This window comes from Oncorhynchus masou, chromosome 27 (genome assembly GCF_036934945.1).
Source record: "Oncorhynchus masou masou isolate Uvic2021 chromosome 27, UVic_Omas_1.1, whole genome shotgun sequence".
Taxonomy (NCBI): Eukaryota; Metazoa; Chordata; class Actinopteri; order Salmoniformes; family Salmonidae; genus Oncorhynchus; species Oncorhynchus masou.
This window is the reverse complement of record NC_088238.1, coordinates 36,574,972-36,647,060: the sequence shown is the minus strand read 5'-3', so window position 1 is coordinate 36,647,060 and position 72,089 is coordinate 36,574,972. Positions and strand designations below refer to the sequence as shown.

The 72,089-nt window shown below is 41.0% G+C and overlaps 1 protein-coding gene and 1 long non-coding RNA gene across 2 annotated transcripts; both read right to left on the bottom strand.

Annotated features, from left to right (window-relative positions):
* Positions 1-18,939: 18,939 nt before the first annotated feature.
* Positions 18,940-27,511, bottom strand: LOC135515340 (uncharacterized). Its single transcript, XR_010451793.1, has 4 exons — positions 27,441-27,511; positions 26,418-26,575; positions 25,819-25,907; positions 18,940-18,959 (listed from the first exon to the last, which is right to left on the bottom strand). It is a non-coding gene; the product is annotated as an uncharacterized LOC135515340 (long non-coding RNA).
* Positions 27,512-38,879: 11,368 nt separating this feature from the next.
* On the bottom strand, positions 38,880-70,726 carry lgi2a (leucine-rich repeat LGI family, member 2a). Its single transcript, XM_064940091.1, has 8 exons — positions 70,422-70,726; positions 62,290-62,361; positions 53,485-53,556; positions 53,218-53,289; positions 51,635-51,706; positions 45,471-45,640; positions 44,132-44,296; positions 38,880-42,674 (listed from the first exon to the last, which is right to left on the bottom strand). The coding sequence occupies exons 1-8, from the start codon at positions 70,619-70,621 to the stop codon at positions 41,857-41,859; spliced, it is 1,641 nt and encodes a 546-aa protein (XP_064796163.1). The 5' UTR covers positions 70,622-70,726; the 3' UTR covers positions 38,880-41,856.
* Positions 70,727-72,089: the final 1,363 nt, after the last annotated feature.

Here is a 72,089-nt window from a genome sequence, read left to right as displayed (position 1 = left end):
TCGTCTGAGATTCCCAAAGATTGGAATTCTGCCGTGGTCATCCCTCTCTTCAAAGGGGGAGACAATCTAGACCCAAACTGCTACAGACTTATATCTATCCTGCCCTGCCTTTCTAAGGTCTTCGAAAGCCAAGTTAACAAACAGATTACCGACCATCTGGTTTCAGAGCTGGTCATGAGTGCACCTCAGCCACACTCAAGGTCCTAAACGATATCATAACCGCCATCGATAAGAGACATTACTGTGCAGTCGTATTCATCGACCTGGCCAAGGCTTTCGACTCTGTCAATCACCACATTCTTATCGGTAGACTCAACAGCCTTGGTTTCTCAAATGACTGCCCCGCCTGGTTCACCAACTACTTGTCTGATAGAGTTCAGTGTGTCAAATTGGAGGGCCTGTTGTCCGGACCTCTGGCAGTCTCTATGGGGGTGACACAGTGTTCAATACTCAGGCCGACTCTCTTCTCTGTATACATCAATGATGTCGCTCTTGCTGCTTGCTGGTGAGTCTCTGATCCACCTCTACGCAGATGACACCATTCTGTATACCTCTGGCCCTTCTTTGGACACTGTGATAACTAACCTCCAGACGAGCTTCAATGCCATTACAACTCTACTTCCATGACCTCCAACTGCTCTTAAATGCAAGTAAAACTAAATGCAAGCTCTTCAACCGATCGCTGCCCACACCTGCCCGCCCATCCAGCATCACTACTCTGGACGGTTCTGACTTAGAATATGTGGACAACTACAAATACCTAGGTGTCTGGTTAGACTGTAAACTCCCCTTGCAGACTCACATTAAGCATCTCCAATCCAAAATTAAATCTCGAATCTGCTTCCTATTTCGCAATAAACATCCTTCACTCATGCTGCCAAACATACCCTCGTAAAACTGACCATCGTACCATTCCTCGACTTCGGCGATGTTATTTACTCCAACACTCTACTCAACAAATTGGATGCAGTGCCATCCGTTTTGTCACCAAAGCCCCATGTACTTCCCACCACACCTATACACTCTTGTTGGCTGGCCCTCGCTTCATACTCGTCGTAAAACCCACCTCAGCTCGCTGGTCACCATAGCAGCACCCACCCGTAGCACGCGCTCCAGCAGGTATATCTCACTAGTCACCCCCAAAGCCAATTCCTCCTTTGGCAACCTTTCCTTCCAGTTCTCTGCTGCCAATGACTGGAACGAACTTCAAAAATCAAAACCTCATCCTTATACTGTATTTATTTATCTTGCGCCTTCGCACCCCAGTATCTCTACTTGCATATTCATCTTCTGCACATTCTACCATTCCAGTTTTTAATTGCTATATTGTAATTACTTCGCCACCGTGGCCTATTTATTGCCTTACCTCCCTTATCCTACCTCATTTGCACACACTGTATATAGAATTTTTCTACTGTATTATTGACTGTATGTTTGTTTATTCCATGTGTAACTCTGTGTTGTTGTATGTGTCGAACTGCTTTGCTTTATCTTGGCCAGGTCGCAGTTGTAAAGGAGAACTTGTTCTCAACTAGCCTACCTGGTTAAATAAAGGTGAAATAAAAAGATCAACAAAAAAAAGGCAGAATGTGTACAATGTAATAATGTTGCAGTGTAGCCCAAAGATATTGCTTTTGTTGTGTTGAACTTGACAGTAACACTTGTGTGTGAGTGTGGGGGGATTATTACATTTTTTACTCAAATGAATGTTATTTTTGCACACATGTAGCCTTGTGGACTTGATCGATGTCTATAGTGGCCACTATAATAGAGCAAAAATAGAATGCATGTTTGTTTCATTGTCACGCCCTGGTCGAAGTATATTGTGTTTGTCTGCATTTATTTGGTTTGGCCAGGGTGTGACATGGGTTTTTTGTGGTGTGTTTTGTCTTGGGGGTGTCTAGCATTAGTCTATGGCTGCCTGAGGCGGTTCTCAATCAGAGTCAGGTGATTATCGTTGTCTCTGATTCGGAACCATATTTAGGCAGCCATATTCTTTGAGTATTTCGTGGGTGATTGTTCCTGTCTCTGTGTTTGTTGTCACCAGATAGGCTGTATATGTTTTCACGTTCCGTTTGTTGTTTTTGTATTATTCGTTTTTCATTCGTCATTAAACATGTATCAAGAATACCACGCTGCATTTTGGTCCGACTCTCCTTCACCATACGAAAGCCGTTACATTCATTCTATTTCTACTTTAAGATGTCTTTTTCCCCAAGTGCAATATTTAGTTGTGTGTGGTCACAAGCGCTCTATTATAAAGGCTGTCATGGCTAACATCCGATCCTCGTTTGCTAAGTCAAACGACACCGCTGGTTCTGCTCACACTGCCCTACCCTGTGCTCTGACCTCTTTCTCCCCTCTCTCTCCAGATGAAATCTCGCTTCTTGTGACGGCCGGCCGCCCAACAACCTGCCCGCTTGACCCTATCCCCTCCTCTCTTCTCCAGACCATTTCCGGAGACCTTCTCCCTTACCTCACCTCGCTCATCAACTCATCCCTGACCGCTGGCTACGTCCCTTCCGTCTTCAAGAGAGCGAGAGTTGCACCCCTTCTGAAAAAACCTACACTCGATCCCTCCGATGTCAACAACTACAGACCAGTATCCCTTCTTTCTTTTCTCTCCAAAACTCTTGAACGTGCCGTCCTTGGCCAGCTCTCCCGCTATCTCTCTCAGAATGACCTTCTTGATCCAAATCAGTCAGGTTTCAAGACTAGTCATTCAACTGAGACTGCTCTTCTCTGTATCACGGAGGCGCTCCGCACTGCTAAAGCTAACTCTCTCTCCTCTGCTCTCATCCTTCTAGACCTATCGGCTGCCTTCGATACTGTGAACCATCAGATCCTCCTCTCCACCCTCTCCGAGTTGGGCATCTCCGGCGCGGCCCACGCTTGGATTGCGTCCTACCTGACAGGTCGCTCCTACCAGGTGGCGTGGCGAGAATCTGTCTCCTCACCACGCGCTCTCACCACTGGTGTCCCCCAGGGCTCTGTTCTAGGCCCTCTCCTATTCTCGCTATACACCAAGTCACTTGGCTCTGTCATAACCTCACATGGTCTCTCCTATCATTGCTATGCAGATGACACACAATTAATCTTCTCCTTTCCCCTTCTGATGACCAGGTGGCGAATCGCATCTCTGCATGTCTGGCAGACATATCAGTGTGGATGACGGATCACCACCTCAAGCTGAACCTCGGCAAGACGGAGCTGCTCTTCCTCCCGGGGAAGGACTGCCCGTTCCATGATCTCGCCATCACGGTTGACAACTCCATTGTGTCCTCCTCCCAGAGCGCTAAGAACCTTGGCGTGATCCTGGACAACACCCTGTCGTTCTCAACTAACATCAAGGCGGTGGCCCGTTCCTGTAGGTTCATGCTCTACAACATCCGCAGAGTACGACCCTGCCTCACACAGGAAGCGGCGCAGGTCCTAATCCAGGCACTTGTCATCTCCCGTCTGGATTACTGCAACTCGCTGTTGGCTGGGCTCCCTGCCTGTGCCATTAAACCACTACAACTCATCTAGAACGCCGCAGCCCGTCTGGTGTTCAACCTTCCCAAGTTCTCTCACGTCACCCCGCTCCTCCGCTCTCTCCACTGGCTTCCAGTTGAAGCTCGCATCCGCTACAAGACCATGGTGCTTGCCTACGGAGCTGTGAGGGGAACGGCACCGCAGTACCTCCAGGCTCTGATCAGGCCCTACACCCAAACAAGGGCACTGCGTTCATCCACCTCTGGCCTGCTCGCCTCCCTACCACTGAGGAAGTACAGTTCCCGCTCAGCCCAGTCAAAACTGTTCGCTGCTCTGGCCCCCAATGGTGGAACAAACTCCCTCACGACGCCAGGACAGCGGAGTCAATCACCACCTTCCGGAGACACCTGAAACCCCACCTCTTTAAGGAATACCTAGGATAGGATAAAGTAATCTTTCTCACCCCCCTTAAATGATTTAGATGCACTATTGTAAAGTGGCTGTTCCACTGGATGTCATAAGGTGAATTCACCAATTTGTAAGTCGCTCTGGATAAGAGCGTCTGCCAAATGACTTAAATGTAAATGTAAATGTAACTGCAATATTAATGTATTGTTCTCTCATTTGCAGTAAAGTCTAGGCAACAAATAACATTGAATTGCTTTCTTTACATTTTTTCAAAAAACCTGTACCTCTATGATTCTAGTCATGCATTATATAAAGACCAACAAGTAAAGGCCAATTGATGGAGGGAGATTGAGGAGATGCTGGGTTCCGACCCAATCACTTGTTATGAGAAGTGGTGTAATGTTTGCACCAAGTTCTAAAAGTTTCTGGAGTGGCTTTTCTACTGGCATCTCCACTGGCTAGCAATTGTTCGCAAACATGGCTACTCTTTTCTTTGACTACAATAGAAAATACGACAACATACCTCATCCTTGTGCCAAACAAACCAAGGCAGCTGCAGCTACATTTCTGGATTAGCCTTTCCACCGGCATCTCCAGCTGGCTAGCAATTGTTAGCAAACACTTTTCTCTTTTCTTTGACAACAATAGAATATACTACAACATACCTCATCGATGTTAACCAATCATGGGCTCTTGTCCCAGACAACAACAAATCCGTGATTAAATTGGGCGGGACAACTGTATAGTAACAACTTGCTGGTTGTCTTGGAGATGTGTGCTTGTTTTAACAACAATCATGAAAAAGAGAAGTATAATTTATTGATTTTAAAACCGAATAAAATTACTTCATGCCACTATTTTTCGTCTATTACTTGACATTATATTAAATAGTTTATCAAGCATTTGCCACATTGAGTTTGCTGACAATACTGAGGAAAATGAAGGACAGAGAGATGACAGTAGTCACTACTGATGCTGTATCCTTTCTGCTGCCAATGTTTACATGAACTACATTTAGAAAGTTTGCGTAGAAAATAGATGCGACAATTGCCTGCTAGTGTGCATTTCCATTTAAATAACTTGTGTTGATAAAAACTGCTGGACGCAATCACGTCACACTAAAAAAATGATCTACTTAAATCTACAATAGCTAGGTTTCCATCCAATGGCGAAGGTGCATTTTAAAAATTTACAAAATTATTACACTTCAAAATGTACAAAAATATACGGCAGTTGTATTATACATTTTAAATGCATATTTAGCAGAGTACATAACCAACCGCACAGATTTAAGAAAAATGTATAAAGAAAGAAAATGATTAAAAATGTAAAAGTTTACAATCTTCACAGAGGTTTATATACATTCAATTATACAAATCATATCAGGTTGTATATTTCAAAGGCAGCAATGAGTTTCAGGGAATGTTTGTTTTTAACAAATCTTAATCAGGGCTCTAAGTGTGACCAATTTGGTCGCATATGCACCAAAACATTTTGCTGTATTTTGGTAGCACTGTGCGACTAAGACGAAAATATACCCGTTAATAATTGTTGTAATGATAAGGCTTCACTGTACCGTTGTTTCCAAGCGCCCAGAGAAAAAAGTGAGTGCAGATCCGCTAGCGTCATGGTTACACCATTACTACTTCGAAAACTGCTTGCTTCTAGCCCAGGGTAGGGAACCCTGGGCTAGAAGCCGCAGGTAGGCCTACTGCGGGATTTTGTCCTACTAGGCACCACACCTGACCAACTGAGCTAATTGATCAGTTGAGTGATCGGTTTAATTCAACACATCTGGTCTTCCAGGTCGGTTAAATCAAAAACACTCCAGGACCAGGGTTGCCTACCCCTGTTCTAGCCCAACCAGGTCTTCCCATAGCGGATCACCGGGACCCCATTTTACATTCATAAACCAAGTCGTGGGCCGTTCTAAAACAACTCACTTTGTTTAGTCATGTTACCTCACTGGGTAGCTAGCTAACAACCTCCTGGGGCTGTTGACCAGTTTTATGATGATCGTCAATACCATCCCTTGCCAAGCAGTATGGTGGTAGAGACCTTACAAGAACAAAGGACCTTCTCCCGCCAAAACTCCTACCTCCTCCAAATTGGAAATATTATACAATTAAACAATATTTATATTTTTGAGAATGTGGAAATATCCAGTGGAGACTAAAATAACCCTCATGTTGAATTCGTTTTGATATTGTGACACCATGAAAGATGATATAACCACATAACTGTACCTCTATTTGTCTACAACTCTCAATTATAAGGTTTGCATCTGAATTTGTATAAAATGAATGATTAAGTATCAGAATACTTTTGAAAAGATATACAGTGGTAAGAAAAAGTATGTGAACCCTTTGGAATTTCCTGGATTTCTGCATAACTTTTACATCAAATTTGATCTGATCTTCATCTAAGTCACAACAATAGACAAACACAATGTGCTTAAACTAATAACACACAAATAGTTGTATTTTTCTTGTCTATATTGAATTTAAACATTCACCGTGTTGGTTGGCAAAAGTATGTGAACCCCTAGGCTAATGACTTCTCCAAAAGCTAATTGGAGTCAGGAGTCAACTAACCTGGAGTCGAATCAATGAGACGAGATTGGAGATTTTGGTTTGAGCTGCCCTGCCCCATAAAAAACACACACACAATTTGAGTTTGCTATTCACCAGAAGCATTGCCTGATGTGAACCATGCCTGAAACGAAAGAGATCGCAAAAGGCCTAAGATTAAGAATTGCTGCCTTGCATAAAGCTGGAAAGGGTTACAAAAGTATCTCTAAACGTCAGTCCAGGGTAAGACAAATTGTCTATAAATGGAGTAATATCAGCACTGTTGCTACTCTCCCTAGGAGTGGCCACCCTGCAAAGATGACTGCTAGAGAACAGCGCAGAATGCTCAATGAGGTTAAGAAGAATTGCCACGTTCTGACCATAGTTCTGTTATTTTATTCTTTGTTTTAGTATGGTCAGGGCGTGAGTTGGGGTGGGCAGTCTATGTTTGATTTTCTATGTTGGTTTTTGTGTTCAGCCTAGTATGGTTCTCAATCAGAGGCAGGTGTCGTTAGTTGTCTCTGATTGAGGATCATACTTAGGTAGCCTGGGTTTCACTGTTGGTTTGTGGGTGTTTGTTTCCGTGTGAGTGTTTGGGCCACACGGTACTGTTTCGGTTTTGTAAATTCACGTTGTCATTTATTGTTTAGTGTTCTGAGTTTTATTAAACATCATCATGAACACTTACCACGCTGCGCTTTGGTCCGATCCTTACTCCTCCTCTGACGAAGAGGAGGAAATCCGTTACAAGAATCCTAGAGTGTCAGCTAAAGACTTACAGAAATCTCTGGAAGATGCTAACATCTCTGTTGACGAGTCTACAATCCGAAAAAATATAAACAAGTATGGTGTTCATGGGATGACACCATGTCCAGAAAAAAAACATTGCTGCACGTCTGAAGTTTGCAAAAGAGCGCCTGGATGTTCCACAGTGCTACTGGCAACATTTTCTGTGGACAAATGAAACTAAAGTTATGTTGTTTGGAAGGAACACAGAACATTATGTGTCGAGAAAAAAAGGCACAGCACACCGACATCAAAACCTCTTCCCAAACAGTAAACTATGGTGGAGGGAGCATCATGGTTTGGGACTGCTTTGTTGCCTCTGGGCCTGGACAGCTTGCTATCATTGACGGAAAAATGAATTCCCAAGTTTATCAATACATTTTTCAGGAGAATGTAAGGTTGAACCTTCCAGAATGACAACCATCTCTGTAGCACACCACCAATCATGCCTTTATGGTAGAGTGGCCAGACAGAAGCCACTCCTCAGTAAAACGCTTATGACAGCCCGCTTGGAGTTTGCTAAAAAGGCATCTAAATACTCCCAGACGATGAGAAACAAGATTCTCTGGCCTGATGAAACCAAGATTGAAGGTTTTGGCCTGAATGCCAAGCGTCACGTCTGGAGGAAACCTGGCACCATCCCTACAATGAAGCATGGTGGTGGCAGCATCATGCTGTGGGAGTGTTTTTCAGCGGCAGGGACTGGGAGACTAGTCAGAATCAAGGGAAAGATGAACGGAGTAAAGTACAGAGAGATCCTTAATGAAAACCTGCTACAGAGCGCTCAGGACCTTTTCAAATCAAATCAAATGTTATCGGTCACATACACATATTTAGAAATGCTTGTGTTCCTAGCTCCAACAGTATAGTCGTATCTAACAATACAAATAATAAAATACGGTATATACTGTGGTATCCCAGGAGGTCTACTGAGGCGACGTTGGCTCCCTCTGCTGGGAATACGGGAGCTGGGCACCCCGACATGGACAGCTCTAAGTGGAGGTAATTAGAGGAAAGTGTCAACCAGCCATGGAGGCAAAATAAAAGGAGCACGGTGGCACACCGCCAGAGAGAACCGGGAGAGATCAACACCAAGCCACCGTAGAGAAGTAGGACCGAGCAAAACCTTTGTTACCTTTGACTTAAATCTCCATGTCTCTGTGTCAATCTCTGCACGCTCAACCCAACATCACATGGTTTACCACAATACATATGAAATGAGTAAAGCAGTATGTAAACATTATTAAAGTGACTAGTGTTCCATTATTACAGTGACCAGTGATTCCGTGTTTATGTATATAGGGCAGCAGCATCTAAGGTGCAGGGTAACTGGGTGGTAGCCGGCTAGTGATGGCTATTTAACAGTCTGATGGCCTTGAGATAGAAGCTGTTTTTCAATATCTGGTCCTAGCTTTGATGCACCTGTACTGACCTCGCCTTCTGGATGGTAGCGGGGTGAACAGGCCGTGGCATGGGTGGTTGATGTCCTTGATGTTCTTTTTGGCCTTCCTGTGACATCGGGTGCTGTAGGTGTCCTGGAAGGTAAGGGTGTTTTCTGTTACGAGAATGTGTTTCTTGTTTAAAGGCTGAAAAAACACTAAAGACAGTAAGCAAAGACACTATGTATAATCCTGGGATTGAGTGTACTTATTGGTATAATCTTGTAATTGCCTATAGTGCTTAATACTATAATGGCCCATAGTAATATTATAGTCCAATAATGGCATGTACAGAGGGTCAAAAAAGTATTTAGTCACCAATTGTGCAAGTTCTCCCACTTAAAAAATATGAGAGAGGCCTGTAATTTTCATCATAGGTACACTACAACTATGACAGACAAATCACATTGTAGAATTTTTTATGAATTTATTTGCAAATTATGGTGGAAAATAAGTATTTGGTCACCTACAAACAAGCAAGATTTCTGGCTCTCACAGACCTGTAACTTCTTCTTTAAGAGGCTCCTCTGTCCTCCACTTGTTACCTGTATTAATGGCACCTGTTTGAACTTGTTATCAGTATAAAAGACACCTGTCTACAACCTCAAACAGTCACACTCCAAACTCCACTAAGGCCAAGACCAAAGAGCTGTCAAAGGACACCAGAAACAAAATTGTAGACCTGCACCAGGCTGGGAAGACTGAATCTGCAATAGGTAAGCAGCTTGGTTTGAAGAAATCATCTGTGGGAGCAATTATTTGGAAATGGAAGACATACAAGACCACTGATAATCTCCCTCGATCTGGGGCTCCACGCAAGATCTCACCCCGTGGGGTCAAAATGATCACAAGAACAGTGAGCAAAAATCCAAGAACCGCACGGGGGACCTGCAGAGAGCTGGAACCAAAGTCACAAAGCCTACCATCAGTAACACACTGCGCCACCAGGGACTCAAATCCTGCAGTGCCAGATGTGTCCCCCTGCTTAAGCCAGTACATGTCCAGGCCCATCTGAAGTTTGCTAGAGAGCATTTGGATGATCCAGAAGAAGATTGGGAGAATGTCATATGGTCAGATGAAACCAAAATATAACTTTTTGGTAAAAGCTCAACTCGTCGTGTTTGGAGGACAAAGAATGCTGAGTTGCATCCAAAGAACACCATACCTACTGTGAAGAATAGGGGTGGAAACATCATGCGTTGGGGCTGTTTTTCTGCAAAGGGACCAGCGCGACTGATCCGTATAAAGGAAAGAATGAATGGGGCCATGTATCGTGAGATTTTGAGTGAAAACTTCCTTCCATCAGCAAGGGCATTGAAGATGAAACGTGGCTGGGTCTTTCAGCATGACAATGATCCCAAACACCCCGTCCGGGCAACGAAGAAGTGGCTTCGTAAGAAGCATTTCAAGGTCCTGGAGTGGCCTAGCCAGTCTCCAGATCTCAACCCCATAGAAAATATTTGGAGGGAGTTGAAAGTCTGTGTTGCCCAGCAACAGCCACAAAACATCACTGCTCTAGAGGAGATCTGCATGGAGGAATGGGCCAAATACCAGCAACAGTGTGTGAAAACCTTGTGAAGACTTACAGAAAACGTTTGACCTCTGTCATTGCCAACAAAGGGTATATAACAAAGTATTGAGATAAACTTATTTTCCATCATAATTTGCAAATACATTCATAAAAAATCCTACAATGTGATTTTCTGGATTTTTTCTCTCTCATTTTGTCTGTCATAGTGTACCAAGTGTACCTATGATGAAAATTACAGGACTCTCATCATTTTAAGCGGAAGAACTTGCACATTTGGTGGCTGACTAAATACTTTTTTTGCCCCACTGTATGTAACGCTCATCCTCTTCTTCTGACGGCCATCGTGGTATCGGCTTGAGGGGGAATATATATGGCTGTGACTATAACCAAAGATAATTTTCTTGGGAGGTAATACGTCAAGGGGCATATGATTGCTATTATATCAATATTTGCACATAAAGGTGTTTTCACTGCCATTTCTCACCTGAAGAAAAATCCCACCTTGTCTAGCGTATTTAGTTTTGTCGACATTTGGAAAGTTTACCGACAAATTTGCTGTTTCTATCAGGCCTGTCATGTCAGATAAAAATATTTTATGTATTTTACCCACATGCAAAGGTTAGATGGAAACCTCGTTATTGTTGTATAATATGTAGTGGTTGAAGTGTTTCCATTACCCATTTAGGCAAATTGGGCATTGATAAATTTGGTGACATTCTGTGCCCTCTCATCCATCTGTTTCATGTCTCAGGTAGCCTTCGAAAGCCATCATGGATCAATTAAATAATTGACAAATATTTGCCCTAATTCTAATAATTCTCATGTGCCATGCTCTGCCATGGTGAAACTTGCCCTCCTGTAGATCTGAAACAATTGGATGGTGAAACTTTCAGCCAACCAGAAAAGCAAGGCGAAGCCATTCAGGCATTCTTGAAAGTCAGGATAATCCTTGTCCTGCAAAGAAAGATAATTATTTATTTTGCAAGCAGTAGGCATTTAGAATGAAATGTGAAGTGAAGCTTTATAGTTATATAGTTATATATAGTTATAGCCACAGGAAGTAGAGCGGTGTTGAGGGTGCTGCAACACCCCCTGACAAATTGAAATAAATACAAAATAATCATTTTTAGAATGAAAATAAAGGGCCTCCCAAATGGCGTAGCGGTCTAAGGAACTGCATCGCAGTGCTGGAGGCGTCACTACAGACCCAGGTTCGATCCAGGACTGTATCACATGATCGGGAGTCCCATAGGGTGGTGCACAATTGGCCCAGCGCCGCCTGGGTTAAGGGAGGGTTTGGCCGAGGGGGGCTTTACTTGTCTCATCGTGCTCTAGCGACTCCTTGTGGCAGGCAAGGCACCTGCAGGCTGACCTTAGTCTTCAGGTGAACAGTGTTTCCTCCAAGAAATTGGTGCGGCTGGTTTCCAGGTTAAGCAGGTGTTAAGAAGTGCAGTTTGACAGGTCATGTTTCAGAGGACGCATGACTCGACCTTCACCTCCCAAGCCCGTTGGGAAGTTGCAGCAATGAGACAAGATTGAAATTGGGAAGAAAAACAAGCTCATTAGTAGCCTACCAAACTTGCCAACTGCCTGGTACTCAGCACTCTACTGTCCCTCTAATCACTCTGACGTCAATGCAAATGTAATCAAAAATCTAATCAAACACTTAATGAGAGCCCATGAGCTCATTTTGTGCAACATTTCTATAGGCCATTCATTTGCATGAGAAAACAGTGATTTATTTTTATTTTTTATTTTTTTATTTCACCTTTATTTAACCAGGTAGGCTAGTTGAGAACAAGTTCTCATTTGCAACTGCGACCTGGCCAAGATAAAGCATAGCAGTGTGACAGACAACAACACAGAGTTACACATGGAGTAAACAATAAATAATAAACATAGTAGAAAAAAAAGAATCTGACTGTTCTTGAATTAATCCCGTCTTTACATATACTAAATAATATGTGTAAAATAGCCTGATGGCCTTTACTCTATTAAAAAGAGGAGGATCCCATCAGCTTTCTAGAGGCTAGGCCTATATTAAGCATATTGCTTCTCTTTACAACAGGAGTATAGCCTACCTGGCTGGCATGAAGAACCACGGGAAAAGCCTCCTCCATTCGCTATTAAATTGCATAAATTACATATATTTTTTCACCTGCCCGTTTAGAGAGAGTTGCATGATTATGCTCCATTCTAAATCAAAACAAATTTTACACATATACTAAATAATATGTAAAGACGGGATTAAATCAAGAATAGTCAGATGGGTGACAATATTAGCCTATCACTTGTCAATGATATACAGTATTATCACTTGTGAATGATGCCCAGCTTAAGACAACCTCTTAGCGCGAAGATCAAATTCGACAACATCCGGTGAAATCAAAGCGTGCCAAATTCAAAATGCAAAATCATAATATTTAACATTCATGAAAATACAAGTGACATAAATTATTCTTTAGCTTAGAATCTTGGTAATCTAACTGCATTGTCAGATTTCAAAAAGGCTTTACGGCTAAAGCATAGCATTCGATTGTCTGAGGACAGCGCCCCATGTCAACATATTTTTCAAACCAGCACTGGTGTCACAAAATCATAAATAGCGATAAAATGAATCACTTACTTTTGAAGATCTTCCTCTGTTTGCAATTACAAGGGTCCCAGATACACAATGAATGGTTGTTTTGTTCAATAAAGTCCTTCTTTATATCCCCAAAATGCTGTTTAGTTAGCGCCATTGAATTCAATAATCCAGTCCTTCAATGTGCATACAAAGGATTCCAAAAAGTTACCAGCAAAGTTCGTCCAAATTAGTTAAACGATGTTTTTTAAATGAATCCTCATGTTGTCTAATATCTAAATAAACAATAATATTTCAGACAGAGATTATTATGTTCAATAGCAAAGGAAAAGAATGAAGAGCGCGCCCACTATCATGTGCGCAAAAAGACTACCGGCGCTCAATTTGGAACGACGACAATTGCTTCTTAATTTTTGAAAAAAACTAGCCTAAAACCTTGTATAAAGACTGTTGACATCTAGTGGAAGCCATAGGAACTGCAATCTGGGAGGTGGGAATTAGATCTTTCAATAGCATTCCATTGGAAGTCATTCCAAGCTCAAAACAAAATAATTCCATAACAATTTTCCTCTGGTTTTCACCTGCTATATAAGTTATGTTATACTCACAGACATAATTTTAACAGTTTTAGAAACTTCAGAGTGTTTTCTATCCAGTCCTCCCAATTATATGCATAGCCTAGCTTCTGGGCAGGCAGTTTACTTTGGGCACGTCAGACAGGTGGAAATTCAGGATACTGCACAGACCCTAGAAAGGCAAGAAACAGGCATGCTTTTTAAAAATTGTATTTATCATAGTCGCACACCCCATCTGCCTAGACCATAGGCCTATTTTTTTCTGATAAGGTTTGTACCACAATGAAAGTGGCCAAATAACTTCTTAAAATGAAGCGCATTAATTCGCTTTACAATGGGTATGGAGCCTAACATGCTGACCACACCACTCACGTTACAAGTCCTGCCTCTCTTAACTCCTCATTGGTTTTTAGGAGCATATACCCATGTGGGTGGATGAAAGATTAATTGAGGTCCACACTCCAGTCCAGTTGGTGGTGGTAATGCACCTTAAAGTTGGTTGCCAACCGCCATATAAAGTCCAAAGAAGAAGAAGTAGAACACGAACACGACTGAAGGAGGAGAGATTACTAGAAACTAACTAGGTTTACCCTTTTATCTGTGGATTAATTGTCGGAGTAGAGTACCTTGTGCATTTCAGGTAAAATAACAACCCAATGTTTATATCCCAGGACAAATTAGCTAGCAACAGCAAGCTAGCTAGCTAAATTGCCATGAATGTTTAATGTTTCGACCTGTCCTCAAATTAACATAGTTGGTTCAGCATTTGTTTTGATATTTCAACCTGTGTGTCCTGATTGCGTCTGGTGTGAACAGACAAAATCAACATGGGCACGATGGCGCACGCAAAGGAGCGCACGCCGGTCTAGTCAGCATGTCACTGGCATACATATGCAGTGTGTGAGTTTCAAGTTTGGGGAAGATTCTTTTCTCTATAAAGATGCACCTTTAAAATAGAAGCATTACATGCATAATCGCATTTGCGGTCACTTTTGAGAATGGTGTTTTCCTGCTAATGGAACATTTGCGCTTATAACCTACTGCTGTGTGTGCATTGCTGCATTTATAATGTGAAGAAGTAGCCTCATAGTGTATCAACATTTTAAGCTAAACGTTCTGATCTGTTGTGTCAGGTTCATTGGTTAAATTTTTTGGGATCTATTGCATCCTACAACTATCCCAGTCTATGTTTGGAATATTTATTTCTTGCACAGAATAGAATAGGTAAACTTTTGTACTATGAGGGATAGTAGATTGACATAGGCTAGTGCTTTTGCTGTTCGTTACTCATCTTTTTGGCTAACAAAAAGTAAATGTGGACTTCCAATATCTTCAACATGTGCCTTGGAAATGGATAAAGATGCATGCAGTTGCATTCTTGAGGTGTCTGTCTTCACTTGTAGCCTGTGAGAAAGACCTGATCACATGACGGTGAGCCATGCGAATGAGGTGCATCGGCACACACCACGCGTAACGCATTTCCCATGCATTGTCTATGGGGTTTCTAAACCAACCCGGTTGTAATATAATTCTGGCCACTGGTTGGTTTTGTAGTGGTAGTCTGATTTCGCATATGGAACAAGGGTACAAGGAAGAGGTACATATTTCTTCTCTCCGCAGCAGTCACTGAGCTAACAAGCTAAAGTTAGCTAGTGAGTCACAAAAATGTACGTTCAGCCTGTTAATTATTTCAGTCCAATTGGACTTATCTTACTAAATCAGCATTGTTTAACATAGTTTCTTTTGTTTTTCCCCTCAACATTCTTGCTGGATAGATAGTGTGATAGCTAGTTAACGCTAACGGCGCTACCTAACTTCCTAGTTCCCAAGAGCAGCAGACCGGTAAGTCAACTTTATAATTATCTGTAAAGTTTTTTTTAATATAAAATCATACGAGCTAGCTAGATATATGTTTTGTTAAAAAGCCTGTTGATGTTGTTGGCTGTTTCTTTGGAGCTAGCTAGCTAAGCTATCACTAGCAATCTAGGTGATTTATGTGGTGGAAAGTAGGCTACAGTACCGTTACAGTATTACTGAATAACAACAATATAGCTATGTCACTACTATTTGGCAAGTTGGTTGATATGGGGTACTGTAGGCTACAGTACAACATTACTATGTGATAATGTAGCCTTGTCACTAGCTAGTAGTTGGTTGATTGGGTGGGGTACAAGTTTCACATCTGTCGTTCTGCCCATGAGCAAGGCAGTTAACCCACTGTTTCCCGGGAACGCCGAAGACGTGGAGGACAATTAAGGCAGCCCCTCCGCACCTCTCTGATTCAGAGGGGTTGGGTTAAATGCGGAAGAACACATTTCAGTTGAATGCTTTCAGTTGTACAACTGATTAGGTATCTCCCTTTCCTTTACAGTTGGCTATATTACAGCAACAATAGCCTTCCTACTGTTCTGTTATTCATTGGGTCTGGAAATCACAAATCCTATAGAAAATGTGTGGGTAAAACTGAAAAAGCGTGTGCGAACAAGGAGGCCTAGAAACCTGACTCACTTACACTGGCTCTGTCAGGAGGAATGGGCCAAAATTCACCCAACTTATTGTGGGAAGCTTGTGGAAGGCTACCCGAAAGGTTTGACCCAAGTTAAACAATTTAAAGGCAATGCTACCAAATACTAATTGAGTGTATGTAAACTTCTGACCCACTGGGAATATGATGTAAGTAATAAAAGCTGAAATAAATCATTCTCTCTAATATTATTTTGACATTTCACATTCTTAAAATAAAGTGGTGATAATAACTGACCTAAAACAGAGAATCTTTACTAGGATTAAATGTAAGGAATTGTGAAAACTGAGTTTAAATGTATTTGGCTAAGGTGTATGTAAACTTCTGACTTCAACTGTATATAATGTTTGCTATTCTGCCATATTTTAGTCATTGCTCAATCTAATATTTATATATTTCTTAATTCTATTATTTTACTTTTAGATTTGTGTGTTTTGTTGTGAATTGTTAGATACTACCGAACTGTTGGAGATAGGAACACAAGCATTTCATTACACCCGCAATAACATCTGCTAAATATGTGTATGTGACCAATACATTTGATTTGATCTTTCACATCTGCCTACCAGGCTCAGTGGGTGACAGGTAATCGTGTTTCCACCAAGCTGTTCCATGCCTGGAGTGGCACGCTGGAATCTCCAGAGGCTTGTGGACCTGAAGCAGCATCCGACTGCGCAATCCAGCCAAGCAATTTATAAACTTGATCTCCACTATAAAAAGCATCAAGACAATCTCACATTTCTTTTCGACTAACATTTAGTTTTCGACAGCGGAGATTTGTATAAACTTGCTGTCTGTCTCCGACATTTGCAACAATGTTGCAATATTCAAATTCTATCTACAATTGAACCATATTAGTGATTATGTCGGGAGACGGTACGAGAGAGGCAGGCAGCGTTTCTCAGACAGTCGAAATCATGAATCAGCGAGCATAATTTTTATGGATATATACAAATAAATATAAATTGAAAAAAGTTACAACGAAACGAAGTGCAGCTAGTTTGCAGTCTTTCCAGTTTCAGTTTGAAGTGATTGTGTTTCCCGTGTTGTTGGCTAGCTCCTCTGAACAATAGTGTCCTGAAGACTGAGCAAATTGTCTATGCCAGGCAAAATCGCGCCTCATTAGCTTATTGTTATGGGTGTATCCAAATAAATGTCACTAGAAAACAGCTTTTGCAAATGCAGCTACTTTGCTGTTATTCTGGCTGCAATTTTTGACGTGACTTTTAGCTGGCCAGAGTTGACTGGCTCGCAAGCAAGAGATAAGAACGTTGCCATCCAGTATGACCTGCTCCCTGCTGTTTCATTACATTGGTGTCAGAAGTGATCGGACTTTGCATCCACGACAATGCGGATGCTTGGCAGGTGAGCGCATTACTGTAAGTCGTAGAGCCTAAAGCTAGCGCGAGGACGTGCTCTTTGAAATGGAGGGAGTCGTGTAATGACCCTGGGTTTATAAGCTCGGAAATCGACTCTGCCGCACGAGCATGCTTTTGCGGCACAGTCGATAGCGCGCCGGACCTCGGCTCGAAGGGCGAGGGTTCGAGACCTGCTCCCTGCCTGTTTCATTACAATATATACAGAACAAAAAGACTGAACGACTGGGTCGCGTCTCCAGCAACCGAACCAATAGAATGAACGACCAGCCAGCTTGGGTAGCAACACTAGATTTGTGCCGGGACTATATCTTGTGTAAGGATGATGACAAAGCAAAAACAGGTTTTTAGACATTTTTGCTAATTGTCCCATTCTTCTCTACATATCCTCTCAAGCTCTGCCAGGTTGGATGGGAAACATTGCTGCACAGCTATTTTCAGGTCTCTCCAGAGATGTTTGATCGAGTTCAAGTCCGGGCTCTGGCTGGGCCAATCAAAGACATTCAGAGACTTGTCCCGAAGCCACTCCTGCGTTGTTTTGGCTGTGTGCTTAGGGTCATTGTCCTGTTGGAAGGTGAACCATCGCCCGAGTCTGAGGTCCTGAGGGCTCTGGAGCAGGTTTTCATCAAGGATCTCTCTGTACTTTGCTCCGTTCATTTTTCAAAAAACATCCCCACAGCATGATGCTGCCACCACCATGCTTCACCGTAGGAATGATGCCCCGTTTCCACCAGACGTGACGCTTGACATTCAATCTTGGTTGCATCAACCGGAGAGTCTCATGGTCTGAACTCCAAGCACGCTGTCACGTGCCTTTTATTGAGTGGCTTCCGTCTTGCCAAAAATCCTGTTTTTCCGCTTTGTCATTATGGGGTATTGTGTATAGATTGAGGGGGGGGGAAATAATTTAATCAATTTTAGAATAAGGCTGTAATGTAACAAAATGTGGAAAATGGGAAGGGGTCTGAATACTTTCCAAATGCACTGTATGTAGCGATTAAAATTCATCAGGCAACCAAGGCCAAGGAATGGCGAGAGAGATCAGGGAGGTCCAGAACTCATCTTTTTATGAAGCAGAAAAGCACAGATGGGTGGCTAACAAGAAAAAAATAAACATACATACACACTCTCTCACACACACATTAGTATGTAAATACATTGTAATTACGTTTGTATTTTATATGTATGCTCTATTTTATTTTAGGATTGGAGATACAGATTGTGTTATCCTTTTCCCACAACAGCCGTTGTGCTTACTCACATTTGGTGGATATGGCATGTTTAGGACAGATGGTGGCTGACAAGGAAAAATAAATACACAACATGCACACACTCTCTCTCGCTCTCTTTCTCTCTCTCACACACACACACACACACAATAGTATGTGAATATGTAAATACATTTTCATGTTATGTATGCTTCATTTCATATGTGGATAGTTTGTGGGTAAATGCTGTGTGCTTTTGTCTGACTTACAAAACATGACTCTCTCTCACACCCAATGTAAATTAATTGTATTAACTTGTTTATTTTATGTACGCTCCATTTTATTTGAGTAAAATGTCTGCAATAAAGTACATTCACAGTTAAAGAAATGTCTTTGGTTTATTGGATATTTCTCCAAATAAAATGTGTGACCAAAAGGAGACCTGCAACCCTCTGGGAGTGTGAGCAGGTTTTGTCATCTGGAGCTGAAACATGGGGAGAGAGGGGAGGAAGAATGCAGTTTAAAGGTTAATTATTAATAACTGACACAATTCTATAATGAATACATATTAGAACAATAATACATAAGTGACCAATAATTACTGTATTGTGATTGTTTAGTGTTGTAATTACTCAAGTAGTGCCCCAAGGTGGGATCGAACTGTATCTCAAAAGCAGTAGAATAGGTCAAATAAGGTCACCAAAATTTCCGTTACGGCTGTACATGGCTGGCGACTATCTCCTCTAAAGTATCTCCAAAGAGGAAGAGGCAAAATGAAAGGGATAACAGGGACCAAAATCTGTGTTCTCCAGGAGGTGGCGTTAAAAAATGTTTTGCTCACCAAGCCAGAAGTTTATGTATGGAGATCAATGCGTGTTGAATTTGGTTAACCAAAAATGTGGCTTATTTGATCGAACAGAAGTTTCGTAATGCTTAGGTTGTTATGAATGTAGCTACTGATAAGTAGGACAAGTGACCTCCACCCAACTCTGAGAAAAAAACACTATATTGGAGTTGTGCCTGTTATCACACTCCTATCTGCCCTCTCATTGGCTTGAATGGTCCCACCTGATCTTGCCTCCTCCTGACTGCCTTCTATTTTTGAAGATATTTATTTTCATTGTTAGAGCGGCCAATTGAGTATCTGGTCAATATAATGTATAATCTGTGGGATCTCTGGTAAAGCATCTTTTTGTGTTAGGTTTATCGGCGGTTGGCATCTAATGTTATGGCGTATTACCGCCACCTACTGTACTGGAGTGTGGGCCAGTAATGCACCAGAATGTTGGATGCCAACTGTCGATAAACCCCACAGAAAATGCTTTACCAGAGATCCCATAGACTATACATTATATTGACCAGAGACAGGTATAAACAATAAATCAGGTAGACAGATAGAAATTGTAAAGCCAACCTGCCAGCCCAGTTTCTCTTAAAATATATAACACATTTGCCTCCATCAAATTATTTTTCTTCTACTCAGTATTCTCTTTAAAGTCAATTCCTCTATCACCATCTCCCTCATTCTCAATCTGTCTCTTTCCCTCTCACACTGCACACACTGTATCATTACATGCTCCACTGTCACCGTTTCCAGGAAGTAATCACACCTTCCTGTTGGATGCTTAATGGCCTATTCAACTGGCTGTGTAAAGTAAAGAATTAAGAAAAGTTCAGGCTCCACTTTGCATTTCAGAGAACTGCGCAAGAAATTCAAATGAATCTGTGACTGACAAAAGTGTTCCATGACTGACAAAATGTCCCAAACGCACAACTTTTGGCTAGGGCCCATAATGCTCTGGCATTATATAGGGAACAGAGTGGCATTTGGGACATACAGTCGTGGCCCAAAATTCTGAGAATGACACAAATATTAATTTCCAAAGTCTGCTGCCTCAGTTTGTATGATGGCAATTTGCATATACTCCAGAATGCTTTAAAGAGTGTTCAGATGAATTGCAATTAATTGCAAAGTCCCTCTTTGCCATGCAAATGAACTGAATCCCCCAAAAACATTTCAGCCCTGTCACAAAAGGACCGGCTGACATCATGTAAGTGATTCTCTTGTTAACAGGTGTGAGTGTTGACGAGGACAAGGCTGGAGATCACTCTGTCATGCTGATTGAGTTCGAATAACAGACTGGAAGCTTCAAAAGGAGGGTGGTGTTTGGAATCATTGTTCTTCCTCTGTCAATCATGGTTACCTGCAAGGAAACACGTGCCGTCATCATTGCTTTGCACAAAAAGGGCTTCACAGGCAAGGATACTGTTGCCAGTAAGATTGCACCTAAATCAACCATTTATCGGATCATCAAGAACTTCAAGGAGAGCGGTTCAATTGTTGTGAAGAAGGCTTCAGGGTGCCCAAGAAAGTCCAGCAAGCACTAAGACCGTCTCCTAAAGTTGATTCAGCTGCGGGATCGGGGCACCACCAGTACAGAACTTGCTCAGGAATGGCAGCAGGCAGGTGTGAGTGCATCTGCACGCACAGTGAGGCGAATACTTTTGGAGGATGGGCTGGTGTAAAGAAGGGCAGCAAAGAAGCCACTTCTCTCCAGGAAAAAACATCAGAGACAGACTGATAAAAGGTACAGGGACTGCTGGACTGCTGAGGACTGGGGTAAAGTCATTTTCTCTGATGAATCCCCTTTCCGATTGTTTGGGGCATCTGGAAAAAAGTTTGTCCAGAGAAGACAAGGTGAGCGCTTATCATCAGTCCTGTGTCATGCCAACAGTAAAGCATCCTGAGACCATTCATTTGTGGGGTTGCTTCTCAGCCAAGTGAGTGTGCTCACTCACAATTTTGCCTAAGAACACAGCCATGAATAAAAAATGTTACCAACACATCCTTCGAGAGCAACTTCTCCCAACCATCCAGGAACAGTTTGGTGACAAACAAAGCCTTTTCCAGCATGATGGAGCACCTTGCAATAAGGCAAAAGTGATAACTAAGTGGCTTGGGGAACAAAACATCAAATATTTTGGGTCCATGGCCAGGAAACTCCCCAGACCTTAATCCCATTGAGAACTTGTGGTCAATTCTCAAGAGACGGGTGGACAAACAAAACTGACAAACTCCCAAGCATCGATTTTGCAAGAATGGGCTGCCATCAGTCAGGATGTGGTCCAGAAGTTAATTGACAGCATGCCAGGGCGGTTTGCAGAGGTCTTGAAAAAGAAGGGTCAACAACTGCAAATATTGACTCTTCGCATCAACTTCATGTAATTGTCAATTAAAGCCTTTGACACTTATGAAATGCTTGTAATTATACTTCAGTGTTCCATAGTAACATCTGATAAAAATATCTAAAGACACCGAGGCAGCAGACTTTGTGAAAATTCATATTTGTGTCATTCTCAACTTTTGGCCAAGACTGTACATACCTATATTTAAAATACAGACAACTGGATAGAAGTCAAACAAGTTTCCTTTATTTGTATCATACAAATAAAATACTGACAAGGCAGAAATGAAAGTCTAGTTTTTTTCCCTTTCATCTTTGTCAGTTAATATTCAATGAATCACAAGACAGGACCATGTTACGATAACTAGGAGTGGTGGGTGGAATCAGGCGCAGAGAGCAGGGTTCAGTCGTTTTGTCAAATTTATTCCCCAGCATAACAAAAACGGTTACGCCAACACACAGGGCGTATATAAATTGCCAGTCCAAACAATAGGACAGAAATAGTCCGGCGAATAAGGATAAGAACAAAATAACACCATCCAACACAGAGTAACAAAAAACAAACCCGCACAAATACCCAGCGGGCCGAGTGCCCTTAAATAACCTACAAACAAACCCTAATACAAAACAGGTGTACCCAATTAACCAATAACCAAAACAAACGGAAAGGGAATCGATGGCAGCTAATAGGCCGGCGACGACGACCGCCGAGCCCCGCCTGAACAGGAAGAGGCACCATCCTCGGCGAGGTTCGTGACAGACCACTCATTATCAAACATTGAGTTTAAATGTAATTTTTAAACTGAAAACAAGTGTTTTACCTGTAAAAGGCAAATAAAAAATCTAATCCAATGAATTTAACAGATTATATATACAGAGAAAGAGAGGGTAGAGGGATTGACAGACACACATTTTTAAAAACTAGTTGAACATGAGGTGAGGATTATTTTTTTATTTTTTTTACTAGGCAAGTCAGTTAAGAACAAATTCTTATTTTCAATGACGGCCTAGGAACAGTGGGTTAACTGCCTGTTCAGGGGCAGAACGACAGACTTGTACCTTGTCAGCTCGGGGATTCGAACTTGCAACCTTTCGGTTACTAGTCCAACTCTCTAACCACTAGGCTGCCCTGCCGCCCCATATTTAACAGGTCTTAATAAAATAATGTGTCTGATGTTAATAAAAACAAACGTAATGTTTCTTCCCTAAACAAAAATATTTTAAATTGAAACAAAACTGTTCCCCACCACTCCCTACAACACAAACACAACCAAGCCACCAATCCAGGTAAAAGCTACCTATAGACACAGGTCTCCATTTTTACCCACCATGTGCCTGTTTATCAGACAAAAATACTCAATGTGTAATCGCAATTAAAATAGTTTTTAATCCTGGACTAGTTTAAGGCTAATTTGTGTCTGGAAAACAGGCCCATATTGTTTAAGGGTTAAGGAAATCTGTGATTAGGGGTGATTTGTCTTACCACAAACTATTGGACCGTAACATGCTTGCTAAGAAAAACGAGGAGTGTCAGTTGGGATTTAAACCTGAGACAGATATAGGATATTATCGGGTTGGAAAGTAGAGGGGAAAAAATGAGAGATCGTACATAAAACAGCTCATCTTCAGTGCATTCGGAAAGTAGTCAGACCCCTTGACTTTTTCCACATTTTCTAACGTTACAGCCTTATTCTAAAATGTATTAAATAAAAATGTTCCCTCGTCAGCGATAACAGGTTTATAGAAATGTTTGCAAATGTATATAAAAAAAACAATACCTTATTTAGATAAAAATTCAGATCCCTTGCTATGAGACGCGAAATTGAGCTCAAGTGCATCTTGTTTCCATTGATCGTCCTTGAGATGTTTCTACAACCTGATTGGAGTCAATCTGTGAGAAAATCAATTGATTGGACATCATTTGGAAATTGTTTGTCATTGTTTGTCATCTGCAGCCACATGAAATCAGCCAAAACAAAGCATGCACACACTCTTATTGAATATGCATTCACCTGTATTGTGGATAGGCTTAATCTACATTTACCCAGGTTATCAAGAGATGACTACCATTATGTAGTTAGATTGGTAAAACAAAGTTACATTTATTGTATGACTGATTAATTAATACATACATGGCTGTCTAAACAACTTGTGTAAAAAAATGCAATTGTAATGAGATTGAACTCAAAAGATGCCCAACAATTTAACAGAGCAGTAGTTGAGTTTATCTGTCTGAATCAAATGACTTTGGCTAATATGCCTTGTGTTTTTGCCATGGTATCGTTTTGGTAGGGTATCATGATGGTGCCGAGTATTGTGATACTAAACCTGGTATCGGTATTGAAGTCAAAATTCTGGTATTGTGACAACACTAGTTGTTACTGCTCTTTTCTCTCCAGTGTTTTTGCATTCCAGAGGAGATTATGAGCCTTCTAGTGTTCCTATAGCGTGGTTATCATAGACATTCAGTGCATAGAAATTCCATCTATAGTTCAGTACCAACCTGTTGGCAATGAGCTGTACTACTTAGATGAGGAACTGCACTGAACAAAAATATAAACACAACATGTAAAGTGTTCGTTTCATGAGTTGAAATAAAAGATCCCAGAAATGTTCCATACGCACAAAAATCTTATTTCTTTCAAGTTTTGTGCACACATTTGATTACATTCCAGTTAGTGAGCATTTCTCCCGTGTCAAGATAATCCATCAAGCTGACAGGTGTGGCATATCAAGCTGACAGGTGTGGCATATCAAGGAGCTGTAAACAGCATGATCGTTATACCAGTGCACCTTGTGCTGGGGACAATAAAAGGCCACTCTAAAATGTGCACAATGCCACAGATGTCTCAAGTTGAGGGAGCGTGCAATTGGCATGCTGACTGCAGGAATGTCCACCAGAGCTGCTGCCAGAGAATTGAATGTGAATTTGTCATTGTTTTTTTTTTTATTTTGGCAGTAGGTCCAACCAAGCCTAGTTATGGTATGGGCAGGCATAAGCTATGGACAACGAACACAATTGCATTTTATCAATGGAAATGTGAATGCACTGACGAGATCCTGACGTCCATGTTGTGCCATTCATCCGCCGCCATCACCTCATGTTTCAGCATGATAATGCATGTCCCCATGTTGCAAGTATCTGTACACAATTCCTGGAAGCTGAAAATGTCCCAGTTCTTCCATGGCTTGCATACTCACCAGACATGCTCTGGATCGACGTGTACAACAGTGTGTTCCAGTTCCTGCCAATATCCAGCAACAACGCACAGCCATAGCAAAGGAGTGGGACAATATTCCACAGGGCACAATCAACGGCCTGATCAACTATGCAAAGGAGATGGCGCACTACATGAGCCAAATGGTGGTCACACCAGATACTGACTGGTTTTCTGATCCACGGCCCCAGTTTTAAGGTATCTGTGACCAGATGCATATCTGTATTCATGTGAAATCCATAGATTAGGGCCTATTGAATGTATTTCAATTGACTGATTTCCTTACATGAACTGTAACTGAGTCAAATCTTTGAAATTGTTGCGTTTATATTTTTCTTCATTATACACACTGTATTATCCTACACTACTATACATATATCTATATTATACACAGTGTAAAAAACATTAAGGACACCAGCTCTTTCCATGACAGACTGACTTGGTGAATCTAGGTGAAAGCTATGATCCCTTATTGATGTCACTTGTTAAATCCACTTCAATCAGTGTAGATGAAGGGGAGGACACAGGTTAAATAAATATTTTTAAGCCTTGAGACATGGATTGTGTATGTGTGCCATTCAGAGGGTGAATGGAAAAGCCAAAAGATTGAAATGCCTTTGAACGGGGTATGGATACTGGTGCAAGGCCCACCAGTATTTGTCAAGAACTGCAATGCTGCTGGGTTTTTCATGCTCTACAGTTTGACATGTGTATCAAGAATGGTACACCATCCAAATGATATCCAGCCAAATTGACAACTGTGGGAGACATTGGAGTCAACATGGGCCAGCATTCTGTGGAATGCTTGACACCTTGTAGAGTCCATGCTCCAACTAATTGAGGCTGTTCTGAGGGCCAAATGGGGGGGGGGGGTGCAACTCAGTATTAAGAACGTGTTCATGTTTTGTACACTCAGTGTATATTAATATATAATATGTACCTGTTGGCTGGTTCCTCACAGTCTCCTTCCAACTCGTCTCCTTCTCGAAGCACATTGGAGCAGAAGATCTGAGATCCCTACCCTAGGATCTTTACATATGGATTTGGAGAAGTAGACGAGGAGGGAAGACACAATAAATCAAGATTCACCCTATCAGTACCATTTTCCATAAAAGGCGGCATTGAGGGCGTTCGGTTAAGCTGAACCGCAGTGCATCATGGTATGGCCCGTGACGTGAACAGGCAAAAGCAGTAAGGGAGGCGCTCCCTTCTCAAATCGAACAATAATTTGCGCTCGGACATGTTAGCAAGGCAGCATGACACATCGTTCAGAAACATAGATCTCTTTTCTATTAAATATATGTTCGAATTTTCGAACACATTTTTCATTGGGAAGGCCGATAAAGCGTTTTTATCAAAAGCAATCACGTTTGCATGTGAAAACACAGAACCCCACTCATTATTCCACCTCCATAACCTACATCACTTTTGTTTGGGGAAGACTTCCAGTTGGCTAAAACGGGTCACCTGGCTCATGGTTCCATAATGCAATCAATGCTTACGGGGCATTAATCGAATCCCCTCCACCATAATCCTTACCAGTATAGCACCTCCTCTCCGCACTTGACGTGAATCGGAAGTGAGAGAAGGCCACGGGGGAGGAGTCTGTGTCTCGGGCCAGGAGATACCACGCCCTCTCATCATTCATCTCATCCCACTTTTCTCTCTCCTTCCATCCCCACTCCCTCTGCTCGTACCTGCAGCCCAGAAGCAGCAGAATACTTTATTGATTTTTACAAGAGGGAAATGTTCAACACACTCACATATACACTAGGGCAGCAAATTTCTGTCAATTTTGCTGCCACCTAAACAACCCCCATTAACCGGTATGAACCATTAACAGTAAAAAATAACTGACCAACAGAAAATACTATACACGGGTACAAGGAACCGTCATTTTCCAATAAGAGCATAAAAAAACGTGACAATAGCAAGTCTCATATTATTTACTACTTTAATGAAGCAGATAATGTAATACAACATTTTCAAACATTTGCTCAAATGCAATTTGCGAGAAAATACTGGTATAAAAGACGCACCTGATCATGCAAGCGGTTTCTTGTCACAAAATATTAACATTTCCGTTTGAAACTTATAGGGAAAATTGAAATATGCAACAACTTGGATGGGCTGTTAATATGACTAGGATTGTGCCTTTAGTTTCTGGACAACAAAACTAACACGGCTAACACGGAACCCAGACCGGCTGCGCGCGTGTGCCATTGTGCGCTATCGTGCATAAATGTATTTTGCCCCCCTACGCCAAACGCGATCACGACACGCAGGTTACAATATCAAAACAAACTCTGAACCAATGACATTCATTTGGGGACAGGTCGAAAAGCATTAAACATGTATGGCAATATAGCTAGTTAGCTTGCACTTGCTAGCTATTATGTCCTATTTAGCTAGCTTGCTGTTGCAGGCTAATTTGTCCTGGGATATAAACATTGAGTTGTTATTTTACCTCCCTCCAATTTGTCATCCCTGCGCTCTCCCTTATTTCATCCCTACACTCTCCCCCACCTCCCCTTCTCTCTCCCCTCAACCCTCCCTCCTTACAGTGTTTGCATGTTGGTCCTGGTTAGTTCATAGGCCCACTCCACAGAGATAGGGTTGAGGGTGGACACTCTCTTACACTCTATCTGGAGATTCAACCTACAGGCGAGAGACAGGACAAGAGTAGTTAGCTATAAATCTCACACAATAAACCAGTCAGCCAGACAGAGCAGATGTTTATCAACCAGCCAGCCACACACACACACTGGAGAGGCACAGCAGGAGAATCTCTTACCTGTTTCTGTCATACTTTTTAAATATGGGGAAAGCAGCCAGAGGGTCATCCAACTGTGCGAGAGAGAAGTGTGTTTGAGTTCCAGTCAGTCAGTCGCATGGTCAGGAAAAACTCCTGGCAGTCCAAGGCTCCAGACTGAGACCATTTAGTCGACCCTTTGACTTGACTGTGTGAGTAAAATTGTAATTGATCATATAGGTGCGAGCCACATACTACATAGTCAGGTGGCTATGTAGAATGTGCAGCTCGCACCAATACGACAAATAAAATGTTAACTTTTTTCGGAGGCTAAAACCATCCTTATGATTCCTGTAATGAAGGTCTGACCTGCGCTGTACAGATTTGGAAGCAACTGTTGTCACTGGTCAGTATAATTTTGATTTCTCAACTCTCAATATTTAGCTCTTTGGCAACTATTTTATAATTTAGATATTTCTTTGAGATACGGAGTGCGCATTGGCCATTGCGTATGCATAGGAGTCATTGGGTAGTAGGCTACAACTGCAAAGTTTTTTTAGGACATTGAATTTCCTGTTCGATTAATACGTGGCTACCAGCAGTGGGTGTTTTCATTTTCCACTTACACCGGAGGTGAATTAGCCCCAAATAGACTTGCCTATGATATTATTGCACATAAAGATTTAGGTCAATTCATCTATTGAACAAAAATAAAAGCCAGGTTTTAACAGTAAAATGCCCCAAAACTCATGACAATCACTGGATTATGTTGCACATCAAAATATTTTGAATAATGCATTACCGCATGGACATGTTAAATTAAAACTGATTTATTGAATCCCAGCTCAATACTCTATTACACCCTTTAATAAAGCACTGAATTACTCAATTGATGACTTATTTTCTATTGCGTGACGCCGCAACATTTTTTGGTGCGGGCAAATCATGGGCTGGAGCCCCCAACTGCAAAAGTGAAAAAATGTTAGTTTGGAGCCCCACGGTCATAGGTCACGTTCCAGGCTGATTACATTGGAGACTGTCTCGCATGCCAGATCTGGATCTCTGTTTAAAATATCAGCCAACCACTTCATGACATAGCAATCTGATGCAAACTGCGGCCCAATGGGTATGTTTACATGTACTCAGATTAATATAATAGTTTGATTAAATGTTTACATGCTTTGCAAGAAGAACAATTTCCCTTATAAATCCTGTTTACATGGACAGATCTGAAATAAGGCTACCTGATGGGACTTTGATAAATGTTCTATCACAGCAACCATGTTATTTTTGGGAAGCCTTTTTGATTCTGAGTTGGGACATATGAAGTTTGTATGTGAAAACTATTTCTAAGATGTATACTTTCAGTTTCTCCCAACTTACTTCCCTTGCACAAAAGAGGGAGGCTCGCTCTGCTGGTGCTAGCACATGCTCTGATTGCATAAACAGCTGGAACTACGACATCAACCAATTTGTAGGCAATGCTTACTCATAATTTGTTATCACATGATGCACACTGATGTACACTGATGTCGTCATTGGAAACATTGCTATCTCCCCCCCCTCAAAAAATAGAATAATTTTCACATATGTTGGTGTGGTGCTGGAGATGAATATGAAGTTGAAAAATGTTTAAATATCCCTTTAAAGATGCATTATGCAGATATCGCGGCACAATTTTCTAGTTGCTAAAATTGTAATAGTTTGCCTAATTTCAGTTAATGTGACAAAACAAAGTATAGAGTAGAGATTCATTGTACCATCTAAACCAGTGAAATATCAGTGCATTCAGAAATTATTCAGACCCCTTGACTTTTTCCATATTTTGTTATGTTACAGCCTTATTCTAAAATTGATTAAATTGTTTTTTCCCCCCTAAAAATACACACAATACCCCATAATGACAAAGCAAAAACAGGTGTTATAAATGTTTGCACATTTATATAAAAAAAAAACAGGCATATCACATTTACATAAGTATTCAGACCCTTTACACAGTACTTTTTAGGTACCCTTCCCCAGATCTGTACCATGACACAATCCTGTCTTGGAGCTCAACGGACATATCCTTCGACCTCGTGGCTTAGTTTTTGCTCTGACATGCACTGTCCACTTTGGGACCGTATACACAGTGCATTCGGAAGGTATTCAGACCCCTTGACTTCTTCCACATTTTGTTACATGACAGCCATATTCTAAAATTGATTAAATAAATAAAAAAGTAATCAATCTACACAGAATACCCATAATGACAAAGTGAAAACAGTTTGTTTGAATTTTTTTCTAATTTATTACAAATAATATACAGAAATACCTTATTTACATAAGTATTCATCCCCTTTGTTATGAGACTTGATATTGACTTGGAAAGGCACACACCTGTGTATATAAGGTCCCACAGTTGACAGTGCATGTCATGAAGTCGAAGGAATTTAGAAGTCAGTGGCCTCCATCATTCTAAAATGTTTGGAACAACCAAGACTCTTCCTAGAGCTGGTCGCTTGGCCAAACTGAGCAATCAGGGCAGAAGGGCCTTGGTCAGAGAAGTGACCAAGCACCCGATGGCCACTATTACAGAGCTCCAGAGTTCCTCTGTGGAGACGGGAGAACATTCAAGAAAGACAACTACCTATGTAGCACTATACCAATCAGGCCTTTATGGTAGAGTTCCCAGAAGGAAGCCACTCCTCAGTAAAAGGCATATGACAGCCCGCTTGGAGTTTGACAAAAGGCACCTTAAGGACTCTGACCATGAGAAAACAAGATTCTCTGGTCTGGTGAAACCAAGATTGAACAATTTGGCCTGAATGCCAAGCTGTATACTTTCAGTTTATCCCAACTTACTTCCCTTGCACAAAAGAGGGAGGCTCGCTCTGCTGGTGCTAGGAACTTTTCAGGGAAGTTAGGAACAAATATACACAGGCAGTTAGAAAAACTAAGGCTAGCTTTTTCAAACAGAAATTTTCATCCTGTAGTACTAACTCCAAAAAGTTCTGGGACACTGTAAAGTCCATGGAGAATAAGAGCACCTCCCAGCTGTGCACTGCTCTGAGGCTATGAAACACTGTCACCACCGATAAATCCACTATAATTGAGAATTTCAATAAGCATTTCTCTACGGCTGGCCATGCTTTCCACCTGGCCACCCCTACCCCGGTCAACTGACCGGCCCTCTCCACAGCAACCCCTCAAAGCCCTCACCATTTCTCCTTCACCTAAATCCAGATAGAGGATGTTCTGAAAGAGCTGCAAAATCTGGACCCCTACAAATCAGCCGGGCTAGACAATCTGGACCCTATCTTTCTGAAATTATCTGCCGAAATTGTTGCAACCCCTATTACTAGCCTGTTCAACCTCTCGTATCGTCTGAGATTCCCAAAGATTGGAAAGCTGCCGCGGTCATCCCCCTCTTCAAAGGGGGTGACACTCTAGACCCAAACTGCTACAGACCTATATCTATCCTACCCTGTCTTTCTAAAGGTATTCGAAGTCCAAGTTAAACAGATTACCGACCATTTCGAATCCCACCGTACCTTCTCCGCTATACAATCTGGTTTCAGAGCTAGTCATGGGTGCACCTCAGCCACCCTCAAGGTCCTAAACGACATCATAAACGCCATCGATAAGAGACATTACTGCGCAGTTGTATTCATTGACCTGGCCAAATCTTTCGACTCTGTCAATCACCACATTCTTATTGGCAGACTCAATAGCCTTGGTTTCTCAAATGATTGCCTTGCCTGGTTTACCAGCTACTTCTCTGATAGAGTTCAGCGTGTCAAATCGGAGTGCCTGTTGTCCAGACCTCATGTAGTCTCTATGGGGGTGCCACAGGGTTCAACCTCAGGCCGACTCTCTTCTCTGTATACATTAATGATGTTGCTCTTGCTGCTGGTGATTCTCTGATACACCTCTATGCAGACGACACCATTCGGTGTACTTCTGGCCCCTCTTTGGACACTGTGTTGACTAACCTCCAGACGAGCTTAAATGCCATCCAACTCTCCTTCCGTGGCCTCTAACTGCTCTTAAACGCAAGTAAAAATAAATGCATTCTATTCAACCGATCACTGCCCGCACCTGCATGCCCGTCCAACATCACTACTCTGAACGGCTCTGACTTAGAATACGTGGACAACTACAAATACCTAGGTGTCTGGTTAAACTATTAGCTCTCCTTCTAGACTCGCATTAAGCATCTCCAATCCAAAATTAAATCTAGAATCGGCTTCCTATATCGCAAGAAAGCATCCTTCACTCAAGGTGCCAAAACATACCCTTGTAAAACTGACCATCCTACCGATCCTCGACTTCGGTGATGTTATCTATAAAATAGCCTCCAACACTCTACTCAACAAACTGGATGCAGTCTATCACAGTGCCATCCGTTTTGTCACCAAAGCCCCATACACTACCCACCATTGCGACCTGTATGTTCTCGTTGATTGGCCCTCGCTTCATACTCGTCGCCAAACACACTGGCTATAGGTTATCTACAAGACTCTGCTAGGTAAAGCCCCCCTTTATGTCAGCTCACTGGTCACAATAGCAGCACCCACTCGTAGCACATGCTCCACAAGGTATATCTCTCACTAGTCACCCCCAAAGCCAATTTCTCCTTTGGTTGTCTTTCCTTCCAGTTCTCTGCTGCCAATGACTGGACGAACTGCAAAAATCTCTGAAGCTGGAAATACTTATCTCCCTCACTAGCTTTAAGCACCAGCTGTCAGAGCAGCTCACAGATTACTGCACCTGTACATAGCCCATCTATAATTTAGCCCAAACAAATACCTCTTTCCCTACTGTACTTGCTCCTTTGCACCCCATTATTTCTATTTCTACTTTGCACATTCTTCCACTGCAAATCTACCATTCCAGTGTTTTACTTGCTATATTGTATTTACCTTGCCACCATGGCCTTTTTTTGCCTTTACCTCCCTTATCTCACCTCATTTGCTCACATTGTATATCAACTTATTTATCTACTGTATTATTGACTGTATGTTTTGTTTATTCCATGTTATGCTTATATATATATATATGTTATATATATATAAAGCATAACATGGAATAAACATATATATATATATATATAGTGGTTAGAGGGTTGGACTAGTAACCGGAAGGTTGCAAGTTCAAACCCCCAAGCTGACAAGGTACAAATCTGAACAGGCAGTTAACCCACTGTTCCTAGGCTGTCATTGAAGATAAGAATTTGTTCTTAACTGACTTGCCTAGTTAAATAAAGGTAAAAAATCTTGGCCAGGTTGCAGTTGCAAATGAGAACTTGTTCTCAACTAGTCTAAATAAATAAAAAAAGCCATATCTACATGTACATACTACCTCAATCAGCCTCACTACTGTATTTAGCCTGTCTTTTTACTGTTTTATTTCTTTACTTACCGATTGTTCATCTACTACCTTTTTTGCACTAATGGTTAGTGCCTGTACGTACGTAAGCGTCTACACCTGTTGTATTAGGCGCACGATACAAATAAACTTTGATTTGAGTAAAGGGTCTGAATACTTATGTAAATGTGATATTTAAGTTTCTAAATTCTAAAAACCTGTTTTTGCTTTGTCATTATGAGATATTGTGTGTAGATTGATGAGGGGGGAGACTGTCGACAGGTGCGTGCCGTTCCAAATCATGTCCAATCAGTTTACCAGAGGTCGACTCCAATCAAGTTGTTGAAACAGCTCAAGGATGATCAATGGAAACTGGATCTGTTTTTTATTCTATTACATTGCTTTGTCATTATGGTGTATTGCGTGTAGATTGATGAGGAAAAACATTTATTTAATAAATGTTAGATTAAAGATGTGACGTAACAACATTTGGAAAAAGTGAAGGAGTACCTTCCGAATGCACTGTATCTTTTTCATAATCAAAAATATTGTATTGTCAGCTGATATACAAAACCAAAAGTGAGACGCAAAAACAAAACTTAAGAACGGGAAGCATAGAAATAGCGCACATAGAACATATCTATCGCTTCTTAGACTTGCTTTCAATGAGAATGAAAGATCTATAACTCACTAACTTACTATGTGAATTTGGTCAGGTCTCCCAAAAAGTTACATATAGGATTCTTTCACGCTTCCGGGTTTGTAGAACGGAAGTTCAGCAAAGCGGCGTTGTTTATGTTCCGGTTGCTAACAACAGCACCGAGTATTCAGCTTTTGACATAACAAAACTACTAACTCGCTAGCCAGCTTGCATGCTCTATGTTCTCCCACTCTGCTCTTCAACTTAAGCCACCATCCCCTTAGTTTTGACCAACATTTTCTTAAACCAAATAGCACTACCATAACATACTTGATTACGTTTGTCCTGAGAACTAGACTAAGTTAGAGTTGGTTTACTGTGTCATGATACTGATAATCTAACAGAATAATAGTACAATTTTGCCATATAAATTACCCCCTTTCTTTTCTATGGGTGTGTTGGATGCTCCACTGGATTGAATCAAGGATCTAGAGCTACAAGTCCAACAGCGCTCTGTTCACCATCTCCAGCTGCCAAGATTCTGTGCATCTATAACCGGTTCCACTCAGGTCTTCATGGTGTTCTGGGAGTCCATTGCCACCTCTGCCTCCAGGTTAATCTACTAGTCCAAGGCCCAGAAGGCTGGAATGGGAAGCGCAACACCAAGGCCCAAGAGGAAGCTGCCGCTCATTGACAAGTTTTTTTCTTTACTGCTGTCGAGTAGCTGCTGGGCTGAAGGGAGAAGGTGTAGGCGGACATATTTTGCGTGAGTGTCTGAACAGTAAGCTGCATTATAATAAACTGGACCAACTACCTGTATCTTGTCTTGTACTCTGTACCCATTTGGATGTCCAGAGAGCAGGTGCAGGCAAGCATGCCTGACATGTTCAAAGTTGTACTCCAGTTATCATGGACTGCACAGAGCTGAGCAAACCCCAACTCTCTGACAGTACAGTTGGAGACCTTTTAATCTTACAAAAAACACACCACCTTTAAGGGCCCGATTGGAAATGCACCTTGTGGAGCCATCACCTTTGTATCCAGGTTTTCACTGGGTCCATCTCTGATCAGATCACACGTCTAATCTGGAATCCTTGAGCTCTTTGATCCTGGTGATGGACTCATGGTAGACAAGGGGTTCATCACAGAGAAGATGCTGTCAGATGTGGGGTCAACGCTCATCATTCCCCCATTCAAAAGAGCAACTTGGCTAACATGGAAAGACACCAAGCGAACGCAAGCCATTGCAAATCTGAGATTGCTAGCAGAGAGAACCATTAGGAGGGTGAAGGAATACCATATCTGGGACACGATTATCCTACTCACTCTGGCAGGCTGTGTCAATAAACTGTGGAGGAACTGCTGCTTAAATAGTGAACTAACAGGACCCTCTGATTCTCAAGGGTGATAAGCCAGTGGGAAAACATGCTCAAGCACGGCAGTGCACACACACTACACATTAAATGTTATTTTTGTTCAGTATAAAATCAAACGCAACAATTTCAAAGATTTGACATAGTTACAGTTCATAGAAGGAAATCTGTCAATTGAAAAACTCATTAGGCCATAATTTATGGATTTCACATGGACTGGGCAGGGGCACAGCCATGGGATCGCCTGGGAGGGCATAGGCCCACACTCTTGGGAGCCATGTCAAGCCAAATTCTTTAAAACGACGTTGGTGGCTTATGGTAGAGAAATTAACATTCAATTATCTGGCAACAGCTCTGTTAGACATTCATGCAGTCAGCATGCCAACTGCACACTCCCTCAACTTGAGACATCTGTCACATTTTATTGTCCTCAGCAAAAGGTGCACCTGTGTAATAATTATGCTGTTTAATCAGCTTCATATGTCACACCTGTCAGGTGGATGAATTATCTTGGCAAAGGAGAAATGCCAAACTAACAGGGAAGTAAACAAATTTGTGCACAACTTTTGAGAGAAAAGCTTTTAGTGCATATGGAAAATATCTGGCATCTTTATTTCAGCTCATGAAATATGGAACCAACACTTTACATGTTGCGTTAATATTTTTGTTAGTTCAATTTAGGGATGCACGATATCGGAATCGGACGATATTCGCTAAAAATGCCAACATCAGTATCGGCACGATGTCTAGTTTAACACGGATGTGAAAAACCAAATGTCAAAGCTGACATGCATACCTATATAACGTAGGTACATGACGTAATGACGCCACTTCAACTTTTAAGCGACACAGCATTCCTAACCGAGCCCACAATGTCTGCTGTGTGGATCGAGCATTCAACAAGCCGAGCAGTCATTTGAAAGATTAAGAGCATTTCGGCAAGACAACTCAAAGGCAAAATCCATTAATGCCAAGAAAATGGAATTCATTGCCAATCAACCGTTCTCTGTCGTGGGTGATGTTGGCTTTCACGACTGGTCGAGCACCGGTACACACTGTTACCAAGTGCCGGAGTTACACAGTAATAGCGTCACTGCCATTAGCTTCTCGACATACTATGGAACGCCGTTTGGGTCTTTGCATGTCAAAAAGTGTTATTTGACGTGTTAAATAAGCTTTTAATTTAACACCTCAAATAAAACCATTCTATTATAGAATGTTGTGTGTTCTTAATTTGCAAGTGCAAGCTAAGCGCCACCACTACTATCAGTAGCACTGTCAAAGCTGTACAAAAAAGTCTGCAAACACCGGCCACGATGTGTTTACAATACCCCGTTGGTAATAAAACATTATTTGTGCGACCGCAACTTCTGGGGTAGGTAGCTAGCACCAATACAACCAGCCTGAAACAATGACTAGTAGAAACTGCAGTCATTTACACTATTCTTAGCAGTGATTTAGGAATCCTTGTAAGCATTAGCTAGGTTGGCCTATTGAAATTGAACTTCAGTTCATGAAAATAAATAGCTTGCCAGCTACTTAACCCTGTTGCCCAAAACTAACGTTATAAGCAGCCAGATAGCTTCATCTGGCTAATGAGGCTCGACCGGATCGGGTTATGTGTTGTGAAGCTAGATTAGGCACAATAGTGGAATTTGCAGTTTGCCTTCAAAATAAAGGTACCGTCTTTGAAAGTGATGCAGGTTACAATTGGTGGAATCATGCCATATATAGAATAGATGAAATTGTGTATCAGTCTACTCAGTGACACCCACAGAACACAACTGTGAAGAGTTTACGCAAATATTAGCGTTGTAGCTCTTACCGCGGGACTATGACTGTGAAATCTCCCCAGTCAGCCTATTGTGTGTATTGACATTCATATTGCACTGTAACAGCTTTACCTAAGGATTGGGGATCAATAAAATGGTGTATCAGTCTGCTCAATACCCAATGTATTGTTTCAAAACGTCCTCTTCAGACTCAAACATCCACACAGTATTGTTTTTCCTCTGGAAGTGTACAATACACATAGGTTGACAAATGTGGCTCAATTCACAGTCCCTCAATAAGAGTTACAATGTCATTTGAGTAGACTGATACCCCATGTCATTGATCCACAATCCATAGGTAAAGTTGTACAGTGAAATAAGTATGCCCCCAATGCAATTCTTAAGTATAATACATCCAGTGTGATTAACGTCAAATTAACAAATTGTCTTCTGTTGATTTTATAACATTCCAACCTCGTTTAGCATGATCTATCCAATTATGGCATAATTCTACTATTTGTATTCATTTGCATGACTGTCTATGACACTTATTTTGAAGGCTAACCGCAAAGTCCACTATTGTGTCTAATTGTTATTGCGGCTAGCTTCACATAGCTGGGTTCGACCATTAATCAAATATGAACTGTCTTAATTAAGGTTATTTTAGATGGCATCTCACTATATAGCTGACTATAGCTACAGATGGTAATTTTGCTATGTTTTTGGGGACGAACATTGTTTGCATCCATGAGCTAGCTAGCCTCTTTTTTTTTATGACCGGCACTAGGTGCCCGAGACTACTTTACCAGCATCAAATCCTACGTATCAATGAATCGTTGTGACCAATGTGTAATAACTACGTAAAAAAAATTATGAACACATTAGTTATGTGACCTGCAGTCATATTCAGGTCCTGATTGGTCAACAAGCTTATTTGACATGTATTTTTTTTTACATGCCAAGACGCAAACAGCATTCCACAGAAATGCTGGTTGAGAATGAAACGACTGAACGAAACAGCACAGCAAGTGAAATACATTTTGTTTTAGTATAACAGAACTCATATGGCAGGCAAAAACCTGAGAAGAAATCCAAACAGGAAGTGGGAAATCTGAGGTTGGTCCATTTTCAACCCAGCCCCTATCGAATACACAGTGGGATTTGGATAAAGTTGCACTTCCTAGGGCTTCCACTAGATGTCAACAGTCTTTAGAAACTTGAATGAGGCTTCTACTGTGTTGTGGAGAAGGATGGGAGCTCTGAGTCAGTGGTCTGGCAGAGAGACAGGTCCTGGTCACGCACATTTCACATGATAGTGACCTGCATTCCATGGCGTTCCTACAGACAATGGAATTCTCCGGTTGGAACGTTATTGAATATTTATGATAACATCCTAAAGATTCAAACTAAGTATAGAATCACAAGTTTCTTCGACCTGTAATATAACATTTTGAAGTTTTCGTCTGACGTTCAGAAGGACCTGCACGAGCGTTTGAATTTGTGTACTAAACGCGCTAATATAAGTAGCTACTTGGACATAATCGAACAAATCAAGCATTTATTGTAGAACTAGGATTCCTGGGAGTGCATTCTGATTTCTGTTGACTCCAACATGGCGGATAATTGTATTTTATTTTCCGAGTGCCGTCTCAGATTATTGCATGGTTTGCTTTTTCCTTAAAGTTTTGAAATCTGACACAGCGGTTGCATTAAGGAGAGGTATATCTATATTTCCATGTCTAACAATTGTATTTATCAACATTTATAATGAGTATTTCTGTAAAATGATGTGGCTCTCTGCAATATCACTGGATGTTTTTGGAACTAGTGAAAGTAACGCACCAATGTATAGTGAGATTTTGTTTTAATATAAATATGAACTTTATCAAACAAAACATACATGTATTGTGTAACATGAAGTCCTATGAGTGTCATCTGATTAAGCATGTGCTAGAAATTTCCAGGTCGTCAGCGCATGAATATTATTGCAAATAATAAACCGATGCTTGGTATGTTTTTTTTACCAATACCTGTCAGTCCGAATGTCACCCCCCATTGCTCAGCTTTGAATTTTCTGTGATCATGTGTCAGTCAAGAAAGTTGAATACATTGTATAGTAACACCGTTTATCAAATCAAACTTTATTTGAAGTGCATTTAAAATCACAACACATATTACAGTAAAAAAAATAAAAGGTAAGAGATTTTTTTAAACGGAGGCAAAAAAAGACTAAGAAAAAAATGAAGGAAAAAAGGATGCTAAAATAACAACAAAATCATATTTTAAAGGCAAAGTAAAAATGTGGGTTTTCAAGTGTGATTTAAAAACCTCAATTGTGTCTGTCCCTCTTACCTAACAGGGTAAGTCACTCCATAGCTATGGGTCTCTGATAGAGAGAATGCTCCGCTCCCGGCCTTAGTTCTACTGGTATTGTCAACAGCCCAGCTTGGGAGCGGAGCTTTCTCCCTGGGTTATATGGAATGAGCATGTCAGATAAGACTGGGCAAGGCCATGCAATGATTTAAAAGTTAAGAGTAAAATCTGAAAATTAGACTGATACTTTACAAGCAGCCAGTGAAATTAGTATAACATTGGAGTGATGTGTTCATGCCTTCTAGTTTTGGTTAAAATATTGGCAGCATTATTCTGTACAACTTTCTAATTTACTATTTAATCAATATAATTTACCTACACAAGTCATCTGTTCATGCAAGAACATCACAGATCAAAATTTTAGGCATAAACAATTGCTGTGGGAAATCACGCAAAAAAATACTTTACAATGCTAAATCTCTGTCGGTGACTGTTGAACTTCTAATTAATTTGGCCTGGTCTTTTGACTATATTCAGGTTATAGGTTGACTAAATCTATAAAACGCATAAAACATGCCATTGTCTGATAGACAGACATCTAGTTATTTACAGAGCTGTGACGCTGGAAGGGTCAGTGTTTTGCTAAAATAATTACTCAACCCTATCAATAATGCCTGCATGCAGTACATGAACTTGTCTGAACTCATTGGGGCCATGCTTACAATGTAGCATATTAGAGGCTAATGTAGAGGAACAAGTCTGGTTTAACACTCAGCTAACAATTTAAGCAGCTGTTAGAATTTCCCATAGGCAAACATGTCACACTTAGCCACCATACTAATGCTAGCTGGTTATGCACAGTTGTATACTGGATATTTCAACCTGCTAGTGCAGAAATGATAATTGAGAACCTGCAGACTGTGCAGGAATTTCCTCTAGCAGCCTATAGTCTAAAGTAGACACATACTCTTAGTTGGCCTCATTTATCAACATGCAGAGAACATTCATATATATGTTTCTATGAAAAGCAATTTTTACTAGTCCTCAAGACAGGAGTTTACAGTGGACAGTTCCCTGCAGCATACATGTGTTTCTTTAGAAGAGGAATTGTTGGAGGTATGGCTCAAATATTGGCATATGGTGGTTAAATACGCTACCAGTAAAATTATATACTATGCAAATGTTACATTTGAGGCAGGGAAATGTATGTAAAAAAAACTACAATACAATTATAGTGTCTGTGTTCTCTTCAAAACAAATGATACATTTTCATTTGAACTCTGATCACCAACTGTAACTTTGCTGTTTTGAGGCAGAGCTTGATCCATTTAAGACAATTTCACAGAGTTGATAACAATGAGTTAGTACATGAGACTGACCAGCAAAGCACAAGCTGTGCAATATGGAGGGAGAATGCGATCATACTTTCTGTCAGAAAGTATGTGTTAATATGTTAATATGTATCATTATTCTTCAAAAGAATACATCTGTAGAGCATTAATGTTGACTTATTTGGTCACTGTTTTTAATAATCAAACTAGCATAGTCAATATCTATGATGATGCCTCAGGCATAGACTCAACCAGATCAAGAGTTAACCGGCAACAGCCAAAACCCTGATGTTTTGTAGGTGTCGGAGGTGTAACTGCGTTGTAGCTGTCAAATCGGTGAGCAGATGAGCAGATCATTGTTACGAAGCCACAACCATCCTACTTGCGTTAGAAGTTCAGAATGAGAAAGTGTAGGCTATATATACACTGTAGAAATAATGATGCTCAAATTGAAAATCATTAAAATGAAAAAAAAATGTCTATCAGCCTAATTGAGCTCTAGTTTACATCTCACATTCCAGTGTTTGAACTTGTCAACGAGGCTGCATGGGATTTCTCGTAATGTGAACCCATGCAGCCAATGGCAATGTCTGCTTTAGGTATAATGCCATGTGCCGCTTGTGGATTTGACAGCTCTAACGCAGTTCCACCTCTGACACAGCCCCAAAAATAAAGCTATATGGTTGTTGGCTAAAGTAGATCTGATTGAATATAGCCCTTAGTCAATCAATACACACATATCTAGTTGTACTCTGCAGCAAGGACTTGTTTAGGGTATTGAGTAATTGTACATTCATGTGGAATAAAGAACAAATATGAGCAATGAAAACTTTTGTAAATCCCCAAATATTTGTGAAACTGGTTATATAGACGATATAAACAAAATACAAACATAAATGTGTTCTGCTAATGATTGTTTAATAGTTCTGGGTTCTGGACAGAATGGTTCTGTGTCACATAATATTGTTATTAAAGGTTTGTGCTGCTGCGACTTTTCCCTATATCTACAAAGCAGTTGGGAGTGATCACTATTCATAGCTAGGTGGCGCAGCAGCAGGACAAACAAAACACTAAAACGCCTGTGCTGATAAGGCAATGTACATTGTGGAAAAGGAAAAGACTTGGCTGAGAGTTTTCTTTTGCAAGACTTTGCAAATCGTAACTACCACGTATAGATCCACAACTTAATCACAGAGGTGACCAAATGACTTGAGATTTTAGTTCTGGGTTAACCGAGAGTACTTGTGCGTAAAAGTCCATAGAACAGTAGGGACATGACCGACTTAAAAATGGTATACAAACACAAGGGGTGCTTAATAGGAAAAAATATTTGATAATGCTGCTTGAGTTACCTCTCCCTCTTGGACCCTTCTCCCTCCTTTCCCCCACAAAAATGTCAACGTTTATAATGGAAGACATAAGATGCAGGGGCTGAAGCCCTGGAAATCTCATAAGCTCAAGTCGATGATGATATGCTCGAAGATCTGTGTATTGCCCTTGAAGCTGGAGGAGAAAATGAAGTCCCGGCGGTCGGTGGATACCACGGTAAAGGAACGTGGCGCCATGATGTACACCTCTTTGAAGCGCTCAAAGAGTTTCTTATCAGCGTCCCACAGGTAGATCTGTGAGAAGGTAAAGTCGCTGCCCAGGGCCAGATAGTGGCGCTCTTTGAAGGAGAATGGCTGGAGAATCATAGCACCTCGTGAGGGCAGGGATTGGATCTCCATAAACTGTTTGCCACTCCAGCGGAGTACCTTAGAGTCACCTATATAACGCGTCATGGCCAGGTAGAGGTCCTCCTTGACTCTGAAGGTCTTGACGGCCACCACATCCTCCATGTTGGGGATCTCTCCTTGCAGGGCAAACGTCTGGGCATTCCTGCTCCACTGGTAGATTACAGGCACCTGGGAGCGGCTGGCCAAGATGAGGTGGGACTTGCCATCCAGATCCACAAACTCAGCGTCAGTGTCACGGAACCACTCATGCAGGGACTGATAGGAGTAGAAGCCCTTGTCGTTCCACTTGTAGAGAGTGGAGAGCCCCGCCTTTGAGCTATCGGCAATCACAAAGAACCACTCGCCAGCAATCTGGAAAGCTTCAATGTCGTTGGGCTTGGAGATCTTGGATACCTCAATATCCTGAAACTTGCTGAACCTGCTCTGGTCTTCATCAAACTTGTATATGTGAGAACCACCAAAGAGCTGGGCCACTATGACAAAGACCTGGTTCTGGATGATGACCGATTTGCACCCAACGATTGACTGGCCTAAGATTTGAGACAAAGAATAGACACATTTAGAAATTCAAATGATAGTCTTTAAAATACTGGAAATATATTAATTAAGGTTAAGGAATAGAAACGGCACTAGATATAAACCACAAAATGATTGCTGATAAATATGCAGCACAATTTATGTTCTCTGTATATGTATATGATTTATGTTCTATGTATATCACTGTATATATCAATGACGTCCCTCTCGCTGCTGGTGCTTCTCTGATCCACCTCTACACAGACAACACCATTCTGTATAGTTCTGGCCCTTCTTTGGACACTGTGTTAACAAACCTCCAGATGAGCTTCAATGCAATTACAACACTCCTTCCGTGGCCTCCAACTGCTCTTAAATACTAGTAATACTAAATGCATGCTCTTCAACCAATCGCTGCCCGCACCTGTCCGGCCGACTAGCATCACTACTCTGGACGGTTCTGACGTAGCATATGTGGACAACTACAAATACCTAGGTGTCTGGTTAGACTGTAAACTCTCCTTCCAGACTCATATTAAGCATCTCCAATCCAAAATTAAATCGCAACAAAGCATCCTTCATTCATGCTGTTAAACATGCCCTCGTAAAACTGACTATCCTACCAATCCTTGACTTTGGCGATGTCATCTACAAAATAGCCTTCAACACTCTACTCAGAAAATTGGATGTAGTCTATCACAGTGCCATCCGTTTTGTCACCAAAGCCCCATATACAACCCACCACTGCGGCCTTTATGCTCTCGTTGGCTGGCCCTCGCTTCATATTTGTCGCCAAACCCACTGGCTCCAGGTCATCTATATGTCTTTGCTAGGTAAAGCCCTGCCTTATCTCAACTCACTGGTCACCATAGCAACACCCACCAGTAGCACGTGCTCCAGCAGGTGTATTTTACTGGTCATCCCCAAAGCCAACTCCACCTTTGGCCACCTTTCCTTCCACCTTTGGAACGAACTGCAAAAATCACTGAAGCTAGAGACTTACATCTCCTTCACTAACTTTAAGCATCAGCTGTCAGAGCAGCTTACCGATCCGTGCACCTGTACACAGCCCATCTGTAAATAGCCCACCCAACTACCTCATCCCCATATAAATACTCACCAATATTTAAGCAGTGATCTTGTCACCTGACATTCAGGGCAGCATTTTCCTCTCGCCAACACACACGTTATCAGTAAACACATTTGTAATGTTTAAAAAAATGGGAAATATGATACTGGAGCTCAATAAAGCTTTGTGTGTACAGTGTCACAAGGTATCTGCATGTATACTAACACTCTGGTTAAATTAAACATCCTTCCCATTAAAAAAATAAGTTAAAACATAAATCGTGCTGCAAATAATAATTTCACTCATCCTGTCTATTTGAAATGTTCCTGTGTGCTTGCCCACAACAAGTGTGTTTGAGATAGGAATATGTCAGCCTCAGTGACATAAGATGTTACCAAATACCTGTGATATTGTCATAAGTCCTGAAGTTCATCTCAATGTGGTCCCACTGTAAAACCATACAACTCTCTGTGTTGGGTGCAGCGATGGCCACATAGACGTCATTTTTATAAGAGAATGTGTCCACAGACAGAGACTCTGATGGCACCGACTGATGGTGGATAAAATCTGTGGAGAGTGAGCAATCTTAGCATTAGTATGATTTGTAATAAAACATGTTGTGTAGTGTAAACTAATCTTGAACTAAAGTTTCACATAATTGGTTAACTTCTCAATTAAGTTCTGGGTCCACACGTGTTAAGATATGAAGAGATGCTAGTATGAGAAGCGGAACTGGAACGAGGAGCTACACCCTCTTACTTTGCACGTTACTGGCTGAATGTCCCCTCCCCTTCTGAAATTTGAAAGATGCTAACACCTGCAGAATTGTGATTTATCCAAATAACCAGTGATGAAAAACCCAAACACTGGATCAACTGTTGCTCGTTATCCTATCACTGATGATTTTGTTTTGTAGAACGCCCCTCATTTTGAAGTCACACAAACGACTTCTAGGATGACAGATTCAGACAATGTCCTGTCTGTAGCGATCGATAGAGCAGCTATATTAAATTTAGTCGTCAGGCAACAATAAAAGTAAATTGCACATAAATTCAAAACTGTAATGTTTGAATTCAGTCTTGTCAGGTAAACTGTTGTCATCAGTTGTTTTGAGAATTTCCTCATAACCTGCAAAGTGCTACTATGGTTATGCATAATATGCTTCTCATAGTTTATGGCAACTCTTATAAATTATATTATCATTGTAATGAGTTTATGTTAAGTAGGCCTTATGATGGAGGGCTCAAGTAAGACCATGGCAATTAGCAGTGGTGTAAAATACTTAAGTAATACTTTTATATTATATTTTTTTACTTAAGTAGTTTTTTGAGGTATCTGTACTTTACCATTTATATTTTTAACAACTTTTACTTCACTACATTCCTAAAGAAAATGATGTACTTTTTAATCCAAACATTTTCCCTGACACCCAAAAGTACACGTTACATTTTCAATGCTTAGCGGGACAGGAAAATGGTCCTTTTCAATGCTTAGTGGGACAGGAAAATGGTCCAATTCACACACTTATCAAAAGAACATCTCTAGTCATCCCTACTGCCTCTCATCTGGCGGATTCATTAAACACACGTGTTGGAATATGCCCCTGCCTATCTGTAAATATATATTTTTTATTAAAATAGTGCCGTTCGGGTTTGCTTAATATAAGCAATTTTCTCGTACTTTTTCTCAAGTATGATAATTGGATACTTTTTCTACCACTGCAATTAGTCAGCTCCCTCACCAGTGGAGATGCATTCATTGTGCAGGCTGGCCATGTCGTTCAGTCGCTTGTCCTTCATGTCCTTGGGTCCGGCACAAATTACATCGGAAACCGTGGCATTGGTGCTCTTCAGCCACATCATCAGCCACTTCGCACGGCAGTCACACTCAAAGGCATTTCCTCGCAGGTCACTTTGCAAGGACAGACAACCAGATATCAGTCACAGCATAACCATACCCTAGCCCAGCAGTTTACAGATTTTCTAAACTCCAATTCTGTCAATGAAACCTATCAGTCGCCACAGCACTGAACCCGCACTTATAAAACATACAAATGAGCATCTCTCTCTATACTCATGTGTCTCCCTCTAAGTGCAGTATGTGATACTATTGACCATCATATTCTTCTCAGACGCCTAGAGACAAATGTAGGTCTTCGAGGTCGGGTGCTCTCTTGCTTTCGCTCTTACTTGTTCGACAGACTCCAATTCGTTCTATTCAATGATGACTCCACCCCCTTAACTAGTGTAAAATTTGGCGTCACTAAAGGGTCTGTTATTGTATGAATGATTATTTGATTGATTTTACATTAATGTCATGCATCTCCCTGATTCCCAGCCCACATGGGCTTATAAGACACTTTATTGGCTGTATCCAAATAAAATTATGATAATTATATATGCACATACAGTACCAGTCAAAAGTTCGGACATACCTACTCATTCCAGGGTTTTTCTTTATTTTGACTATTTTCTACATTGTAGAATAATATAGTGAAGACATCAAAACTATGAAATAACACATATGGAATCAGGTAGTTCCCAAAGAAAGTGTTAAACAAATAAAAATATATTTGAGATTCTTCAAAGTAGCCAACCTTTGACTCGATGACAGCTTTGCACACTCCTGGCATTCTCTCAACCAGCTTCATGAGGTAGTCACCTGGAATGCATTTCAATTAACAGGTGTGTTTTGTTAATTTGTGGAATTTCTTTCCTCAATGTGTTTGAGATAATCAGTTGTGTTATGACAAGGTAGGGGAGGTATACAGAAGATAGCCCTATTTGGTAAAAGTCCAAGTCCATATTACGGCAAGAACAACTCAAATGAGCAGAGAAACGACAGTCCATCATGAAGGTGAGTCAATCTGGAAAATGTCAAGAACTTTCAATGTTTCTTCAAGTGTAGCGCTATGATGAAACTGGCTCTCATGAGGACCGCAACAGGAAAGGAAGACCCAGAGTTACAGAGGAAAAGTTCATTAGAGTTACCAGCCTCAGAAATTGCAGCCCAAATAAATGCTTCAGAGTTCAAGTAACAGACAAATCTCAACATCAACTGTTCAGAGGAGACTGGGTGAATCGGGCCTTCATGGTCAAATTGCTGCAAAGAAACTACTACTAAAGGACACCAATAATAAGTAGAGCCTTGCTTGGGCCAAGAAACACAAGCAATGGACATGAGACCACCGGAAATCTGTCCTTTGGTCTGATGAGTGTACAAAGAGGTGTACATCATGGCGCTAAATTTGAGATTTTTGGTTCCAACCGCAGTGTCTTTGTGAGACACAGAGTAGGTGAACAGATGATCGCTGCGCGTGTGGTTCTCACCATGAAGCATGGAGGAGGAGGTGTGACGATAGGGGGGTGCTTTGCTGGTTACACTGCTGATGATTGGTTTATTTAGAAATCAAGGCCCACTTAATGAGCATGGCTACCACAGCATTCTGCAGCGATATGCCATCCCATTTGGTTTGGCTTTAGTGGGACTATCATTTGTTTTTTAACAACATAATGACCCAGCACACTTCCAGGCTGTGTAAAGGCTTTTTGACAAGGAAGGAGAGTGATGGACTCCTGCATCAGATGAACTGGCCTCCACAATCACCTGACCTCAATCCAGTTAAGATGGTTTGGGATGAGTTGGACCGCAGAGTGAAGGAAAAGCAGCCAATAAGTGCTCATCATATGTGGGAACCCTTCAAGACTGTTGGAAAATCATTCCAGGTGAAGCTGGTTGAGATGATGCCAAGAGTGTGCAAAGCTGTCATAGAGGCAAAGGGTGGCTACTTTGAAGAATCTAAAATCTATTTTGATTTGTTTAACCCCTTTTTTGTTATTCCATAATTTCATAGCTTTGATGTCTTCACTATTATTCTGCAATTGAGAAAATGGTACAAATAAAGAAAAACCCTTGAATGAGTAGGTGAGTCCAAACTTCTGACTGGTAATGTATATAAAAACATAGAGTTGAAGTCAGAAATTTACAGACACCTTAGCCAAGTACATGTAAACTCCGTTTTTCATGATTCCTGACATTTAATTCTAGTAAAAATCCCCTGTTTTAGGTCAGTTAGGTCACCACTTTATTTTAAGAATGTGAAATGTCAGAATACTATTTATTTAAGCTTTTATTTCTTTCATCACATTCCCAGTGGGTCAGAAGTTGACACACACTCAATTAGTATTTGGTAGCATTGCCTTAAAATTGTTTAACTTGGGTCAAACGTTTTGGGTAGCCTCCACAAGCTTCCCACATTAAGTTGGGTGAATTTTGGCCCATTCCTCCTGACAGAGCTGGTGTAACTGAGTCAGGTTTGTAAGTCCTCCTTGCTCGCACACACTTTTTCAGTTCTGCCCACAAATGTTCAATAGGATTGAGGTCAGGGCTTAGTGACGGCCACTCCAATACCTTGACTTTGTTGTCCTTAAGCCATTATGCCACAACATTGGAAGTATGCTTGGGGTCATTGTCCATTTGGAAAACCCATTTGAGACCAATGTCTTGAGATGTTGCTTCAATATATCCACATAATTTTTTCTCATGATGCCATCTATTTTGTGATGTGCACCAGTCCCTCCTGCAGCAAAGTATCCCCACAACATGATGATGCCACCCCCGTGCTTCACGGTTAGGATGGTGTTCTTCAGCTTGCAAGCCTATCCATTTTTCCTCCAAACATAATGATGGTCATTATGTCCAAACAGTTTTTGCTTCATCAGACCAGAGGACATTTCTCCAAAAAGTATGATTTCTCCAAAAAGTACTACGCAGTTGCAAACCATAGTCTGTCTTTTTTTATGGCGGTTTGGAGTAGTGGCTTCTACCTTGCTGAGCGGCCTTTCAGTTTATGTCAATATAGGACTCGTTTTATTGTGGATATATATACTTCTGTACCTGTTTCCTCCAGCATCTTCACAATGTCCTTTGCTGTTGTTTTAGGATTGATTTGCCCTTTTCCCACCAAAGAACATTCTTCTCTAGGAGACAGAACGGGTCTCCTTCCTGAACAGGATGACGGCTGCATGGCCCCATGGTGTTTATACTTGCGTACTATTGTTTGTACAGATGAACGTGGTACCTTCAGGCTTTTGGAAATTGCTCTCAAGGATGTACCAGACTTGTGGAGATCTACAAAAATGATCTGAGGTTTTGGCTGATTTCTTTTGATTTTCCCATGATGTCAAGCAAAGAGACACTTTGAAGGTTTGAAGGTAGGCCTTGAAATACATCCACAGGTACACCTCCAATTGACTAAAATTATGTCAATTAGCCTATCAGAAGCTTCTAAAGTCATGACATCATTTTCTGGAATTTTCCAAGCTGTTTAAAGGCACAGTCAACTTAGTGTATGTAAACTTCAGACCCACTGAATTGTGATACAATGAATTATAAGTGAAATAATCTGTCTGTAAACAATTGTTGGAAAAATTACTTGTGTCATGCACAAAATAGATGTCCTAACCGACTTGCCAAAACTATAGTTTGTGAACAAGAAATTTGTGGAGTGGTTGAAAAATGAGTTTTAATGACTCCAACCGAAGTGTATGAAAAGTTCCGAATTCAACTGTATCAGTTGATCATTTTTCTTTGTAGCTAAGGGTTAACTTGTGTTTGATCAGGATGACATTGCATCGTAACTTGTTTCTAAATATGTGTTGTAGATCAGCTTCCTAACATATGTAATTGAGTTCCTTTTGTCCAAGGGTAATTGTGTGTTTTATCCCAGTTGAAACTCCTTTTTTGTTACTCTGTCCTCATGCATATCGATAAAACGGTTCCATAACCTAATACTTTCACCCCTCTGTCCTTTTTCATTGGGCTCCCATCCCATGTCTCCTTGAATAGCAAGGCTTATGCACTCCAAGGAAGCATCTTATGGCTCTGTTTTGAATTGAGTTAGTTCTTTTGGTTTCTTTACAATCCCAGATTTCAGCAGCATAGTTCAATATAGTACACACACATGAATTATAGACTTGTGAATATGTACAATAGCCAAGGTCTTTACAGTTTTCCAATTTACTACCAATGGACCCCATCGCTCTACCTGCAGACTCAGATATGGACTTTATACACCTCTCAAAGGTCATGTATTCATCAAAAAGGAAACCAATGTATTTATATGAGCAAGTGTACTTTACGCATATTGCTCCTTAAGAAAAGTAATGATTACTTCTTATTGTACACTTTTTCCTGAAGTGCATTATGTGGGTTTTATCTTGGTTGATCACCATCTCCACTTCGTACACCAGAGATTGACATACATTGCAAATCATGCTCAGTCTCTGCAAGGACAATATAATCTGCATACAGTAGTGTCCCGAGTTGTGTCATTTAGTTTAACTCCTAAATGTTCATGTTTGATTTGATGGGCCAAGTTGTTAACAAAAAGGGCAAATAAACGTTGGGGAGAGCACCTCACCTTGTTTGAGCCCAAACAGAGTGGGAAACCATCCAGTCCTCTGTTCATTTACCTGTAAAGAGGCAACTGGGCATCTACACAGGGCTTTAATTGCATCATAGAATCTTCCATCAATTCCCATTTTTGTCTAAAAGCAAGGTTTCTATTAACCAAATCAAAAGCCTTCTGAAAATCAATAAAACAGGCAAAAATTGGTTCTCTCTCTATATCATTCGGATTACTTTAGAGACAGTATGTATACTGTATACACAGAGCATACCAAACATTAGGAATAGCTTCCTAATATTAAGTTGCGTTAATTGAGTTAATGTTTGTATACTCAGTGTACATGTACGTGGTCTATACAGGCTCTGACTTTCCTAAAGCCATTCTATTCATCAGCAAGCTGACCAGACAGTTCTGGTTAGTGAGAGAGCCTTTTATTTAGAATGAAGGAATACAATTTATATAGGGTACTAATTAGAGTAATCCCTCTGTAGTTCAATGGGATTTTAGGGTCATTTTTTGAGGATTTTGGAATAGGCTTGATTGTAGATTTGTACGATACAGATGGAATAATGCCATTCTCAAAACAAACCTAGAGTAAGAATGTCATTCAAATAGTGGTTAGGGGTGTAAGAATCCTTCTTCATTTCCACCTCCAACTCATCCTTACAAGAACATGTTTCTTTCAAGAACTCATCAAAATAAACTCATTGTATGTGTTACCTTTAGGAGAAACACAAAATTACTTTCAGTGTTATGCTGATGAAAATTTTTCCAATTGTGATTTTGATGTTTTGTATTACATTATAGATCAGATTACCTGTTTAAAATTGTCATCAGTAATGTAATCCATTGGATTACTCAAATAATGAATTTTAGATGACTTTCCCTGCATGAATATTAGAATAGGTTAAATTAACCAGAGAAATTAGCAATTCAGTATGTATAATACAGCTCCAACACATGCAAGGTTTGCCATTGCTGTTCATTTGCAGACAGTCTGGGAGCTGTACTCAGCATTAAAGAAAACATTTAAAAGACAAGTTCATCTTTTTGTCAACCAAATTATTATTTCTTATGTAAATGACATGTTATAGAAAGAGTGCGCATGCGCTGGCTAGCCAGAAAAGTATTGCTCGAGTCGAACACAATGGAATATAACGTTGACAAAAAAAGTTTGGAATGACACAATTTTATATGTACAACATCTAAAGACCTGCATCACTATTACAGAGATCTTTTATTCCTACCCTGGAATTGCAGAACAAGTTTCTCAAAACAGTTTCTCATAACAAACTAAAATCGGCAAAAAAGTGTCTGAACTCTTCTATAACATACCATTTACATAACAAAATAGAGATTTGGTTGAAAAAAATAAGAACTTCCAGTCTTTCTTTGAAAACTGCCTTTGTTGAAGTTATCCTGAAAGCAATCATACATGTTTTATACAGTTAAAGAAAGAATCACTACACATCGAATACACATGCATAACAACTCACAGCTCTATCAATGAGTCCAGGTCGATGAAGGAATCCCTGGGTAACGCTTTTAATTTATTGTTTGCCAAAGACCTGAGGGAAAACAGCATTGTCAGATTCATTCTGAAGATATTCCTGTCAAATAATCATCATGGAAATACAGAGGGCCAAAGGGCAAGATTTTCCAGAAAAAAATATACCCAAAAATGGTAAAATATTTTTTTTTCACATACAATATTGTATGTTCATAAATTATTTGTTTAAAAATGTCAGTAGTAGTCTGTGTTTTCACACACTTCAACATTACCAGGCAGACTAAAACTCCATCCCACCAAAACAGGCTGAAATTTCAGGCGGTCTTTTCAAACAGCTCTTACACTAAAAAGGCATTGTCATAATTTTCTAAATTTCACAGTATTATTCCAACCTCATAGTGTGGAAATATATATGAAACACAGGGAAATCATGTTTTTGACAGCACTAGATCATTAAATGTTACCATTTGAGTTTTCACCTCAGTGCAGGCGAGCTGATGTTAGACCGGTAAATTGCCAACCCTGGCGATATGGTTAGAAAATAACAGCACCAGTATTAACAAGGCAAAATGGCCAACCTACTTGCATTTGACAATAGTACTGCCTTGTGACAAGCTAAAAGTAGAGCCCTTAGCCTTCAATTGACATTAATACATCACTACTACCAAATGCAAGTGGAAAATAAGTGGGAAACCATTAGGTTGCATTTCGGGTAGAATATCATTGTAGCTCTGGTAAGCCCTTGTAGACCTGGTAATTCCCTGGTAAGAAGACAATGTGGGCTAAAATACTACTGCATTATCCCCAAACATACATTTTCTTCACTGGAATTAAAGGAGAAGTTCAGGATTCAACAACTTGAAGTTAGATGGTTCCTCGCCCTTATTAAAGTAGTCTATGGGTCAGGAGATACTATAATCCATAGTTCAGTTGTCTTTAAACAACCACTATAAACGTCAGCTAATTTTAGCCACCGCTAGCTAACAATCAATGGAAGTGATTGTAAATGGTCTAATCACTTTTAAAGCAGCATTATGTAGAAATTGCTCTGCCATTAACTGGTTGCTAAAATTCTAAAATGTTCACCTAATTTCAGTTTTTGTGACAAAACAAGCAATGTACTTTGTAGAGAATCATTGTACCAACTATACCGTTGTGAAATATATTTTCAATAACCAACAATATTGTAGAATCTGGTGAACAAAAAGAAACAAAAACAAATCTTAAGGAGGAAATAGAACACATACTGTATAACAGCACAGAATAACACACACACGTATCATACTTACCTTCAATTAGAATGACAGATCTATAACTCAAATTTCTATCTGAATTCGGTCAGGTCACGTAATGTCAAACCACAAGTAGTTGATTTCAGTTGATTTGGCCATGATTTTTTGTGGTTGTTGATTGCTCCTATCACTTCCATTGCTTTTTAGCTAGTGGTGGGTAAAGTTAGCTGAAATTCGTAGTCTTGGCCCATAGATTACTTTGAAAGTGAGGAACCATCTAACATCAAGTTGTTAAATCTAACTTCCTCTAATGACAATGATGATTATGTGAACTTACAGGTGAGTCAGGTCCCTGAGTCCTCTGAAGGAATATTTGGAGATCGTCTCTATCTTATTACTCTCAATGAACCTAAAGAACAAAGGTTATACAGCACTTCAAAAGAGAAAATGGATTGTGTGATCACATGGGGCTAATGTATCGTAGAATTAATCCTGACTATAATAAAAGGGATACAGTTACTCAGTATCAAATTTCTTGAACAACAAAATTAGCTTCAGTATATCATTATTTTAAAGATGAGTGAATGAAGGGAAAGGCACTTACAGGTACTCCAGGTGTGGAAGGCCAGAAAATGCATCGTCCCTTATTGTCATCACTGAATTTGAATTAAGAAGTCTATGATAAAAATATATAAACAGTTAGTTACTTTGAACACAAGTGCAAATATAGAAAGACATTGTAGTTTAAAAAGTAAATGTATAATTATGATTTATTCTAATTCATTATATCATAACATTTAATGTCACACGTCATTGACAAACATTCACATGTAGAAACACTGATATTTTAACATGATATATACTATACAACTAAAAGGTTAAGTTCATTTCTAAGAATAGCAAACAAAAATTAAGTTAAAATTGTATCCTCAAATGATGGTCATCTCACTATAGTGATATCATAGTGTTACCCAGCGTGGGGATGTTTAGGTTTGAGGATAAATCTACCTCTGTCCTCCAGTATATCACTGACAATACAGTATCTCCATGTTCCCTTTTTGTGACCTTGTAATCTGAGATGAGCTCAAAAGTACAGTCACTAAAATGTAAATTGCTGATGGACAACTGTACCTTACACTGGAACAAGGCATCTGTCCTTAAAATTGCCTACTGATTACAGACTGGTAGTGTGTCCATTTATGTATTCCTCACTTTCATAATAAGGATATACCCTGCTAACAATAATGAGCCGTTAGTATGTCCCCGGGACGTCATAAAATGGTCACCCGAAGTCAGCAGGACATTCTGTCATTGTACCCTAGAGATTTTGTCTAGTTCCCTGGGACGTCCCCAAGGACATTCTTGGGATGTTATGTTATGGTCCCCTGGAGGTTTTGTATTTAACACAATTTGACATACATTGTGTATGTTTATTCATACAGTAATTATTATTGAACACGTCCTCACCTGGGACTTGAACTCTCAACCTCTAGGTTCACGACATTCCAATTTTTCTGCTATGCCACAATGTCTGTACCAATGACTGATTACACCTGTAGGTAATGTTCCCTCTGAGTGCCACACAGAAGAAATATCAGCCCGCGCAGAGAAGCATGAGATTGAACTTCACTCAACTCTTTAGTTTTCCCCTTTAGTTAACACTATCAATGTTTAGCTCTACTGTGTGAATTGTGCTCGAATCAACGCAATATAAAATAAAATAACATTTTATTAGTCACATGCTCCGCATACAACAACCTTACAGTGAAATGCTTACTTATGAGTCCCAAACCAACAGTGCTGTTTCAAAAAAAATAGAGATAGGAATAAGAGATAAAAGTAATAAGTAATTAAAGAGCAGCAGTAAAAAATAACAATATATACAAGGGGGTGCCAGGACAGAGTCAATGTGTGGGCGCACCGGTTAGATGAGGTACTATGTACATGTACATACAACGGTATATAGGTAGAGTTATGCATAGATGACAACAGAGAGTGGCAGTGGTGTGGAAAGGGGGAGGGGCAATGCAAATAGTCTGGGTAGCCATTTGACTAGATGTTCAGGAGCCATATGGCTTGGGGGTAAAAGCTGTTTAGAAGCCTCTTGGACCTAGACTTGGTGGTCCGGTACCGCTTGCCATGTGGTAGCAGAGAGAAGTCTATGACTAGGGTGGCTGGAGTCTTTGACAATTTTTAGGGCCTTCCTCTGACACCACCTGGTATAGAGGTCCTGGATGGCAGGAAGCTTGGCCCCAGTGATGTACTGGACCATTCACACTACCCTCTGTTGTGCCTTGCGGTCAGAGTCCAAGCATTTGCCATACCAGGCAGTAATGCAACCAGTCAGGATGCTCTAGATGGTGCAGCTGGAGAACCTTTTGAGGATCTGAGGACCCATGCCAAATCTTTTCAGTCTCCTGAGGGGGAATAGGTTTTGTCGTGCCCGCTTCATGACTGTCTTGGTGTGCTTGGACCATGTTAGTTTGTTGGTGATGTGGACACCAAGGATCGTGAAGCTCTCAACCTGCTCCACTGCAGCCCTGTCGATGAGAATGGGGGCATGCTCTGTCCTCTTTTTCCTGTAGTCCACAATCATGTCCTTTGTCTTGATCACGTTGAGGGAGAGGTTGTTGTCCTGGCACCACACGGCCAGGTCTCTGACCTCCTCCCTATAGGCTGTCTCGTTGTTGTCGGCAAACTTAATGATGTTGTTGGAGTCGTGCCTGGCTGTGCAGTCATGAGTGAACAGAGAGTACAGGAGGGGCCTGAGCATACACACCTGAGGGGCTCCTGTGTTGAGGATCAGCGTGGCGGATGTGTTGTTACCTGCCCTTACCACCTGGGGGCGGCCCGTCAGGAAGTCCAGGATCCAGTTGCAGAGGGACGTGTTTAGTCCCAGTGTCCATAACTTATTGAGGAGCTTTGAAGGCACTATGGTGTTGAACCCTGAGCTGTAGTCAATGAATAGCATTCTCACATAAGTGTTCATTTTGTCCAGGTGGGAAAGGGCAGTATGGAGTGAAATAGAGATTGCATCATCTGTGGATCTGTTGGGGCGGTATGCAAATTCGGGTGGGTCTAGGGTTTTTGGGATGATGGTGTTGATGTGAGCCATGACCAGCCTTTCAAAGCACTTCATGGCTACAGATGTGAGTGCTAAAGGTCAGTAGTCATTTAGGTAGGTTACCTTAGTGTTCGTGGGCACAGGCCCTATAGTAGTCTGCTTAAAACATGTTGGTATTACAGACTCGGACAGGTAAAGGTTGAACATTTCAGTGAAGACACTTACTACTTGGTTAGCGCATGCTCGCATTACACGTCCTGGGAATCCGTTTGGCCCTACGGCCTTGTGAATGTTGACCTGTCTAAAGGTCTTACTCACATCGGCTGCGGAGAGCGTGATTACACAGTCCTCAGGTACAGCTGGTGCTCTCATGCATGTTTCAGTATTATTTGCCTCGAAGCGAGCATAGAAGTAGTTTAGCTCGTCTGGTAGGCTCGTGTCACTGGGTAGGTCTCGGCTGTGCTTCCCTTTGTAGTCTGTAATGGTTTGCAAGCCCTGCCACATCCGTCAAGTGTCAGAGCTGGTGTAGTTTGAATCGATCTTAGTCCTGAATTGACGCTTTGCCTGTTTGATGGTTCGTATTCGGCTAAGGTGTATGTAAACTTCCCGACTTCAACTGTAAGTTTTCAGACCATTTGCTATGAAACTTGAAATTGAGCTCACATCAATACTTGATGTTTCTACAACTTTATTGGAGTTCACCTGTGGTAAATTCAATTGATTGGACATTATTTGGAAAGGCACACTTCTGTCTATATAAGGTCCCACAGTTGACAGTGCATATCAGAGCAAAATCCAAGCCATGAGGTTAAAATAATTGTCCGTAGAGCTCTGAGACAGGATTGTGTCATGGTACACATCTGGGGAAGGGTAACAAAACATGTCTGCAGCATTGAAGGTCCCCAAGAACACAGTGGCCTCCATCATTATTAAATGGAAGAAGTTTGGAACCACCAAGACTCTTCCTAGAACTGGCCGACCCGGCCAAAATGAGCAATCGTGGAGAAGGGCTTTGGTCCAAGAGAAAACGAAGAACCTAATGGTCACTCTTACAGAGTTCCTCTTTGGAGATGGGGGAATCTTCCAGAAGGACAACCATCTCTGCAGCACTCCGCCAAATAGGCCCTTACGGTAGAGTGGCTAGATGGAAGCCACTCCTCAGTTTAAAGTTTAAAGTGACTAGTGATACATGTATTGCATCCAATTTTGAATTATTAAAGTGGCTGGAGATAGAGTCAGTATGTTGGCAGCAGCCACTCAATGTAGGTGATGGCTGTTGAACAGTGTGATGGCCTTGAGATAGAAGCTGTTTTTCAGTCTCTTGGTCCCAGCTTTGATGCACCTGTACTGACCTTGCCTTCTGGATGCTAATGGGGTGAACAGGCAGTGGCTCGGGTGGTTGTTGTCCTTGATGATCTTTTTGGCCTTCCTGTGAGATCGGGTGGTGTAGGTGTCCTGGAGAGCAGGTAGTTTGCCCCCGGTGATGCGTTGTGCAGACCTCACTACCCTCTGGAGAGCCTTACAGTTGTGGGCGGAGCAGTTGTCGTACCAGGCGGTGATACAGCACGACAGGATGCTCTCGATTGTGCATCTGTAAAAGTGTGTGAGTGATTTTGGCGACAAGCCACATTTTTTCAGCCTCCTGAGGTTGAAGAGGCACTGTTGCGCCTTCTTCACCACGCTGTCTGTGTGGGTGGACCATTCCAGTTTGTCCGTGATGTGTACGTGGAGGAAGTTAAAAGTTTCCACTTTCTCCACTACTGTCCCGTCGATGTGGATAGGGGGGTGTTCCCTCTGCTGAGCTTGAGAGGATCTGCAGAGAAGAGTGGGAGAAATTCCCCAAATACAGGTGTGCCAAGTGTATCGTCAAACCCAAGAAAATTCAAAGCTGTAATTGCTGCCAAAGGTGCTTTGAAAAAGTACTGAGTAAAGGGTCTGAATACTTATGTAAATGCATTATTATTTTATTATTTTATTTATAAACTTAAAAAAAATGTTTTTGCTTTGTCATTATGGTGTATATTATAGTATTATAGTGTGTGTTGATTGATGAAGAAAAAAAGTGTTTTAATTTTAGATTAAGGCAGTAACGTAACAAAATGTGGAAAAGGTGAAGCGGTCTGAATACTTTCCGAATGCACTGTATATGCAAATAGCCATTGCCATATATGGATCTGTGCCATTCACTTTGAACAGGACTGTGTTTACAGCATGAACGGTCACTTGTAGATGCGCTTGTTTTGAGATCAAAGCAATTGTCACTTGTGCACGTGTTGTCACTTGTGCACATTTGTTCATATTCTTTGCGAGTTAGTGATTCATTAGCACAGTTATAGCTCATTTCTAGTAGTGGTTGCTTCCTACAAGAGCACAAAATGTGTGCATTTCTAGATATCTTTGAAAAGCGAGTAAGGTAAAGAGCTTTTCTTTATGTCTTAAAGGGGCAATGTTGTATTTTGAGACAGACTTGAATAATCTAAGTAGCCAGTAGGCAGAGGGTAGCATAATTTGTCTGATTCTCTATAATAATGGTATGGGAATAATAATAAACTGTATTTTGTAAAGTGGTTTCTTGCATCAAACACAACCTTTTCAGTCATCTTCTTGTCTGACAGACAAGTGGATAAACAGGTTAATGTCAATTCCTGCATGTTTTTTTTCTAAAGTTTCATAGAATGTAGACTTACATTGAACACCACACATTTGCTGCTACTGTATGTTGAATGATCTAACAGCTATTTTCATGTTAAAATGTAATGGGATGCATTTTTCTCCATTGTGTTTGACGGTAGGACACTCTGGCAGGCCTACATTATGATCAAATGGCCACAGTAGCCTCCTTGGCCACTGTTGAAATTGTAACTTAAAGCGGGTACAGTGCTCACAGTGAACGCGCTGGAAGTTGCACAGAATTTCCACAATGTTCAAGTTTGCGCTCAGCAGAACTGGCATTTTCTCAGTGCCCAAAAAATGTTGAGGGCACATTGTCTGTAGGCCTATTCCTACACTTTTCACTTCAAATTAAATCTCAGCTCAGTTACAAATACACTCAACAGCCTCTCGAGTGGCGCAGCAGTCTAAGGCACTGCATCACAGTGTTGCGATGTCATTACAACCTGGGGTTCGATCCCACAACAGGCCGTGACCGGGAGTTCAACAAGGCGGTGCAAACTTTGCCCAGCGTTGTCTGTTTTGCCGGGGGGGCATTACTTGGCTCATCTCGCTCTTGTGGCGGGACGGGCACCTAGCAGGCTGACTTCGGTAGTCAGTTGAACAGTGTTTCAGCCGACAAATTGTTGCAGCTGGCTTCTGGGTTAAGCGAGCACATGTTTCGGAGGATTCATGACTTGACCTTCGCCTCTCACGAGCCCATTGGGGAGTTGCAGTGATGAGAAAAGATGGCAATTGGGGAGAACAAGGGGGTAAAAAAAAATAATAATAACACTCAACAAAATCCATTATATTTATCATATCAGGAGTAACATTAAAACAGAATAATATGCCCCACCAACATTAGACAACTATACTAAAAAACCAACCTCAAATAAATGAAATTAATGAAAGAATAGTCAGATTAACTGATAATTAAAATAGCAGTATAGATGGCACTATAGGTAATACATGTGTAGGGGACTTCTGAAATTCTACAAACTGTGGCACAGCAGAAAGAAAAAGCATACTCCAAATCCAGAGGTTGTGAATTCAAAGCACAGGTGGGGTCATATTGGAAAGTCAGTACTAAATGATCATGTCAAATGCAATAACATTGTCATTGTTTAAAGAATTTACACTATTTTAGCTGAATAGCATACCACTTTAAAACCCTGATACATTTTTCATTACTTCATTTACACTACATGACCAAAGTATGTGGACAACTGTTGTCGAACACATACCAAAATCATGGGCATTAATATGGAGTTGGTCCCCCCTTTGCTGCTGTAACAGCCTCCACTCTTCTGGGAAGGCTTTCCACTAGATGTTGGAACATTGCTTCCATTCAGCCACAAGACCATTAGTGAGGTCAGGCACTGATTTTGGGTGATTAGACCTGGTGTAACAGTATAACTTTAGACCGTCCCCTCGCCCATACCCGGGCGCGAACCAGGGACCCTCTGCACACATCAACAACAGTCACCCTCAAAACATCGTTACCCATCGCTCCACAAAAGCCGCGTCCCTTGCAGGGCAAGGGGAACCACTACTTCAAAGTCTCAGAGCAAGTGACGTCACCGATTGAAACGCTATTTAGCGCGCACCACCGCTAACAGCTAGCCGTTTCACATCCGTTACACTCACCCCCGATACACTCACCCCCCTTTTGACCTCCTCCTTTTCCGCAGCAACCAGTGATCCGGGTCAACAGCATCGTCAACAGGCCTGTCACTTTGCGGCTGAGTTGTTGTTGCTCCTAGACGTTTCCACTTCACAATAACAGCACTTACAGTTGACTGGGGCAGCTCTAGCAAGGCAGAAATTTGATGAACTGGTGGAAAGGTTGCATCGTATGACGGTGCCAAGTTGAAAGTCACTGAGCTCTTCAGTATGGGCAATTTGACTGCCATTGTTTGTCTATGGAGATTGCATTGCTGTGTGCTCAATTTTATACACCTGTCAGCAACGGGTGTGGCTAAAATAGCCGAATCCACTAATTTCAAGGTGTGTCCACATACTTCTGTATATATAGTGTATCATGGTTTGGGACACCTAGGACAATCAGGGGAGCTTCAGGGACCATGACACAACGTACCAAGAACGTCTTAAAAAATGTCTTCAGGGGTGTCCCTGGGACAAACCGGGAATTAAACAAAATGACACAACTTCCCAAGAAAGATCTAAAAATGTTCTCGGGGACATCCCCCGGGACAAACCAGGAACTAGACAAAACCTACAGGGAACAAAGACACGTCCCAAGAAAAGTCCTAGAGAACGTTCCCTTGGAACCATCACACAATGTCTAAGGACTAGTAAAATGAACATCCTGAGAATGTCCTAAAAAGATCCTGATATGGTCCTCAGTGACATCCTAGGAACTTATAGGGGACTTGACAAAGGTCCCCCAGAGAACATTGCCTTTGGACCATAACACAACGTTCGAAACTCTTAAGGGACCTAATGGGAATGTCACCGAATGTGCTCAGGACATCCCCTGTTTGCTAGGTATGTTCATCATCAAATTCAGTACTGAGCACTCCACTAAGCGTACATTCTCTACATGCTCAAATAGACAAGTCAAATGTTAAGGTAATTAAAAAACACACAAAAACTATGTGAATATCAAGTCATATGTAAGGTAGAATATGGTAAGAACAACATTCATGTCTTGGCTTTGGCTAAATAGATATGCGTCGTTCCATAAATAGAGTGCTTTTTGGGTAGTGTAATTCTGTCAAAAATAACTATTTTATGGTTAAAATAACAATTGTTTTTACCAAATGTTTATATTCTGTCATAAGTACACATGTTCAACTTAATAAAAATCATGTTTTACCATCTCAAGAGATCAAGTTAAGAAAACTGCCAATTAAAGTAACAGGGTTGACAATTTCAACTTAAAATCAACTATAACTCCCCTTGTGACAGGGGGAATGGAAGCATGTTGTGTGCAATTAAATGAAAACGTAACAAAACATTTGAACTTGTTAAAACATGTGTAGCCCATCTATCTATGAGTAACATCTATTATGCTCAATGTACTCAGTTTTCTACCACAAAACACCATAAAATAGCCAAAAAGAGTATCACCTGCTTTTACACTATGATTTGACTACTAGATGTTACATGTTTTCTTTTGATAAAAAAAGGTATAGTTTTACTATATTAAAACAAGAGTTCAGTTCACGTTACAGGGTTGAGCTTAAAATGAGGGACAAACTTAAATGAATCACTAAATCGCAAGAAATAAATAGTCTTCAGAAATATCAAAGCAACAAAGATTCTCCTGCCCCCATCAAAACACATACACACACACACACAACCAGCCATTGATTTATTATTTGGAGAAAGCTTGTGTCAGGTACAGAACATTTCCTAGGATTTTATACCTGCAGCAACACTAACAGGGGCTTAACTATGATGTGAATACATGTAACTACAGTCGCAAAACTTAAATATAATGATAATATATAATAATATATGCCATTTAGCAGACACTTTTATCCAAAGTGACTTACTGTCATCAATTTTCAAACATCAATTTTTTTTAAGAACGACACTTTTTATGACTATCTGTTGTTGAGTTCAACTTAATTTCCCAACTGGTTAAACCCCTACACATTCCCATGGACACACATACTGGTAGTCATGTCTCGTTTGCATATTCATGTACAAGTGTCATTGACTCACAGGAGTTGGAGAGATGGCATGTGAGCAAACATGGTCTCCTTGATCTCGGAGAAGGACCCGTTGACAATGCTCCTGAAAGATAGTAAGATTATGGAGTAAGCACAGAGAAAATTAAAAGTAGAAAAGATTACGTTTAGGGGACCGAGTGGCACAGTGATCTAAGGCATTGCTAGAGGCATCACTACCAAACCGGGTTCAATCCCGGGCTGTATCACAACCAGCCATGACCAAGGAGTCCCATTGGGCGGCACACAATTGGCCCAGCGTCGTCCGGGTTAAGGGAGGGTTTGGCCGGGGTAGGCCGTCATTGAAAGTAAGAATTTTTTCTTAACTTAAATAAAGGTAAAAAAAAAAATATATATATATATATATATATATATATAGAAAAAAGTACAGTTTCAGAGGAGGCAGACCAGTTGTAGCAGTGCAATGATCAGTGGACAGACTTGTTTTTCTTTTTTTACAGTGCAGGAGAGTATGTACACGCAATTGAAGTCGGAAGTTTACATATGCCTTATCCAAATGCTTTTAAACTCAGTTTTTCACAATTCCTGACATTTAATCCGAGTAAAAATTCCCTGTTTTATGATCAGTTAGGATCACCACTTTATTTTAAGAATGTGAAATGTCAGAACAATAGTAGAGAGAGATTTATTTCAGCTTTTATTTCTTTCACCACATTCCCAGTGGGTCAGAAGTTTACATACACTCAATTAGTATTTGATAGCATTGCCCTTAAATTGTTTAACTTGGGTCAAACGTTTTGGGTAGACTTCCACAAGCTTCCCACTATAAATTGGGTGAATCCCATTCCTCCTGACAGAGCTGGTGTAACTGAGTCAATTTTGTAGGCCTCTTTGCTCACACACGCTTTTTATGTTCCGTCCACACATTTTCTATAGGATTGAGGTCAGTGCTTTGTGATGGTCACTCCAATACCTTGACTTTGTTGTCCTTAAGCCATTTTTTCACAACTTTGGAAGTATGCTTGGTGGTCATTGTCCATTTGGAAAACCCATTTGCGACCAATCTTTAACTTCCCGACTGATGTCTTGAGATGTTGCTTCAATATATCCACATAATTTTCCTCCTCATGATGCCATCTATTTTGTGAAGTGCACCAGTCCCTCCTGCAGCCAAACACCCCCACAACATGATGCTGCCAGCCCCGTTGGTTGGGATGGTGTTCTTCGGCTTGCAAGCCTCCCCCTTTTTTCCTCCAAACATAACGATGGTCATTATGGCCAAACAGTTCTATTTTTGTTTCATCAGACCAGAGGACATTTCTCCAAAAAGTACAATCTTTGTCCCCAGGCTACTGCATTCTCAGTTGGCGCTAACAACAATTTCACACACATGGCACTTGTGGAGTGAAGATTACGCTGCTTTGTGAGTGTGTTGTTGGGAACAGAAGATTGATTGGCTGTGGGATACAGTATGAGGAAAAATTGTATGGGTGCACTGTTTTTTAAGATTTGGTTCTGGGTTACCGAGATTAGGTCTCACTGTCTCAGGCAAGGTTACTTAACACGTTACAATGGCATAAATTGCTTATGTCCTATCCAGACCTAGATTTAACTTTGAGCGTTTGAGCGTTTGCATGAGACTGGAGTGCTAGATGGACAGGGACTTTTGGGACTATTCCATTGATTTCCATTGTGGCAGGCAAGAATAATACTATTTACACCCAGGTCTGGTTGCATCCCCTACTGCCATTTAGACCTTGAACTCTGAGGCTGACCTTATGCTACTCCTAGCTTATTGTGTGAAATGTCCAATGTACAATGAATAAATAAAGATCTAATTGAGGGTACAGGTATTTTAAAAACTGTTGAATAAATACAGTACCAGTCAAAAGTTTGGACACACCTACTCATTCAAGAGTTTTTCTTTATTTTTTTACTAATTTCTACATTGTAGAATAATAGGGCTATTTGACCAAGAAGGAGAGTGGTGGAGTGCTGCATCAGATGACCTGGCCTCCACAATCACCCAACCTCAACCAAATTGAGATGGTTTGGGATGAGTTGGACTGTAGAGTGAAGGAAAAGCAGCCATCAAGTTCTCAGCATACATGGGAACTCCTTCAAGACGAGTGAAGACATCAAAACTATGACAATACACACATGGAATAATGTAGTAACCCAAAAAAGTGTTGCATAAATCAAAACATATTTGACAATCTTCAAAGTAGCCACCCTTCGCCTTGATGACAGCTTTGCACACTCTTGGCATTCTCTCAACCAGCCTCACCTGGAATGCTTTTCCAACAGTCTTTAATAAGGAGTTCCCACATATTCTGAGCACTTATTGGCTGCTTTTCCTTCCCTCTGCGGTCCAACTCATCCCAAACCATCTCAGTTGAGTTGAGGTCAGGTGATTGTGGAGGCCAGGTCATCTGATGCAGCACTCCATCACTCTCCTTCTTGGTCAAATAGCCATTACACAGCCTGGAGGTGTCAAACATAGATTCAACCACAAAGACCAGTGATGTTTTCCAATGCATTGCAAAAAAAGGGCACCTATTGTTTGTTTAAAAAAAACATACATTGAATATCCCTTTGAGCATGGTGAAGATATTATTTACACTTTGGATGGTGTATCAGTACACCCAGTTACTACAAAGATACAGGAATACTTCCTAACTCCGATGCCTGAGGAAGGAAACCACTCAGGAATTTCACCATGAGGCCAATGGTGACTTTAAAACAGTTACAGAGTTTAATGGCTATGATAGGATAAATCGGAGGGTGGATCAACAACACTGTAGTTACTTCACAGTACTAACCTAAATTACATAGTGAAAAGAAGGACACCAATACAGAATAAAAATATTCCAAAACATGCATCCTGTTTGCAATAAGGCACTAAAGTAAAACTGCAAAAAATGTGTTAAAGAAATAAACTTTATGTCCTGAATAGAAAGCGTTATGTTTGGGGCAAATCTAACGCAACGCATCACTGAGTACCACTCTTCATGTTTTTTTGTGTTAATTCTTACATTATTTGCCAAGGACATTTTTTGTGTTATTACATACAGCCGGAAATAACTTTTTGATTTCAGAGCAGCGTTAACTCACCAGCATTACAACCAGGAATACGACTTTCCCACATTGGATCCTCAGCCCAGGGCAATTGAACTGATTCCAGAGGCTGATCCAAAATACAGCCGGCGGAGAAGAGGTTTTCGGAGTGGGCGAGAATTTCCTTCCAGAGAGACATCAGGGATTGTAACATACTCTGTTTCACAGAAACATGGTTCTCTCTGGATATACTGTCTTTGTCCATACAGCCAGCTGGGTTCTCAGTATATCTCGCAGACAGAAATAAAGAACTTTCCGGGAAGAAGAAAGGCGAGGGTGCATGATTAACCATTGTGATAACATACAGAAACTTAAGTCCTTTTGTTCCCCAACTTAGAATACCTCAATCAAATTCTGACCGTATTACCTCCCAAAATAATTATCTTTGGTTATAGTCACAGCCATGTATATTCCCCCTCAAGCCGATACAACAACAGCCCTGAAAGAACTTCACTGGACTTCACGCAATCTGGAAACCACATATCCTGAGGCCGCATTTATTGTAGCTGGGGTTTTTAATAAAGCAAATTTGAGGAAAAAGCTACCGAAGTTCTATCAACACATTGACTGTAGCACTCGACCACTGCTACTCCAACTTCTGGGATGCCTACAAGGCCCTTCCCCCCATCCCTTCTGCAAATCTGATCACGACTCCATTTTGCTCCTCCCATTCTATAGGCAGAAACTCAAACAGGAAGCACCTGTGCTAAGTACTATTCAAAGCTGGTCTGACCAATCAGAATCCACCCGTCAAGATTGTTTTGATCAAGCAGACTGGGACATGTCACAGGTAGCCTCTGAAAATAACATTGACAAATACACGGATACTGTGACTGAGTTTATCAGGAAGTTAATAGATGTTGTACCCAGTGTGACTATTAAGCAACCCCAACCAGAAACAGTGGATAGATGTCAGCATTCGCACAAAACTGAAAGTGTGAACCACTGTATTTAACCATGGCAAGTTGACTGGGAATATGACTGAATACAAACAGTGTAGTTATTCACTCCACAAGGCAATCAAACAGGCAAAACGTCAGTATAGAGACAAAGTGGAGTTGCAGTTCAATGGTTTGAGACACGACACATATGTGGCAGGGTCTACAGACAACCACAGACTACAAAGGGGTAACCAGCCATGTCACAGACACCGACGTCTTGCTCCCGGACAAGCTAAACACTTTCTTCGCCCGCTTTAAGGATAAAACATTGCCACCGACGCGGCCCGCTAACATGGACTTTGGGCTCTCCTTCTCCGTGGCTGAGGTGAGAAAGACATTTAAGCGTGTTAACACTCGCATGGCTGCCGGCCCAGACGGCATCCCTAGCCGCGTCCTCAGAGCATGTGCAGACCAGCTGGCTGGAGTGTTTACGGACATATTCAATCTCTCCCTATCCCAGTCTGCTGTGCCCACTTGCTTCACAACAATACAGACAAGACACACAACCTAAAAGTAAAGAATGGAATTAAGGAATATATAAATATTAGGATGAGCATTGTCAGAGTGGTATAGACGAAACGTACAGTAGAATAGAATACAGTATATACATATGAGATGAGTAAAGCAGAAATATGTAACCATTATTAAAGTCTATGTATATGGGGCAGCAGCCTCTAAGGTTTAGGGTTACGTAACTGGGTGGAAGCCGCCTAGTGGTGGCTATTTAACAGTGGCCTTGAAATAGAAGCTGTTTTTCAGTCTCTCTGTCCCAGCTTTGATGCACCTGTACTGACCTCGCCTTCTGGATGATAGCAGGGTGAACACGCAGTGGCTTGGGTGGTTGTTGACCTTGATTATCTTTTTTGCCTTCCTGTGACATCGGGTGCTGTAGGTGTCCTGGCGGGTGGGTAGTTTGCCCCCGGTGATGTGTTGGGAAGACCACACCACCCTCTGGTGATACAGCCCGACAGAATGCTCTCAATTGTACATCTGTAAAAGTTTGTGAGGGTTTTAGGAGCCAAGCCACATTTCTTCTGCCTCCTGAGGTTGAAGAGGCGCTGTTGCGCCTTCACCGCTCTGTCTGTGTGGGTGGATCATTTCAGATCGTCAGTGATGTGTACGCCGAGGAACTTGAAGCTTTCCACCTGCTCCCTCCCATTGATGTGGATAGGAGCGTGTTCCCTCTGCTGTTTCCTGAAATCCATGATAATCTCTTTTTGTTTTGTTGACGTTGAGTAAGAGGTTCTTTTCCTGACACCACAATCCAATGCAATCACCTCCTCTCTGTAGGCTGTCTCGTCATTGTTGGTAATCAGGCCTACTACTGTTGTATCGTCCGCAAACTTGATGATTGAGTTGGTGGTGTAATTGGCCATGCAGTCATGGGTGAACAGGGAGTACAAGAGGGGGCTGAGCATGCACCCTTGTGGAGCCCCAGTGTTGAGAATCAGCAAAGTGGAGATGTATCCTACCTTCACCACCTGGAGGTAGCCCGTCAGGAAGTCCAGGACCCAATTGCACAGGGTGGGGTTGAGAGCCAGGGCCTCAAGCTTAATGATGAGCTTGGAGGGTACTATGATCTTGAATGCCGCACTGTAGTCAATGAACAGCATTCTTACATAGGTATTCCTCTGGTCCAGATGGGATAGGGCAGTGTGCAGTGTGACGGTGATCGCATCATCTGTGGACCTATTGGGGCAGTATGCAAATTGAAGTGGGTGTAGGGTGGCAGGTACAGGAACAATGGTGGACATCTGACTTTTAAATAGCCATCACTAGGCGGCTTCCACCCAGTTTCGTAACCCTGAACCTGAACGCTGCCCCATATACATAAACTTGAAATCACTGGCCACTTTAATAATGGAACACTAGTCACTTTAATAATGGTTACATAATGGTTACATAATTCTAAGATGTATTGATTCTGGGGTGTGAATACATATGTAATTTAGATATTTCTATATTTCACTTTCAATAAATGTGCTAACATTTCTAAAAACATGTTTTCACTTTGTCCACAAAATGTGGAACAAGTCAAGGGGTGTGACTACTTTCTGAAGGCACTGTTTATTTAAATCCATCAGTTTCCTATTTGTATTGACAAAAAAAAATGGAGCCCAAAAATTAATATTCTTGCCTGCCTCTCTTTTTTGATTATTGACCTGTAGAACATTCCCCATTACTTAACTAGGCAAGTCAGTTAATTAAGAGCAGATTCTTATTTACAATGAAGGCCTACTCCTGACGACAGTGACCCAATTGTGCACTGCCCTATGTGATTCCCAATCACGGCCGATTGTGATACAGCCTAGAATCAAACCAGGGTCTGTAGTGACCCTCTAGCAATGGTATGAAATGCCTTAGACCGCTGCGCCACTCGGGAACCCTCGGGAGTGGTTACTGATAGAGTTTTGCCGCAAAATACGGATATTGCTGTGCATGTGCAGGATATTTTTTGTGCTCACTTCGGTGATTACTTACTTAGCTGCTGTGCTGAGTGCCCTGGCGCCACTCACCCCTCCTTGATCGTCTTTGTCTGGTCACTGGGGTAGTTTATACATTTCATGTTGTACACAACACTGTTCAAACTATTGTATTCCATTCCTCAGTAGGCATAAACGCGATTTCATGTTTTTTTTCAGGAGGGGATTAGGCTACATGCAGCTATTTAAATGTTTTACACAAAATACAATATCGACATGTTGGTCCAAAATGTGTTGTTAGTATTGCAAGCATACTGTACATACGACACAAACAGGCCGTCTAGCGGTTCCATGGTCTTCTTAGCTGCTGACATGCATTCAGCTATTTATTATCGACACGATATCAGTATATATGGCATACCTATGGCACCGGGCGATGCAAAACGAACTCGCCCAATGTCCGATTATTTTTTTTACCGGTCCTTATACACTTTTTTCGGGAAACATGATATGGCAGCAACGATAAAGATTAGTCTACATAATCATACAAAATGTGTCCAAAGTGTAAGGACTGCGTCCTGCTTGTGCATCTGCAATATCCGTTACAACAGACAGAGAAGGTTGATAATATATACGTTTTGGAATGTTCGTTCAAATCGCTGTAGGGTTTTTATTTCAGATATTCAGAAAAATATGAGGCAAAACAAAGGAAACATCATGGCTCAGAAGAGCGAAACGTGAAGGGAGGGGGTGTATGAGCAGCAGCTGAATTAGAAAAAACGTAAAATAACACATGCGCAGAACGTGATTCGGATCCTCAGATTTAAAAAAGAGCTTTCCGGACGCAAAAACACCATATCCGTAGCCATGGCCTAATTTTGATCCGTATGAAGCGGTATTTTGATTGGTATAGTTAATGACGTTCATTATTGTTGTATTTCCCCACAAATCTCAGATTAGACTCAGATTGGTAAATGGGGGCTTGTTGTAACAGGGTTAGTTGTAAACGCAGGTTACCAAAAATTATATCATATATTATGGTATTTAGACATATTTACATAATTGTATAAAATGTCACGTCTTTACATCAACTAGAAATAAGATAATATACATATTTTTAAGTACATTTGAATGCTAATAAATTCTGGCTACACCGTTTCTGGTCAATATGGCATTCTTAAACTGTAAAAAACATTTGTCCATTTAGTGTATTTTTATCTTACTATCAGTTTCAAATCGTAACATTATTCTGTAACCCCTCATTTCTACAATTGAAGACAGTGTTACATTTAACCCAGTCTGTGGGGTTAAATGTAACATTTCACCTCCACCACCTTCGGTTTAAATTGTACATGATTGGTATGTCCTAGAAACGCAGTGACAGTGGGCAATGGTAACTGAGACATGTAGCCTATGTTTGTATAAAATATTATTAATCTCACTCAGTTTTTTTCAGAAATAAGCCAAAGTGTTAGCCACGGTCTCCCCTATGTCATTGCATGTATAGATATATATATATTTTATAACAAGCTTGTGCGAGTGTCACCACAAACATCTCTTAGCCTATAAAATATGAGATATGTAGGCCTACTATAACTCGTTCGTTCATATGTCATAACTTGCATTAGCGGCAAAGACAATAATTAGTAGCCTAGACTAAATCAGGTATGACTGAAGTTACTTACAGTGAATTAATGTCGTTCGGGATGATCCTTGGGACATAGGAAGATCCAAAACAAATGATGGACTCCTTGGAACAGCTGCATGCTGAAGGACATCTGGAAACCCTTTTTAAAGAAATCGGCGTAGCTATGTACAAGCACACAACTGAAAACAATACGCAGTTTTTAACTATTGACAGCATATTTTTTTGTTGGACTTGCATGTGTGAGATAGCAATAAACGCCGGGCAGATTGCAAAGCTTCCTTCCACCCTGCGACATGAAATGCTGCACTGAACCCCTTACATCAGCAATTCAGCTGCAGCTCCCTTCGCGCAATTTAATTATTTATTATACCCAGTACTCTGTTGATAGTTTGGTTAAAGAGTGGTTATCGCCACAGCGGACTTTCGAGTGTAGCCGCATAGGTTAAGGGTGCGCTTGTTTATAAACTTCCATGAATACCGGTATGATTTTTGTAGGCTAATTGCAATTATGTGAAAATACTTATTTTCTGGACATTGAATTACAATTTAAAAGAGAAAATGGAGCCAACTGAAGATTGCTGTGTGGAATATGTATTATTGCTCCCATCTGTCACATGCACTTATGTTTGCTTTTTCAAAAGCTGACCAAGAGAAAAAAAAACAATGGAACACTTCAACATTCTCAGTAAAGGTTACAGAAACGTTTTTGTCTTGCTATGACTGTGTTATGTGGTTGTTTATATACCTTAATTGAATGCACTGACTGTAGATCTCTAAATGATCAAAATGTAAATGTAAAAATTGCCTGGTTCTAATGAGCCCCGCTCCAAACATGACCACTTTTGGTTGGTCTGGACCGGACCAAATCTGAACCGATCATAGACATCTGCATTTCACAAGTTGGACAGTACAGCACAGTACAGTGATTAGAGTGCAGTGCAGCAGTGTTTAGTTCAATAGAGTGGAGTACAGTAGACTACAGTTAAGTACAGTATAGTATAGCAGAGTAAATACAGTACATTATACTGGAACTCTCAGGTGTGCCGCGAAATATGACCTAATCTTGATAATTTTTTGAACACACTTATAAACGTGACCTGTGGAATGCACATGGAATTTTGATTTGGGAGCACCAGTGCCACTCAGATAACACATTGTATTCCACACATGGTTTCATCTGTACTGTTGTTTCAAGTTCTGTGCGCTCAGGCTGTTACATTTGTATCATTTGAGGGGCATGCATCAAAAAAGTAATTTGTATCATTTTACTTTGCCTGAAGGCTCATTAGCACAGGCAAGTCTGATTAGGCGTAGCTGTACCACAGCCTCTGCAATAAAAACAAACAGAGCATGGCTCTGTCGATGCACAGCAAATATGCAGGTGGCAAGATCTCGGTGTTGAAGTAAAAAGTGTTGTAAGTTTTATATCTGAATGTTGATTCTAGAGGGGTTAACACCAGTGGGATTGAAATTGATGCCACCTGCAGTGAATAAATTAAGGGTTATTTGAATCACAGTGGAATCAACACCACATGGTGTGATTCATGGTGTGACTCCGTTAACTCTGAGTGAAAAAGACATCGAGAGGCCTCATTACCATATTTCCCAGCAGGCTTTGTTGCAAGTTTTTTTTTAGAATAGTTTGTTTTAATATCTATGTTTCTGCATGCACATTGATTGATTAATGTATCTTTTACTACAGAAA

Bases quoted from the DNA above. Each gene is read 5' to 3' on its own strand.
- lgi2a (XM_064940091.1), bottom strand. From the start codon at position 70,621: ATGCAAGTCCAACAAAAAAATATGCTGTCAATAGTTAAAAACTGCGTA. The intron at 53,557-62,289 runs GTGAGTCAATGA...TTTTTATCATAG, and splicing joins ATGCCATCTCTCCAACTCCT to ACTTCTTAATTCAAATTCAG. The intron at 53,290-53,484 runs GTAAGTGCCTTT...TTTGTTCTTTAG, and splicing joins CTTCCACACCTGGAGTACCT to GTTCATTGAGAGTAATAAGA.